The following is a 72,089-nucleotide window of genomic DNA, read 5'->3' on the forward strand; positions in this document are numbered from 1 at the left end:
TTTTTGTAGTTTACCCTTTTTAGAATCTCTTAGAATAAATTATTATCTCATGTTTTAAATATCAAATTTGTGCTATATATGAAAAGAATGAAAAATAAACTCTCTGGATAAATATTCTTAAAGCTAACTGATGTTCAAAGGCCTTTAGTTAACGTACTTAACTTATGTTAAAATAATAATAATAATAATAAATTATCAACTTTTTGTTTAAAAATGATTGTTCGTCTGTAGCACCCTCAAATAATAAAATAAATAAATTAAAAGACATTCCGAAAATTGTAAAGTAGTTATAAATGTTGTGATAATTTGTGGGGTTATATTATAAATTAATCATGATGAACCAAGATATGAATGGTTCTTCCCATTATTTTTATTTGCCTGATAAGGTCAAATGACGATGAAAAATGTGCCTATCCAACCAAGACAAATAATTGGAGAGATCAATCATTATTGCAAGGAACTTCAAAGGCTGCTTCCAAATTTTAATACGTATTTAATCATCAATCCTTTCCCATGCCAACATATCCAACATAGTTTTCACATAAGAAGTTCGCATTGTAAAATCAAGTTTTTAAAATTTATCTTTGAAATTATTGAAACATTAGCTCGCGTAGAACCACACATAAAACATATTTTTAAAAATATAATCACATATTTTGAAGATAGAGTTTATAGAAAAGTTTACTCCTCGAATTTAGTTTTTTTTTTTTTAAATCCCTAAGTTCTTAAAAACACAATAGTTCGTACACAAATGGCGATCCCAGAACACTCACTGATTAGCTGAGAATTTAAACAGATTTTTCTTTTCTTTGTTCTTGCTGGTAGATGGTCCAGCTGGTTCGCAATATACAAAAACATGCACAAATTACTTAACAAATCACACAATATTCAACATACGAGTGAACCTAGTTTCCTGGACAATTAACCCTAACAAAACAGAGGCTTACCTTGATTTCTAAGAATTTTGGTTCAGAACAAAGGCTTGACAAAAAAAAAATAACCGATGAGAGAACTCTCTATGAGAAGGACTTAATTTATAGACACTAAGTGTTTTAGTACTCTTCGTATACCCTATTTGTCTTAGGAAAAGGTTACATGCTTGGATAGTGTCCTAACTGGAAAACAAGTCAACTTCCTAATTTAAGTGTAACTCAACTTATACTAGTGAACCCCAATTCACTAAGTCAACTAGCGAACCCTAGCTCACCAATTCAAATGGCGAACACACCTTACCACGTCTTTAGGCATACACTGCTCGCTGATCTTGCTGGCGAACTCTACTGAAAGTCTTCTAGCGGACACCAATTCGTTGTACCACTGGCGAGCCCCCTGCTTGCAAAGTCCAAGCTTCCAGACCCTATCTCAGGATGTTACAATGGAAATAACCTGAGTATTCATTTAAATTTTTCGAATTATTACTTAATTAATTGAAATTAAAAAATGGAATTAAATTAATTGGTCATTTTGAATTTACTCAATGTAGAAATTAAATATATTTTCTCATAGATTCTTTTACAGTAAAGTTGTCATAGTTTTAACGAAATTAGAATTAGGTTGAGAAAATTATTTAGTTTGAAAATTTAATTCATTTAAATTAATTTAATAAATAATATTTATTTGAGAAATAGAAAAACATATATTGGGTTGGATTAAATTATAAAGCGTTGAGTTAAAAGTATAGGAAGCACATATAATTGCATCCAATAAATGAGAGGCTTAAATCCCTATCATAATACATATAAGGGGAAACACAACTTATTAGTCGCCCATTTCTCCTAGTTCAACTAGGGGATTTGGGTTTTTTTTTATTAAATAAGTATTATTTGTATTCTACTAATTCAACTAGGGTGTCACTTCCTCTCCATATAAATAGATGGCACCGTAGGGCTAAAATATACAAGTTACACACGAGTTTAAGATATTGTTATTCTACCCGAAAATAGTGAGAATTTCTTTCTAAGTATAAATTATATTTTTCGGAAATAACAATTCTAACGATTTCTATAAGAGAGAGATTTACTTTCCTACTGAAAGTCAAGAAAATTATTTATGGTTTTGTGTTTGATTCAAAATTGTTCGAGGCGACACTCGAAGCAGTCCGTGGGATGAGAATAGCAGAGAAGGTCGTTCGGTTAAAAGTTAGGAACGTCTAGATTCGTCTTGCTCAAAGCACAAATATTATTTTGGGAAAAAATAATTGCTATAAATATCACAAACCGGCTTGATTTTTCAATTTTTTTATTTTTATGTTGTGCAAGAAAACTATTTTCGAACCAGATTGTTTCCAAAATAAGTCCCTAACAAAAACTTAAGTAGGCATTTGTTTTTGCAACAACATGAGTGGTTATGTTCAGATCGCTCTCAATGGGGCCTTTTCTTTCCTTCTGCAAGTTCCTTCCTTTTTTCCATTAAACTCATGTTAAAGGAAATCAAACAAAGGATTAGGAATATGTTCATTATGTGTGCTAGTATTTTTTAGACTTCCTTGCTTCTTGCATTGGTATTATGAGACTTCACCCACTTTGGGTATGGTTGATTGCCATTATATTTGCCTTTGTATGGCTTCCATTGTGTTTCGCTCCTAGTTGGAAATTGGTTGTTCGACAACTATTGCAACTGTCCTTTTCTAACAACTGTTTCAATTGCATTTTTTTAGATATAGACACTATTTTATTTTATGCCTAATGATAAATGCTAAAAGTAACATGTTTTAACCTCATCTTAATGCGTTTTTGGATAATTATTCGATGTTAATTATGAATTTTATACTCCTAATCCTTTAAATTAATGTTTTTATGCTTAATACAGCATTTGGGAGCAACATGAGCTAAAATTGAAAAATCAGAGCAAGCTACAAGAGCCACATAGGTTGACCCATTCCACATGGCCTGGCCAAACGGCCGTTTAAACCACACGGGCTACCACACGACAATGTGGTAGGCCATGTCGATTGCGCAAATTTGCACTCTGAATAGCAAAAAAAAACGTGATTTTTAAGTTTTTCTGGTATTCTAAGATGTATATATGACAAAAAAAAAAGATAGGAGGGATCGTCATAGAATATTCAAGAAAACAACTCAGAAAACATCATTGAAGCCAATTTTGAAGCAGATATTGAATATTTGCATTTGATTTCTTAAGAAGTCATCATAAGTTTCTTTATTTCTTGTGGTTATATTGTATCTTGGATGTTTTTATTTGCAAGCATGAACTAATTTTCTAAATACCTAGGGGAGATGAACCCTATGATGTAATCTGTCGTTTGACTTTTATTTTACGCAAATAAATGCTTGAATCTTGTTCTCAATTATGTGTGTTTAATTCTTGGATTGATATTTCTAGACTACTGATCCATGTTTAATGAGCTTAAATCAGAGGAGGAATAAACCCTATTTAAGAGTAGATCTTGCGTAATTGAGTGGAGTTCTATGCAATCCTAAAAATAGGACGACAAAAATCTCCTGGATTAAAGTCAAATCTACTAGGGGAATCCATAGCTCGAGTTAAGGTGATAATAAGGGAATATTTAATAAAAAATATTTACAGGCTCGATCTACGAAAATGAGGTCCCAAAACCTCATTTTCCAAGACCACTTAACTTTAGGGACAAACTTGTACTTAATTATTTGTTCACTTATTAAAAATAATCAAATCAAAATCCAATATATTGCTACATTTGACTCGTAAATATTAAATAATAATATTTACGGACTCACTTGTTAGATTTGTGGCCCCAAAACCACTATTTCTAACACTACTAAAAAATGGGTTGTTACACACATGTTCATGTATACAGGCGTGGGAGAAGCAAACGACAACAGTACACGGTCTAGGTGATGACACACAGTTGTGTATGACACACTACATTGGAGCAAAATTTTAAATTTTTCGAATAGGCTACACGGCCTTAGAGAGATACACGGTCTGGCTACACAGCCATGTGAGCCACACGACTGTGTGGCTCACATGGTCTAGCACATAGTCATGTCCCCCTCCCTTTTTTTTTTCTTTAAAGCTAGTTTTTTTTTCTTCTTCTTTTGTTTCCTTCCTACCTCAATCAAAGTGATTTTATTTAGTTTTTGTTTTTTGGTACTTTTATTTTTATTTGTTTTTATTTTATTTTTCATATTTATATGTTTTATTTGATTTTATTATGCACTTTTTTTCGGTTGTTTTTCTATTTGTTTTGTCATCTCTTTATCTTATTTTATTTTTGTTTATTTTCTTATTAGTGTGCTCGAAAATATGTACTTCATTTAGAATCTCTTACGATTTCGATTTCACTATTCCGAAAAATTCATCCAAATTCAGGACAGTTTTAGTTCTTTCTTTCCCTTTTGGTATTTTGCTTATTGGTTTATATTTGTTTGTACATTGAGGGAATGTACATCTTAAGTGTAGGGAGGATGTTTATACGATAGATTCTCTAAATTATTGTTTGTGTTTAAGTAATTCTCTCAAACTTATCATTAAAGTTAATTTTGTTTAATTTGGAGTTTTTAGTGATTTTGTTTTGGAATAATTTGTGGATTTTTTGTGTATTATTTGATTTATACTTTAAGACGCGATAGAGTCAAGTACGATAAGTCGTTTTTTAGAAATTATTGTTTTAGGTTGTCTCCCTAAACTGAAGAATTATTTTGAAATTTGAAATTGCAAGTTTGACATTAAAACCATAATTTTTTGTGAGCTTTTGAGCCTATAGAGTATATATTTTATTTCGTGCTTATTTTATTTTTGGTTGTGAGTATGTCAACTTGATTTGTTATTCTAGAACTCGCTTCGATTATACATGTCGAGACCACATTAGTGATTTGATATATTGAGATGATAGAGGCACTTAGGATTTAACACATCTAACATTTAATCAGTTTACCTGTTGTCTTATCCCTAGTAAACACCATTGATCCTAACACATTTTTTTCTCACCCATTTATGTTAACCCATAACCCATATCTACATTGTAAAATTATCCTTTTATTGACTCCTTTTTTATCGAGATTTGATTTGGTTAGTTGTCTAACTATGTTTCATCATTTGTATTGTTGAGTTTCTTGTTCTTAATAGAATGAAATGAAAAAAAAGTGAAAAAAAATTTAAAAAATTTTGATTGAGCTAGAATTGTTAGTTTCATTTTCTGTTGAAAAGCTTACTTCCTTTATTTATTTCTTGTTGATGTGAATTCTTTTAATTTAACAATTGGTCTTTTTAGTTTGGTAACTTATTAACTCAAATCTCAATTGTAACCAACTTTTCTGACTTTATCCATACCCTTAACCTAAGCCCCATTACAACCTTGTAAGACCTCTTGATTGGTGTGTCATCTCATTTATATAGTGGTGGAGATTTGATTTTCAAGCAAGCATATGGTTGGAACGACAGAAATGTACAAGTGTACACAATCGTTAACAATTAATAAAGTGACAAGTAAATGCCAAGTTATCGTACACACAGGGACTGTGAAAGAAAATATTTATGAAACGCAACTTTAAACAATTTGGTGAAGGAAAAATATGTTGATTTGAAGAAGTGATTTAAAAACTAAAAATTAACTAAGTAATCTAAGAAAAATAAAAGTAAAAATTTCGATGCACGATTTCTAAAAATACAAGTTTAATCAATATGACATAAATGTGTTAGATCAATTACATTCCTTAACTTAGAATTATTAAACCCATGTTAATGTTGTTACGAATATTTTTATGGTAACTTGGTATTTTGTTAACTAATGCACATACATACTTACTAAATCAATTAATCTCTTGAACATACTCTAATGTCAATTCAAACAATTAATCAATTTTCATAAGCGGTATAAGATTAAGTGAGGTAACAACATATTCCTATATTGAAACAATTTAATCACAATAATCTTGCAAGTTATGCAAGGCTAATGTACCGCTTAATACCATCTCTAATTTAACCATCACCTACATTAGAAGATTAAATATGCACCAATTAAATATTGTGTCAATTAATTACAATTTCAATATGATTAATAATTAATTCATTCGTTACCTTACAATTGTAATGCAAGTATAATTTATGCATGGTTTTATTTAATTGAACAATCTACCAAGGCCTAATAACAACACAAACATGAATTTTAGTAATTTAAGTGAACAGAATGCAATTCAAAGGAAGAGGACAAATGAAATGGGAAAAAATGAAGGAAATGGAATAGAGAAACGAAGAGATGTGTGTAAAATGAGGAAGGGAAGAGGGGTATTTATAGGTGGGATTGGTTGCTAAAATAGCAAAGAATTATCAGCCACTCCCTTTCCCTTGGCCGGCCATGCATTGATCAAATTTGAGTGATTCAAACTTACTATTTTTAGCTTGGGGCAAAAAGTAAAATGCATGAAAAGTGGAGGGGTCGAATGGCATTTAGGAGAAGTTCAAAGGTTGTTTTGCAAGTGTGAAAAATAGCTAAAATCAGCTGATTAGGTCAGCTATATGGACGGTTTGGGCTGCCCCCTTCTTGTTGGATCAATCCTCTTTTACTTAGCACAATTGGACCACTTTCTTCTTCAGGCTTATAATTAATTTTTAACCTAATTAATTTTGGATCAAAATTAATTATAAAATATGTATAATAATCATTATTGGACCATCCTTGGCTGGAAAAAATAATTAGCCTTGCTCTTGATTCACTTGATGCAGAAAATTGCCCCAATAGTTCAAGCCTTTCGAGGTGACTGTCGAGCCAGTTTTCACTTTTGTACAAAATTATCGAAAATAAACCAAATTTGTGAAATTTTTTATAAAAATAATTAAAATTCAATATGTTAATAATTTAAGTTCAAATTAATTATTTTATAATTAAAGTATGAATTTTGACAAAAATTACTACGAAACTATATGAATTAGAGCTCAAAAGGTGTTGAAAAAGTCTATATTTTTTTTTTGTTTTCCAATAGTAATAACATTTTTTTGTTTGACTGTTGAGTGCAAATTACTTGAACCTTAAACACTTTGAGTGCTTTGAGTGAATCCTTAGTAAGGATGTTAATTCTTGTTGAGTTTAAATTTTAGGTAATTATTGAGATAGAGGAGATGCCTAATGTTTTTAAGACTTAAAGTTCTTTGCTTGGATTGCTTGTGTTGTTTACTGTCATTTTAGTGTGAATTCCAATGCATGATTATCTGTAAATTATCCTAATACATTGTCGATGAAAATAATAAATTGAGGGAAGCTAACTTTAATGTGGGTTGAGGATTTTGCTTGAGGATAAGCAAATGTTTAAGTCTAGGGATATTTGATAAGTGCTAAAAGTAACATATTTTAACCTCATTCTTAATACATTTTTGGATAATTATTCGATGTTAATTGTAAATTTTATACTCCTAATCCTTCAAATTCATGTTTTTATGCTTAATAGAGCATTTGAGAGCAAAAACGAGCGAAAATTGAAAAATAGGAACAAGCTACAGGAGCCACACGGATTGACCATTCCACACCGTCTAGCCAAACGGGCATGTGAACCACACGACCATGTGGAAGGCCATGTCGATTGCGCGAATTTACACTTTGAACAGCGAAAAAATGTGATTTTTAGATTTTTTTCGGCATTATAAGATGTATATATGATAAAAATAAAAAAAATAAGATGGAGCCGTCATAGAATATTCAAAAAAACAGCTCAAAAAACACCATTGAGGCCAATTCTAAAGTAGATTTCCATCAAGATTAAAGATTTGCATTTGATTTCTTAGGAAGCTATCATGAATTTTTTTTTTTGTTTCTTGTGGTTATACTATATCTTGGATGTTTTTATTTGCAAGCTTGAACTAATTTTCTAAATACCTAAGAAAGATGAACCCTATGATAGATTCTGTTGTTTGATTTTTATTTTACGTAAATAAATACTTATATCTTGTTCTCAATTATGTGTGCTTAATTCTTGGTCTGATATTTCCAGATTGTTGATCCATGTTTGATGTGCTTAAATTAGAGGAGGAATAGACCCTGTTTAAGAGTAGATTTTGCATAATTGAGTGGAGTTGCATGCAATCCTAAAAATAGGATGACATAAATTTACCGGATTAGAGTCAAATCTAATAAGAGGATTCATAGCTCAAGTTAATGCAATAATAGGGGTTTTAATGTAACTGCCCAGTTTAGACCCTAGTCGGACAGTGGTTTCGAGACCACAAATTCGAGTCAAAAAGATATTTTAATATTATTTTCTGTGCTTATGGTACGTGAATTGACATGTGTGAAATTTTCGTGCTTTAATTTATCCGTTTGAGTGCTTTATTGTGAAAAAGACTTAATCGCGTAAAATACAAAAGTGACTTGCTATTTGTTAAAGTACTATAGTGATATGGCTTTCATTATGTGGGGCCTTATGTTGAAATTATACCTTTGAATTTACGGATGGACATAAAAGCCTAAGGTTAGTGGATTTTAAATGAAACTATAAAGGTTAAAAAGGGAAATGTATAATTAAATAATGAAATAATAAAATAAAAGTATGAAATTAGGCCATTATGTCCATCTTTGGTCGATATTAATAAGAAAATAGAAGAAAAAGATTAAGCTAGGGTTCGGCCTTGATTTTTGGTGATTAAGGTATGTGTTTTGATCCATTTTTGATAATTTCTATGTTTTTGTGATTGTTGTTTAACATTTTATTAAGCCCATGCCTCAATTTTTGATTTTGATGAAGATTGTGAGTTAATCCATTGATGAATTTGTGAGTTTAATGATGTTAATTGATGAATTATTAAAGATAGGTGTTGGATTAATATGTTTTGTATTGAGATTTTTTATGAATTTGAGTATTTTGGGTTAAATTGTGAAAATGAAAAATTGAGGGGCTAAAATGTGAAATAAATGAAATATGTAGGCTTATATGGGCTAAAGGAATATTCGACCAAGCTAGGATATTATTAAATTATGTGTATTTTATGTTTTGTGAAATATGGACTAAATTGTGAAAAATGTGAATTTTAGGGTCTAAAGTGCAAATTTCCCAAATTATGTGTTTATGGATGAAAATGAATGAATATGTTAATAAACAAGTCAAATTTTTATTAATTTAGATCAAGAAAAGAGGAAATCGGAATTGGATCGGGGGAAATCTAAAGTTGTCGAATAGTCGTTCCGGTTCGTTCGTCTTCGTTCGAGGTAAGTTCATAAGTAAATAAATGTCGTTAATTTGAATATTTATGTATTATAAATGCTGAATTGAATTTTTGTGAATAAATGTTTAAATGCCGAATTATTTTATGCATGGGAAAATTCTTTACGAGCTTGATATTATTGAATTACGACATCCGAAAGCCCTGCACGAACCATAGGGTTCTGATATGTGATTTTGTGTAAGACCACGTCTGGGACGTTGGCATCGATTTGAGATTTACGTGTAAGACCATGTCTAGGACATTGGCATCGTATATGATTACGTGTAAGACCCTGTCCGGGACTGTGGCATCGTTGTTTGTTACATGTAAGACCACGTCTAGGACGTTGGCATTGTACGAGCTTTTTGAGTTATTCGTGTATCCTTTTTGATTCCGAATGATTCTACAGGCAAAGACATGACAAGACCGAATGTGAGTTCGATTTAAACGATTAAGGTAAGTATTAAGTTTATACGAACTTTGAAAGAAAAGGTAAGTGTTGATGACTTTAGTGATCATATGAACTTTATGAGAAATGACATTATATATATGTATGGAATTAGTTAGGTTTGGTTGTTTCAAATTGAATTATGAATGTTCTTGTATTAATTTATTTGCTTATGGCTTACTAAGCTTTCCAAGCTTACTTTGTATTTTTATTTGTTGTTGTTTTTTAGATATTGAAAGCTTGCTCGAGCTTGGGATCGTTGAGGAACATCATCACACTATCAATATCTGATAACACTCTAGAATAACGTATTTTTATGTATTAATTATGTATTTATTCTGAGTATGATCCTGCTAATTTGAGCTATTTATGATCTTTTATCTCATAGGGACTAAATTTGAGGCAAAAGTGAAATTAAGGGCCAAAAGCGTGAATTTAGAGATAAAATGGGCCAATGTGCGACACAAGGAAAAGTTGGTGCCAAAAGTGCAAGCATGGAGGACACAAGGGTTGAAATGCAAAAAGAAGAGATTTTATTTTATTAAACTCTATTTTAATTATATTAGGATAATTAATATTGAGATAATTATTAAGGATTATTTTTAGGATTTTATTTTATCTTTATTTATCTTCAATTAAATGTATTTATCTTTTAGGAATTTAAGTAGAATTAGAATATCTCCCCTAGCACTATAAATAGGGGGTGAAGTGACTCAAAAGGGGATCTCATCTTTTTCTTTTTTTGTAAACACTCTCTCCCCAAAAGTCTAGGCTTTTGTTCTTTTCATATTTCTTTTCAATAAAACCTTTATTTTTATTTTATTTATTTTCTTTTCTACCACAATCATGAGCCACTAAACCCATCTAGCCGAAGGTTGTCAAAAATCCCCAAAAATGTTCTTGAGGCTTAGAATCCGTACTTAGCCTTCTTCTTTGAGTATTCATCGTTTCTCACACTTCTGTAGTGACGCTCCGTCCAAGTCCCTTAAGAAGTAAGTTTTTCAACATATGCAAAGGCGGCCGCTTTGTATGTTTTGAGAAGGTTGCACAGTCGGTTCGTTAGCTTACTGCGTCAGAGGTTGGCGAGCCCAAGAGACAAAATGGCGTGGGATTCGCCATTGAGAAGCGTTGATCTAGCATAAGACGATCTCACAGAAGTGATTGTTAGCTAGAGTCAGGTTCCATCAAATCGTAAGTCTAAATCATTGGAGCTGGTGGTCGTAGGCGTCCTCTTCCACTATAACTGGCTTATTTGGTTTGGGAAGGATCATCTAAAAGCCGAGGATTGAACCCAAGGCGGAACGAGACAACTGGAGGCTGGAATCTCCCATAAGAATTTTCTTTCTCTTAACTTTATTTTTAATTTCTCAAATTTTCAATTCAATATTCTTAATTCTATTTTTATTTTATTTTTCGTTTCTAGATCCAACAATTTAATTCTGCTATTGTTTTTATTTTTTTCAGGAACGCAGGTTGTCTTGGGCAAGACTCTGCCTGGGATATCACTAACAAGATATTTTGCAAGTCCAATCCACGAGGATTTGACCCTACTTCCTTTTACTATTCTTTTCATTATTTATTAGGGATAGGATATTTTGGTGCTTTCAACGACATCAAATTTTGGCGCCGTTGCCGGGGACTAGCAACGTACTAATCTTGTTTTTTGTTTCTTATGACCAGATCTGCTCCAGGTACTCTTGCGTTCGATTCAGAAATTGAGAAGACTTCTAGAGCCAATCGCAAGGAGACAAAGTTACTGAAAAAGCGTCGGTGGTGGGAACTCAAAGTAATCCAACGCCGTAAATTGAAGTCGATTTAAGGTGAGTCTAGGGTTAACGAAAATCCTACTCGAACACTTGAAAGCAAAAATTAGAAGTCGACTCACCGGAAGAAGTGCTTAACGCTAGGTTAACGAAAACCCAAATTTAGCACACGAACCAATGGCTCAAACAATTGAACAATCGGTCAAGTCTCAAACAGAACAACCACCATTGTGCATCGCGTATCCTACTATGGATACCGATTTTGAGTTGAAGTCGTTTAATCCATTATTGCCAACTTTTCGTGGGTTACAAAATGAAAATCCCCACAAGCATCCGAAAGAATTTCATATGGTTTGTCTTAGCATGAAACCTCGGGGGTGGCGAGGATCGATTAAATTACGTGCTTTCCCTTTCTCCCTAGCAGATTCTGCTAAGGAATGGTTATTTTATTTACCCCCTGGATCTATTACAACTTGGGCTGATCTATCTCGTTTGTTTCGAAGCAGGTTTTTCAACATCTCGGCGGTGAGCTAAGAAGAGAGATCGTTGGAATAAGGCAAAAAGAAGCTGAGTCCCTTTATGATTATTGGGAGCGGTTTAAGAAGTTGTGTGCAAGCTGTCCACAACATGGTATAACGGAGCAATCTCTCCTCCAATACTTTTACGAAGGTTTGAAGCCCATGGAGATGAATATGGTAGACGCTGCTAGTGGAGGAGCATTGGTCAACATGACTCCTCATCAAGCGAGAGACTTGATCTCCACGATGGCTGCAAATTCTCAGCAGTTCCGAGCCAATACTTCAACCTTAGAGGATAAAGTTGATAGACTTACTAATATGATGAACTCTCTTATTGCAGAAAAAGCAAAGACAGCTCGGTTATGCGGAATATGTGCTACACCTGATCATGCAACTGATGCTTGTCCCAGTTTGTATGATGATACCACGGCCCATCTGGATGCTGTGGGAAATTTCCCTGGGCCGCCACAAAGGCAATACGACCCCTATGCTAATACCTACAACCCAGGGTGGAGGGACCATCCTAACTTAAGTTATGGGGCTAATCTACGAAATAATCACCATACCAAAATCGGTTTCCATAATGTACCGCAAGGTTCGTAATTTTCTAGAAACCATGGTCAATAAGTTAGCGACTAATGTTCTTGATTTTCAGAAGAAAATCTTAATTTCCAAAAGGAGATGAAGGATTTCCAACAGAAACCGAGGCGTCTATCGAGAGTTGACCACATCGATCGAGAAATTAAACTCTCAAGGAAGTGCCGTCACAAATGTAACCAAACCCGGACAAAATGCAAATGCGGTGGCGTTACGAAGCGAAAAGATCTTGGAATCGATTCTGACAGAATCTTGCCCAAGAAATTGCCCAGAAAAACCCAAAAAGACGAACAGTCGACCAAGCCTCCATTGCCTAAAATTCAACCTCCATTTCCCGAACGATTCAACCAGTGTCGAAGAGGTAAAGAGGACAAGGAAATCCTTGAAACATTTAGGAATGTCGAGATCAATATCCCGCTGTTGGACGCCATCAAGCAAATACCACGGTATGCTAAATTTCTTAAAGAGCTTTGCACCAACAAGCGAAAATTAACAAGTAATGAAAGGGTGAATGTTGGTGAAAATGTATCCATGATGTTACAACGAAAATGCCAACAAAATGCAAGGATAGGGGCATGTTTGCAATACCATGCAAAATAGGCCATCTAGGAATTAAGAAGGCTATGTGTGATCTAGGGGCTTCTATAAATGTAATGCCATATTCTATTTATGAATCACTTAACGCGGGTTTTTTGACAAAAACAGGTGTTATCATTCAATTGGCGGACAAGTCTGTTGTGCATCCAGAAGGAGTCCTTGAGGATGTTCTGGTAAAAGTTAACGAGCTTATTTTCCCTGCAGATTTTTATGTGATCAAAATGGAGGAGGATAGCACTCGGATCTTGAGATCTCTCATTGGTCGACCGTTCCTTAGTACAGCTAGTACTAAAATTGATGTTCGAAGTGGAACTCTCACGATGGAGTTTGATGGGGAGATCGTAAAGTTTAATGTCTACGACGCAATTAGCCATCCAAGCGAAATCTTGAGCGTAAATCGTATCGATATAATTGACTCTTTGGTGGAAGAAAATTTTCAGTCAATTTATGGAGATAATTCTGAACTTGATGAAATTGAATTTGTTAATGAGTTATTATCTCCAAATACTAAACTGTTACCTTCTGTTATACAGGAACCAGAGTTGGAGTTAGAACCCACAGGAAAGGCAAGGAAATTAGACATTCAAGAGTTAAAAGAAATTCGCAATGATGCCTACGAGAATGCTCGCATTTATAAAGACAAGACAAAGTTGTTTCACGATAAGAGAATAGCTCAGAAGCATTTTTCGGTAGGACAAAAAGTTTTACTTTATAACTCCGTGTTAAAGTTATTCTCGGGTAAGCTTCGATCACGATGGCAAGGACATTTTATTGTTACTAAAGTGTTCACACATGGAGCGATTGAAATAGATAGTGAAGAATCTGGAAAGCGGTTCGTAGTCAATGGCCAGTGGTTGAAGCCATTTTATGAGAATTTTCAAGCCCACACGGTTAAGAAAATCTATTTGGAACCACCATAGAACCAATAACGGCGTCGAGCTAACGACGTTAAACAAGCGCTTGTTGGGAGACAACCCAATTTTTATAATTTTTATTATTTATTATTATTATTTTTCTTTACTTTATTTATTACTTTATTTTATTATTTATTACTTATTTGGATATTAATCGATTTTTCTTCTTTTGCTTAGAAAAAAAAATGAACCAAACCGTTAAGCAACACTTAAAGCGCATTAAGGCCTGACTTGAAACCTTTGGCCAGCAACTGACCAAGCTCATTGCCATCATTTGTGATCATACGGGGAGTTTTTCTAAACTTTTCTACCTATTTATTTATTTTCGTCCACATTGAGGACAATGTGCTTTCAGTAGGGGGGAGGTATTCTTCGTTATTACTATCATTTTCTGCTGTGATTTTGGTTATTGTTGCTGTTGCTGTGATTATTTTTGGCTGGTGTTGCTTCTTGAGGCTTTATTTTGTCCATCTCCTGCCTCTTTTCATGCCTAAGATTTTTACCAAGAATTGCCTACTGTTTGACCTACAAGCATGATTCTTGTTTTCTGAGAAAATTACGAATTTTTCATAATTGATGCCATCTCCACTGTTTTATTTTTATTAGAGTAAAAATAATTGTGATTCATAAAGTTAACTTTATCTTGCTTTTCGTAAAATTGATCAAGTTTAAATACAAAGTGGACACTTAATATGTTTGCATGCTAAAATATGTTGATGACTATTAAGGTAATTACTGAAACTTATTTTTGACACTTGATTATTATTATTTTTCTCTAAAGTCCTCATAAAAAAATTTATTATTAATGTCATTTAATGTTCCGTGGTTATGAGTGCAGCTTAAAAACGTGACTGACTGAGTAACCGGGGTAGGGTGCTTGGGTTGTCATCCTATTTCGCGTCAAAAGGTTGTGTGACGTGTTAGGTAAAACTCCGCTAACTGTAATTAATTTTAAGAACATGTTAAATGAAATGTAAGGGGTGGGGTGCTTGGTGTCATCTTTCTTCGCGTCAAAAGGTTTGATGTGTTCTTAAGAAAAATCATAATAAATTAGGAGTTTGCTGGGCTGAGTAACCGGGGTGGGGTGCTTGGCTGTCATCTCTCTTCGCGTCAAAAGGTTCAGTATATTCCTAAAGCATACAAAAAAACAAAAAAAAAGAAAGAAAAAAATAATTTGGGGACTAAAGGAGGAAACAAATAGGGTGTCTTGGTAGGTTTGGTAAATTACCTAATTTTCATTAAATAATTCAAGCTTATTCTAATTTTTGTGTGTATTAATTGAAAAACTTTTTCTGTTTTACTTAAAGCAAGCTTAGGTTTCTCTTTATTTTTCATATGCATTTTTGACTGATTTTTATAAAACTTTGGAGTTGTATTTCTTTTATGGCAGAATCTAACTTTCACAGTAGATAGGAACCATACTTGAGGGCAAGCATGGGCTAAGTAGGGGGATTTGATAACACTCTAGAATAACGTATTTTTATGTATTAATTATGTATTTATTCTGAGTATGATCCTGCTAATTTGAGCTATTTATGATCTTTTATCTCATAGGGACTAAATTTGAGGCAAAAGTGAAATTAAGGGCCAAAAGCGTGAATTTAGAGATAAAATGGGCCAATGTGCGACACAAGGAAAAGTTGGTGCCAAAAGTGCAAGCATGGAGGACACAAGGGTTGAAATGCAAAAAGAAGAGATTTTATTTTATTAAACTCTATTTTAATTATATTAGGATAATTAATATTGAGATAATTATTAAGGATTATTTTAGGATTTTATTTTATCTTTATTTATCTTCAATTAAATGTATTTATCTTTTAGGAATTTAAGTAGAATTAGAATATCTCCCCTAGCACTATAAATAGGGGGTGAAGTGACTCAAAAGGGGATCTCATCTTTTTCTTTTTCTGTAAACACTCTCTCCCCAAAAGTCTAGGCTTTTGTTCTTTTCATATTTCTTTTCAATAAAATCTTTATTTTTATTTTATTTATTTTCTTTTCTACCATAACCATGAGCCACTAAACCCATCTAGCCGAAGGTTGTCAAAAATCCCCAAAAAGGTTCTTGAGGCTTAGAATCCGTACTTAGCCTTCTTCTTTGAGTATTCATCGTTTCTCCAGACTCTGAGTGACGCTTAGTCCAAGTCCCTTAAGAAGTAAGTTTTTCAATATATGCAAAGGCGGCCGCTTTGTATGTTTTGAGAAGGTTGCACAGTCGGTTCGTTAGCTTACTGCGTCAGAGGTTGGCGAGCCCAAGAGACAAAATGGCGTGGGATTCGTCATTGAGAAGCGTTGATCTAGCATAAGACGATCTCACAGAAGTGATTGTTAGCTAGAGTCAGGTTCCATCAAATCGTAAGTCTAAATCATTGGAGCTGGTGGTCGTAGGCGTCCTCTTCCACTATAAGCGGCTTATTTGGTTTGGGAAGGATCATCTAAAAGCCGAGGATTGAACCCAAGGCGAACGAGACAACTGGAGGTGGAATCTCCATAAGAATTTTCTTTCTCTTAACTTTATTTTAATTTCTCAAATTTTCAATTCAATATTCTTAATTGCTTTTTATTTTATTTTTCGTTTCTAGATCCAACAATTTAATTACGCTATTGTTTTTATTTTTTCAGAACGCAGTTGTCTTGGGCAAGACTCGCCTGGGATATCACGGAACAAGATATTTTGCAAGTCCAGTCCCTGAGGATTTGACCCTACTTCCCTTTTACTATTCTTTTCATTATTTATTAGGGATAAGATATTTTTGGTGCTTTCAACGACCGCATCAATATCTATTTTGGTACTTTGAAAGAAAACTTGTATTTATGACTAATGGCATGTATAGTCTAGCTTAATATGGTTGGTTTTGAATTGTGCATATATATAGCCAAGCCATGAGAAAATGGCTTGCTCATGTTGCTAATGGTTGTGAATATTCAGTCATGATATATATGTGTAATGTATATTGTTTTATGATTCAGTTATGTGATGCTAATGTAGTGATGGTTGTGGTTTAGACTATGATAAGTTTATATGAACTAAGTTATATTTATATGATTGCTTGTATATTGGATTTTTTTAGGTACGGTTATAAATGGTACAATTAGCTTTAATTCGAGTCGTGAAAATGGTTGTATTTGTTATGTGGGAACTATGCTATACTTTGGATAATGGACATATTGAAATAGTATGCTTGCATTAGTAAAATGGTTAGAAATGATGAATAAAGTGTATATGTATATTCGGCTAAAATATTAGACTCTTATTAATGAGTATGTGATATGGTTATGTTATGTATTGAAGTCATCTTGGATGACCAAATATGCGGTTAAGCGATTGGTTATGTATATGTATTTTAAGCATGCAAATTAGGTGTACTTTTAATGTTATATGTGCGTAAAATGGTTCAAATTAGTATGGTTACATGCGCATAAACTTGTAATGGAAAAATAGGTATGTTTTGGTATCATAGTTTGATGTATAATTATCTTGTTTATAGGTCTAGAGTTAGTAAATAATGCACATGCAAAATCGGTTAAAGTTAGGTAAATTGAATGTGTATCGATTTAAGCATATACGTCATGGTTGCTAATGTTTGAATTGTTGACTATTATTATTTAAATGAGTTGGGCATGATTTGAGTATATTTTTATATGGTAATTGTTAGTCGAGTAGAGGAAAGAATAAATGGCAATGTGTGCTCATGATTTGGTTTGAATGGTTTAATTTAATTTGGTTATATGCGCATAATAATTTTCTTATATTTGATATTCAGTTTATGAAATGTATGCTTCGTAATCTTATAAGCTTAAAAGAAAACTTCAATATACGAACGTTATGCATATAGTAATATTAAGCATCGAAATTTAAATAGGATTAGTGTATTAAAGTGATTGCTTTACGGAGCAAGAAATGCAATGAATACCTGTTTTGAGCTGTGTTATGTTTTGTAATGCCTCACAACCCTAATCCAGCGATGGATACGGGTTAGGGGTGTTACATTTAATTATAAAGAAATTTCAATCATTCAACCTAGAGTCAGTTGCTCTTACTCTCGAAAGAGATATTAGCATAATTTAGGGATTTCTACGGATCAAGTTACTAAGTAAAGAAATTACGTAATTTAGATTGATAGTGACAGATGCAATCTAGGTGAATTGTTTCCTGGGTATTGTTTCACTTTTTGGTTATTACTCAATTATTTTCGTGTTTTGTTCTTTTTCGTGTTCGTAGTTAATTAATTTAGTTAATTTTAGTTTTAATCAATCACTCAAATTTATTTGTTAAATAATAGAAAGATAGTAATTACTAGTATTTTTAGTCTTTATGGGAATGATATCTTTGCTCATCGTAACTATACTATTAATTGATAGGTGCACTTGCATTAGTCAAACTTTTAGTTAGTTCATGACGCATCACCTAATATCTTTGTGGTACTTGCACTTTGAAGTGGGTTGCCTTCTTGGGGGTTTGACCTCTTTAATGGTGGTGGTGGACTAAGGACTCATTTGTTCCTTGCTCAACTCAATATATAGGCTCTTAAGGCTATGAGATGTGTATAGTCGTCGAAATTTTTTTTTCTACCTTGTATGTTCTTTTTGGGTTTTGATAGCTCTACTTTTGGTCAATTGATAGGGGTTATAAGAATTGTTGCCCTTTTCAAGTTGAGGATTTTATGATGCATGAGCTAAAACTCATCCTTTAGGATGGCCAATCACTTTTCTAAAGAGAGGCTCAAGTGCCTTTAAAGCTTATTTGGTTGGGGTTGGCATTGTGCTGGAGTTGAGTTTGGTGAGGGTTTTGTTTAGGGAAATTTCTCTTTGCATGGTTGTAGGAACAAATCTCCAGTAAAGAAGTTTGTTGATCTTGGTGATTGGCTTGAGTTTGCAAGTTGGAAGAGGAATTATGTAGATATAATATGTTGTGGAAATAATCATTTAGGTCTTCATGGTTCTAAAGTTGTCTAACTTGATAATATTGGTTTGATAGGTAGCTTCGTTAGGTGTTGTGAGTAAGTTCATGAGTTTTGTGAGCAAAGGTCTTTTGTGGGGTAAAGATAGGACCTTTTGTGTTGAGTTCCCACAAACAATGCCAATTGTTGGTATAAGATGTGTTGATGGATGTTTTGAGCGTTTCACACCTAATGGTGTCAAAACCCACTTAGTTGTTATTAGGTTTTGAAAAAGCCTTCAGTTTACACTTAGAAAATAGTTTCGTTCTAATTGTTGTTGCAACAGAATCAAAGTAAATAGATTAAATGAAAAGTGAAACAATGAGCAAAATAAGGAGAGAATTAACACACAATATTTGCTAACGCAGTTCAGATTCACCAGTCCTACTCTCCGAAGCCTTGCTTAGTGAATGATTTTATTTAACAATCGTTTGGATCACCTATTGACTTAAGGGGAATCTACCCTTACACAAAGAAGTACTTGCAGCCCCAACATTGACCCCAATTGTTACAAATCACTCACCCAAATACCTCACAATACAATCAATAAGCCTCTCCAAATAATATCTAATAAAGTATCACAACTTTACCTAATAAAATAGCAAAATACAAATGTTAAATATACTCAAAAATTGCACACCAAGTGATGCCACGATGCTATTTATTTATAGGCGTCTTCAAGTGATCGTCCAACAGTATTTTGATAAGATTTAAACTCTCATTTAAAAACTGAAATTATGTCATTAATTATTTGAGTATTTATCATATAACAGCCTTCATAAATAAATCTTTCAATGGCTTCAAAACTCGCTCAAGAGATAAAAGATAATGATAAACATTTCAACACTTTAAATTTCTCCCTTCTCCTTAAATTAGTTGAATGGATAAAGATGATTTAAAGCGGATTGTAGCATGTATTAGTTCTTCATTTGCTACATAAAAAAGATTAAATCACAACTCATATCATTAAAAAGTCAAACATGTCAATTCCAAAATTTTAAATACACCAAAGTTGTTATGTTGGAATAAGACAACCAAAATTTATAACATATTTGAATTCTCTCCTAATGATGATTAACGAGGGATTTTATAGAGGAGCCAAGTGTGTGTGGCATGAGTCAACCAAATAGGACAGAGATAAAGTTATGGAGAACCGAAATAAGATGTCGTCGGATATGACATGTTGAGACATAGCGCGACTATGCTCAAATTTAGGGAGTTGATCACTAAAGTCTTAAGAAGCGATGGAAGATGAAATCACCTTGTCCTAAGCAATTCTTTTCAGAAATTTTGTAGTGAAGGTTTCAGAATCGAATCATTAGTGCTATTTCGGGTCATCATTGAAGTGAGGAGATTTCTTTTAATGTAAGAAGTGAATCTTTTGTTATGTATAACAATCACGTGATCCCTGCGAAATTTTTGGCAACACGAATTTATTAGCAGCTATTCTTTGATTCGTTCAACTGTTCTCATTTGGTCACATGAAATTTTATATTAAAAATTCAGAATGCGTGATTACTCAACACTAATTTCCAGATTAAATGCATAAAACATCAAAGTTTGAAGTCATTAATCATTTGCAAGGCTTTTGTCAAAATGTTTTTCTTTTTAATTATATAAACAAAATCAACAAAATTATGATATATGTCCTAGATCTTGATTTCGATTTTATTATATCCTTTTACTATATTATCCAATCTATTCTGGTTATGAAATGTAGGAATCGGGCAATGTATTATTATTGTTGTTGTTATGTTTCATTTTGAGACAGGTAAGATTAGATTATCCACACAAGACTAAAACAAAGTCAAGATACATCACCTTGGAGTTTCCTCATAATATGCTACAATTAAGAAGGCAACCAAATCTAAGTACTTGATAAAGACATGGGTAATTCTATTAAAATTTCTTGCATGCCAAAGTTTTTCAATTCCATTTATTAACCTCTTCCAAAATATAATATTTCACTGAATAATATCACTTTGTGTTTAATCCTTAAACAATGCTTACTTTTTATAATAAAAAAAGTGTAATCTTATATTCTCTTACTGTGGTTTCATTCATACTAAAATAATAATGAGAAGAGGAAAAGGAAAATAAAACAGGCAAAAATGATAACCCATGTGTGAATTGTCAATAGAATATTAATGGAGGTATTTGACGATTTCAAGTCCATATGTGAATAATTGTTTTATTTTTGTGGTCATCGGTGGCTATTTTAAGAGCTTTTCACACTAGAGACAAGAGATCCTTATAAATATAAATATATATTAATAATTTCATTACAAGTTTCGATTATATCTATTTTTTGACATAATATTTAGTACTACCTATAGTTCATCTCAAACTTATAAATATAAATATATATTAATAATTTCATTACAAGTTTCGATTATATCTATTTTTTTTTTACATAATATTTAGTACTACCTATAGTTCATCCCAAACCTATAAATAGGTGGATAATGCGTTTCAGTGCATTTAAATTCATATCCTCCTACATTGACAACAATTCATGCTAATCAAGGTAAAACTCAACCTGTATTTTAATGATAACAAAATATGATTTATTCATGAAAACTTTTTATTTTAACTTTTAAGTAAAAATACATATTATTTTAAATTGGTAAAACTCAACCTGTTTCAGACTATACTCCTTCAGTAGTTTTTATGTTACTTCATCCAATAATCTAAATCATAATTCAGATGAATAACACTGGGTATACGAGGAAAGCCTACTGAGTTGACATATAAATGTCCATTTTAATTTGATAGTTTAAACTGATGTTATTAATTTATTGATGAAATATTGAATTCATAGAAAATACCTCAATGATATTTTTGTAACCCACTTTTATTTTGTTTAAAATTAAGTGTTTTCATGAATAAAAATAAAATAATATATATTATACTTCAACAAAGTGCACTACTTTCCAGGCTTATTATTGTTGCTGGAGAAAACAAATGGAGAAAAACGCGTTGTTGGGGTATTACTTGGCATACAGAGCTGGATTTATGTAGTAGATGAAAGACTTGGTTGCAGTCAAACTTACGGGTTTATAATGGTCATCCACTTCACTTCTAGTCAACCCTGGATTCACATTTGCCATTTTACACTATTTTTTTCTTTTGCTGAAAATCTACTTTGTGATTCTTTTTTATCTTTTATTTTTTGAAATGTGAATGCGAAACAAGACAAGTGGATTTTTCTCTTGGACAATTGCTGCCATATGAACTTAGTAAAAGAGTAAAATATAATAATGAATTATATAAATTTTAAAAAAATTATATTTAAATATTTAATCTTAAAATATTACAAGATGATACAAAAATAGATGTTATCCAAAGAAAGTTGCCGTAAATTTTGTAACTGTAAAAAGGTGATAGCTTTAACAATATCCACCCGCTTCAATGACATCCTCCCTATTTTTCATGGTTGTTTTTCAATATCATTGATGTTGCGGTCAAATTTGGGTCAAACAGCCTTTTTATTTTTTTAATATAAAATCCAGAAACATGATAAATACATACTGGAAGGCTCATTCTTTGATATGCGTGGACACAAAACAACAATCGTGGACAAATACATGAAACAAATGCAAAACAACCCAATTTATTTATTTGGGTGGGAACAAACTATGACAACAATGTCCAGATTGCTTTGTAGGAAATAACGTTTCGACATAAAAGCCCAATTTACACGTCGTTGAATTTTATATTCCATTACAAATATGCATGACTGGCTTACCATAAAACACACTCAACACTTTCATTAAAGAGAGAAAAAAAAACAATGGAATGTGCTAAATGATTCAAAGAAAAAATTTGAAACAAAACAAAAAAAAAAAACATTAGGGGCAAAAACTGGGGAAACTCGGATTTCATCACGCAAGCACATATTTACAGCTTAAGAAAAAACAAAGAACACAGAGAAAAAGTATCCGCTTGCAAGCAGTTTCTCTTAGTAACACTAAGATGATGTACATTGCAAAACAAGGTGAGCAAATATTAGAGTTACAAACACAAAGAAGAGCAGTGCACCTTTCGTTTTTTCCCTTCGCTAGCTAAGCCAACACCGAATGCATTTGATCTGAAACAGAAGCCAGACCCTGCATCAACCTACAGATTTCCACCGTATCGTCCAGGTAGTACTTAGCCTTACTTGGTTTTTTACCCACAGTACATGCAAACACTTCTGCTCTGGGATCGATCAACGGCCCCAATACTGAACTTATGATTACCTCGAACATGTCTTCATCAGATCTGTCGTCTCCTATGCAGAGAACAAAGTCCGGCAACATACCCCTCTCTTGCATTGTGGAGAGTAGGCGCTTTGCAACTAGACCCTTGCTTACACCCTGCATACACCCAAAAGAAAATGAACACATGCTCGGTAAATCATGAAGAAAGAAACATCGAGAGCTCTACAGCAATGAGGTTAATTTACTACAAAAACAAACTTAACCGATTTAAGGCTCTCGATAAAAGTTAAAAGCAATTTGATACGAGAAAGAAACCAATGCTTAGTATTAGTGACTCGCAAAGTTACATCAATAAAAAAGTTACTACCTTACTCGATAATCCAAATAATCCAAATATGAATTAACGTTTCATCTTATTACCCTTTCTCTTTTAAGCAAACATCAAACAACACCTAAGTATAGACTGTGGCAGTAACAGTAGCAAGGGTTAAGCTTTTCAGTAGACCTAACCATTCTCATTTTGCTTGGGAATCACTGATTCGATAAGTTGATTTCGGGCTCAATGTGGACTGAAAAAAAGAAAAGTATTGTACCACAATTGGAAATATATTTCTGTACCTGTGGCTTAACCTCGACAAAATTCTGCCCACTCTTTACCGTAACAGGTTCATTGGCCAGCACACTTTCGAGATGATCAAGAAGTTCTTTAGCTTGGCATGATCCAAAATCCGGATCTGCATCCTCATAACACCAGACAAGGGCAGTTTCCTTATCTTCGATGTAGGATCCATCAGTAGTCTCCATGTATTGCTTCATCACAGGTTCTGCAATCTGCTTCCATGCACAGTCCACGGCTGGTACACATGTCTCCCATTCCACGTCTCCCTTGAGCCTAAAACAATAAAATACAACTTTAAAGTCGAAACAACTGTTTTGATATAAAGACTAAAAACAGAAATTACAAGGATCAAAGCTGGTTCACTTCACCTCAAGAAGTAGCCATGCTCAGCAGCAATTCCTAGTTTCTCACACGGAGAAAACCATTCAGTGAGTGTCTTTCGGCTTTTAGCACTAACAATGAAAACCATGTTGTTTCTATCTCTGCACAGGCTATTTAGGATGTCAAGGGATTTAGATGATGGGCTCTTATCAATCGAAGCCTGTGGCATTAAAGTGCCATCATAGTCTAGAAGAATCGCCCTAGTGGTAGTCCTCTTGTAAGCTGATACAATGTGCTCCATTGAGAGCTTTCTGAAGTTCGGATCAAGAGCCACAACTCGAAAACTTAGCCCAAAACCAATACCCCAGCATCTCCGTCTAGAATGTTCTCGACAAGTCCTCTCCAAATCCTGAAGGAAACTATGAGCCCAGTAACCAACATGATGTGTACTCACATATCTGTAATGCTTTTCATGCCTGAGCTGTTTTTCTGCTTCTGCCATAGCGAGGGCACAGTCCATTGCATCTGCTACAGCATCAATGTTCCACGGATTTACTCGAATTGCTCCACTCAGAGATGGGGAGCAACCAATGAATTCTGAAACAACTAGCATGCTTTTCTTTGGTGTAGATGGCTCCAACCCCAAAACCTTATTCAACATCTCGTTCCCCTGCCGACTGATGATATACTCATAGGGTATGAGATTCATTCCATCCCTTACAGCTGTTACTAAACAACACTCTGCAACAACATAATATGCAATCCTCTCGTAAAACTTAAGCGGTTCATCAATCAATACGATGGGGTCATACCCAGGCTTCCCGAAAGTTTCATTAATCCGCTTCACGGTTGAATATGTCTCTTCCTGCACCTCTTTCACATCTTTTCCTCGGCCTCTAGCTGGAAGTGCTATCTGAACCAGCACTACCTTCCCTTGGCACTCGGGATGCTGCAAAAGTAGTTGTTCCATTGCTAGCAGCTTCAAACTAATACCCTTAAATATGTCCATATCATCAACCCCAAGCAACATTGTCTTCCCTTGATCGCAATACTGCTTAAGAAGCTCTGTAACCTTGGCTTCAGTCTCTGGAAGGCTCAAAACCGACTCCAGCTGACCCATGTGTATCCCCATAGGGAGAATTTTGATACTAACAGTTCTTCCATAATACTCAACACCTATATACCCTCTCTTGGATTCATAAGTAAGACCAAGCATTCGACTACAGCACGACAAAAAATGCCTCGCATAATCGAAAGTATGAAACCCGATTAAATCCGCATTCAAAAAGGCACGTAAAAGCTCTTCCCTAATAGGCAATGTCTTGTATATCTCTGACGAAGGAAATGGACTGTGAAGAAAAAACCCCAATTTAACCCTATTGAACCTCTTCCGCAAGAAAGTTGGTAAGACCATGAGATGATAGTCATGTACCCAAACGAAATCATCCTCCGGGTTAATCACCTCCATGATCCTATCCGCGAAAATCTTATTGACCGATACATAGGCTTGCCACAAAGACCGATTAAACCTACCTCCTAGATCCGGAGATAAAGGCAACATATAATGAAACAAAGGCCACAATTGCTGCTTACAAAAGCCATGATAATACCTGCTAAAAAGATCAGGGGGCAAAAAAGTGGGCACACACTTGAAGGTCTCTAAAAGAATCTGGGAGACCTCATCTTGTTCATTTGGGTGGATTTCTTCCTTTAAACACCCAATATAAATCACCTCAACATCATCATCTCCTAAACCATCTCTCATTTGAAGGAGAAGTGAATTATCATCCCAGCTGAAAATCCAATTATTGCTGGTGGTGGTGGTGCTACAGCTGCTACTCCCATTTTTATTATTATCCGATTTCCTATGTGCCCTTATCGGCAGCTGATTAGCTACCATGATAATTCGGTCTTTCTGGGAGGAGGAGGAGGATGGATCAGAGCATACACTCTCTGATGGATCATCGTCGATATCGGAAATGATCCCCGGGACCGTCATAATCCGGGGAATCCTACGGCTAATTCGGCCTAAAGATGGAGCCTCACCGGAGGCTAGCTCCAAGAGATTCGAGTATGATCTTGATACCATTTTCTTAAAAAGCTAATCAAAAGAGTGCTTCACTACTCCCACATACAAAACAAAACAAAACAAAAATCCTATTAAAGGGGGATTCGTTTTACAACAAAAACCAAGAAAAAAAATGATAAATCCAAAGAACAAAGATGGTGAATTTCAGGGTAAATAAACATAGGCCCTTATCATATTTAAGTGCAAAGAAATGAGAAAAATAAAAAAGGGGGGGTGCAAATTTTTTAGGGGCGAATCAAGGAAAGAAATTTCAAGATAAGCTTAGAAGAAGTGAATCAAATACAAATGGTGGAAATAAGTTGATATCTAGATAAATAAAAAAAAGAATGGAATAGATTCAAGATTACACAGCTAAGAAAATATACTTCACCCAAAAGAATTTCCACTAGAGATAGTCAAACTTACTACAACAACAACTACAGAAAATTTTAAAGTTCAAGAAGGAGAAAAAAAATAAACACAAAAAATCAAGAACAGTTGAAGAAATTACCAGCAGTAGTTGTTGTTGAATATTGAAGAATTCCTTCTTCCTTTTCCCTATTGGGTAGATAGGAATATTGATAATTCACAAAAAAAAAAAAAGCTTAAAACTTTAATAAGCTAAACAGTGTAACCCCCCAAAAAAAATATTGAAAAAGAATTTATTTAGCTTTGATTGAGTTGAGAGGCTCAAGCTGATCTTAAATCCCCCTTTTACCAAAAACAACACTCTGTAGCCAAACTCCACAGCTTGGACTGATAAAAGACTTTAAATATACCGAGTATTCGGGGTTTTTCTTTTTTCTGTTTTTTTATTGGGGTTAAATAATGTACTAAACACTGACCATAGGATGAGATTGTGGTTTGATCCAACGGTTGAAAGTAGAAGAAAATGTGCAGTTGAAGTTCTTATCCTTTTGTCCTTAGGTTAGTCCGCCACGAGGCAACATGCGGAGGTGGGACCTACTAAACTCGGGGATCTTGTCTGAGATTAGCTGTAAAATGGGTCGCGGGAAATCCCACGTGGCATGAAATTATTCGTCGGGGTAGGTCTTACTAGGCTACGTGTCGTTGTTTCCATGCTTCATTGACAACACAAAGCATTGCAAAGTAGGTTTCTCTCGAGATATGTGTTCACGTTTTGACTGATTTTACACGAGATTTCGTGGGATAACAAATAAAAACAAGCAAGGAACGCAAAATATCCTTATCCGACAATACCCTCTAACGTTGAGAACTTAAAAGATCTCCCCCCAAACAAGCCGTACGCATACGACTCACACCTTTACGTGCTCTGTTTTTTTCTACAAATAAATACCACCTGTTATATTCATCTAAAAGTTTTATATTTAATGTCTACATTTATATTTATTCATCAATTATTTAATATACATCATTTTGTATCTGGAATTAAACCTTTTTCTAATATCATTTTGTATATAATATATATATTTTAAATTAATGTTGTTTTAATTTTTAAGTTTAAGGATTGATTCGATGAAAATTTATAATTAAATAATAATATTAGCAATTAACTTTAAAATTTAAAAAAACTACAACCATCCATTTGTATTTTACAAATTAAATTCACAATAAACATGAAATTTATTTTATTAAAAATCATGAATATTCAAATATGACAAATTTAGTGTTGACCTTTTATCAAATCAACTTACTCAAATTAAACATTAAAAAGGTAAAACTATTAATTTTGAGTATATAGCTTATCACATCTAATAAAAAGAATACAAGTATCATACTTGCATAAAAACAAATCAAACTCGATACCAGATAATGCATTCAGCCTTAATATATCAATGGTGCATATTTTTGTAAACTAGTATCTAATTTGATATCTCGCTAATGAGTTTAATGAAATTTTAGAAAAATTTAGTCAATGCTAAATAAAATTATTTTTTTAAGATTCTTAAAATATTTTATTTCTTTCGTTCAGAATTTTATTTCTATCATTACTAATAAAATAACACAAAGAATGTGTTTGATTCATTGAATCTTAAATTCTGTATTGTAATATTAGATTACGTGTGGAATATAAAATTACTTTGTTTAATTTATTTAGCTAGAATAGAGTGTTCATGTGTTTAGTTGACAAAATATAACTTATTAGTCTTAAATTTTTGTAAAATTATAATAACTTAAAAATTTAGAGAAATGAAATAAAATTAATAATATAAAACTCCAATATATAATTTTTGAAACTGTCTAGGTTTTTTTTAAAAATTATTAATGTTTATAGCAATCTGAGTTTTGTTTAGTAATGTGAGCTATTATAGCTTTATTTGTAAATTTTATGTAAGATAAGAAGAGAAGATGCTTTTATTTCCAATAATAATAATAATACCATATAAAGAAAGTAGTAATTATGATTAATGAAACAATTTCATAAAAGAAAAAATTAGTGAAACAAATTCAATTTTGTGATTTAATCTACATCAAAACTCAAAATTTATGAAAAATTTCATGTTCCTACAGCATTGAACAAATAATTTTAAAAAAAATAATAATGTATCAATACAATAAACTATAAAATAATATGAAGATAAAATACAATTTTACATTAAATTTTAATAAAATCCGACATATTGATACTATTTAAAATGTAAAATTAAAATATTAAAATCTAAAATTATAATATCATCCAAAATGTAACATTACTTCTACCAATTAAATGCCCTAATGATTAACTTACTGGGTATGATTTTTATACACGGTATATTAATTCTTAATTTAATAGCATCATTTTTAATATCCATTTAAAAAATAAAGCACTTTTCTTTTTATTTTTCTTCGTTATCATTGTCGTTTGCGAAATTCTGATTTTTGAAATAAAATAACTAAATTCTAATCAACGGACAATAAAAAATAAAAATAAAAAAAGTTATCGGGGGCGATACGATACAAAGGTGGGGAAAAGGACCGATAACAGCTGGACGTCACATTGACTTATCCACCACGTCAGCAATGTAGGACCTACAAGCAACACATATAATAAATTTTAATTTAATTAAATAAAGTGCCGACTAAAGTGGATAAGCACGGATAATTGAACAGTCTCACGTGGCCACCAATACACGTGACACGTGTCCCGAACATTTTTTATTTGTCCGAATTTGAAAAGCAGAACCCAATAAGTAAATGGAAAAGAAAAACTGTGAAACGACAAAACCCTGAGCCGGCAACGAGCTTTGCACAGTTCCCTTTGCGAAATTTAAAGATAATGTTCTTAATTGTACTAGTGCCCTTTACAACGGCGGTCGATGGCCAATGATGGAAGTGACCGCGTGGAACAGTTTTATCCTTTGATTTCTAGAGCTATTAGATCTAACGGAGGGGAAAGCGAGTCTTATTTAATGATTTTCATTAGGAAAATTACAGAAAAAGGAGACGATCTAAGATAAGATGGAGGACTGCTATGAACAGTGAACACATGTCTTTTAAGCATATTCAATAGCGCACATACATATACATATAAATTAAAAAAAACATATGTTTTAATTTTACTCATAAATTTAAAGAAATATCCAATCAGTTTTTGAGAAACGAGTGTTTTTCTTAAATTATAGAGTAAATTAAATTGTGGATGATATTTCTCTATGGTAATATTAAGAGTTTAGCGTCATCAATAAAAGTTTTTTGTATTTTTATAAAATGGTATAATATATAAATATATTTTAAATTTTTGTGAAATCAAGATTATAATAAATCAACTTTATCATTTGAATTAAAGCCATATTTAATTTTATATCAAAATTTTAAAATTTATAATATGAATTTACACCTAGATATGTCATAATTTAGTATAAGTAAAAATATCAAGTAAATTAATTAATTATAAGATAAATATCAAAATTATATATGAACTTTAATCTTGTGTAATTTTATACATGACATTCTAATTTGTTTCAATATTTACAAACCCTAATATCAATATCAATATAACACCATTTTATTTACATATTACACAACCAATAATTATATTTATCTAATATAAAATAAATAGATATATTAATTTCTTTAAATATGTACAATTGAATCAAAATCAAAATTTTAAATACACATTTGAACTAAAATCAATGTTTAAAGTGTATAATTGCCCAAAATAAAAGTTCAAGTATCAAATTGTACATTGAATCTAAATACATGATAATTTTTAAAACTAAAAATAAGGATAAAGCGACATTCAAAATATGAACTTGTCAAAATTTTCAACTTGATTATGATTTTTTTAATTCCTGTTATTATTACTTTTATATTCTCCATATCTATTTTATCTATATTTAGTGTTTATCGTTGTCCCTTATATTCAAGGTTTAAACTTGCTTTTTATGTTAGAAGTGTAATGTATCTCTTAATTTTATTTCTAAATTTTAATTTTATTAAAATATAATGATGTGATGATGTTCTATTTTATATTACGAAAGTTAAAAATATAAAATATATATGTTTTAAAAATTTTAATGATAATATATTTCAAAGAACAAAAACTCCATTTATCACTGTGTCAAAAAATAAAAATTCTCTTTAATTGCTTATCCTAATTAAATTAGGTCAGTTATAAAGCTTTAGGCACGGTTCGTGTTGCTTTTCGTGAAGTAGTCATTGAAAGAACCCCCCAAAAAAAAACCCACCTAAGCGATTATGCTTTATCTAATCCTGAACTTTATCTAACACACAACCACAACACTAAAAATAAGTATTTGTTAATTTTGGAAAAATTATTTATATATTGCAAGTGGAGTTTTTTTTTTTAAAAGTGCTAATAATACATTTCAAGCATAATATAAATATATATTTGAATAATAACAAGTACTAAATTATTACAATATAAAAGAATTGTTTAAGTAATTACAAAGTAGACCATATAAATAGACTAGAAATTATTACAATCTAAACTAAAACTTACGAAGTGGATTAAAACTCACAATGATAATTGTACATGATAAAATTTGGAGGTCAATGAATATGATTATACATAGTGAGTCTCGAACTTAGGTATTCGAATATAAGAAATATTTACCTTTGCCAATCCTCTTTGGTTTGTAGGTGAAGTTCTTATTTTATAGAATGCATACATTTATTTATAACTTCTCGAATCTTTAAATTAAAAAATACGTTTAAAAGCATAAATTTATTTTTGTTAACTAAAATTAAATAAAAATAAGATAATGTTTACAAAATTTGAGTTTCAAAAAATTAATTGAGAAGCGGTAGTAAATTGGCAATCTGATTTTAGTCAAAAAGATGAAATTATAAATTGCATTGCATGCGTTTATTAATTATTCCGCAAATTGTTTTTTGGTAGAATCAATAAAATATATTTTGTCAACTAAGGCATTGGCTTTTGGGTGAGTTGAGGAGTTGTTTATGGCATGTTTAAGAATTGACCCTATTCTTATTGGGATAATTAAATACGAAGAAAAGTCGGAAGTGGCAAAGTAGCATAAGTGGAGCCCTTGTGGCTTACTTCTTGGATGTTTAAAATTTTCGAATTCCTTCTAACACAAGTTAGTTAAGTTAATTTCAATTGAGATCATTGAAAAAACACTTGTGGAGCTTAAAGGAATAGTGAATGATTCGATTAATTGAAAATTTTTATATTTTTATTTTTATTGAATTAAAAGAATGTAGTTTATTACTTGTATTTTTAAATAATATTACCTTAATCCCAGTTTAATGACAATTTTTTAAATGTAAATTTAATGACAATATTAAAACTTCTTTCTCAATAAGTAAATAATAATAATAATAATTAACCAAAAATAACAAAATAATAATGAAACTATTACCGTACTTTATTGCATCAAAATATATTTTAATCTTTATTCAATGTATAGTTAAATTGATTAGGTTATTGATTCTTAATTTGATCAGTATGTCTGGTTAAAATTAAATAAATTATTAAAAATTTATAAAAATTTTAAAATGAAAATAATAAAATTATAAAATCTGGTTCAACTGCCGGTCAACTAATCCGTGCCAGTTCGAGAGTCAATTAGTTTTTTTCCTTGTTCCGAATCGTTGTACCGGCTAATTCCTAGACCAACCAATTCGACCAACTAGTTTAATTTTAAAAACACTACTTTTAACTTTAACTCAAATAAAGTTTTAATTTTTAATTATATTTAAATGACTATTTTACTAAAAACTACTATGTTAATATTTATTGAATTAAGTGAAAATGCATTAAATAAAAACTGAAAATAAAAAATTGATTATGCTTTTATTGCATCAAAATCTATGCTATTATTCAAGTATGTGAAAGAGTTGGTGTCACGAGTTAACTAGATACCAACTCGATTATGAAAAACATTAAAAATTTAATTTTAAACGATTAATAAATATTATTATAAAATGTTTGTATTTTCATAGCTTTATATAAATTTTATATTAAAAAAATTTGAGAACATTTCTATCAAACATATTAAAATTTTAATTTTATCATTTTTATGAAAGTATGTTTAATAAAAGTTTTTTATAAGCAAGTTACCATATTTTACTTATGATTCAATTGTTAAATAAATAATTTATAACAATATTTTTAATATTGAATTTTTCTTTGACCCACGTGATAATATAATAACATTTTAATAACACGTTAAATAAAGCTTTCTAACCTGATAACATTTCGGCATGTCATAGAAAATGACAATACAAGATGGAAAGCAATTGAAATGTATTTAATATTCTTACACCAATGTATTTACATATTTAAATTTATATTTACTCACAATTTAAACTATTTAATATTCTTACACCGATGTATTTACATATTTAAATTTATATTTACTCACAATTTAAACTAACTTATTTTATTTTAATTTCGTATGTAATTATTAATTTCAAACTATATATTTAATTATTTATTAGATACTATTTTTAACTACACATATATTTTAAATATATTATTTCCACGTTGATACATGTGTAATGCAATCACTAATATTTTTAACCTTTTAACTTACACCCAAATAATGCATTAAAACATAAAAATTTAATACAACAAAAATATTATTTAAATATAATAAAACACAAAAATAAATGAAAATAAGTCACAATTATCTGATATTTTATCAATATTTTTTAATTCCATAAAAAGAATTCAAATATTGGAGATATCATTTTTTAATATAATTTTTACTCACCTTAAAAAACCACTTTATAAATTTATCTTATAAAGTTTAATTTTTTACTCATTGTTTTCATTATAATAAAGCCTTTGATTGAGTTAATGTCGCTCATAAACTTGGTAACTCATTTGAGAAATGATCAAAATCTATTTTTTTAAAGTAAGTTATATTATTACGTAATAATAAATTTAGCCTTTAATGTTTACATTTTTATCAATGACCCTTATTGTTTTAGCCAAATTTAGCCTTCAACCTTTTAAAAATTCAAAATTTGACCATCAACTTCTAAAAAATGTGGAATTGTTTTTTTTTAATGAAAATACTAGCTACAATGTTAAATTTTTAAATATAGTAGCCCACATAACAATCCACATGTATTTCATTTTTTAATTTTATGAACTTTACATGTATTTATAATATTTAAATTATTTTTATAATTTTTAAAAATTTTGCATATACAAATTTCAAGTCAAATATTGACTTGAAAAATTGGAGTAAATTTTTCTTTATAACTTTGAAAAGAAGTTACAATCTTTGGATTTCTTTAAGAAGAAAACTCCTTTTATTCTTCTCTTCAGTTATGCTTTGATGCTAGGGTTATCTAAGCTTGATCTTGGATGGAGGTGAGTGATTTCAATTGTCGTGTTGACTTGCTCTGAAATAGGTTTGGACCCCCTTTCTTCAATTGAATCAGATCGAAATATGACTTTCTTCAAGAACAAATTTTGGCATCCTTTCATTGGTTGAACAGGATCGGAAGGTAGCTTTTCTTCAGAATTGATATGACAGTTCATCAGAACTTCAAGTTCTTTAGTTTCTTAAGAAATTTTTGTTGAGAATTTTTAAATTTCTTGAACTTGTGTATGTGTTTTGAATGACTTGGAGGTGATCTCCTTTTATAGTGTCAGATATTTGAATAAAAGAGAGAACTATTAACTTCTTCATTTGCATTTTCTACAAGAACTAAACCTTTTTATTTATTATTTATCTCTTATTAATTTAATTAATTAGAGATAAAATAATTCAAAGAGTATGATTTGATTATAAAAGAGTTAGGATTTAATTTTTATTTATCTACGTATTAATTTAATTTAAATTAATCTAATTAGAGATAAACAATTGCATTTGGTCTAAAATTTCTCTCCCGTAATTTTTATAATTTTAAAATTTTCAATGAAGTGATATATAAGGCAAATAATGTCATGTCAATATAAAATATATGTAGATTATCATGCCAACATCATTAAAAATTAATGTTTTAATTAACATTTCTATTGAAAAATTGTCTCTCTTTAAAATATTAATAATCAAATTTAACTAAAAAGGTAACTTTGAAAATAACAAAATACTATATTTTTCATTATACTTTATAGTATTATAAAATGTTTTTATTTTTATTTTTTTTGTATTTTTTATTAATAAAAAAACTAAGATAGTACAATATTTGAATAAAAAAAGATGGTCAACTTTACTCTTTAAAAAAAAAAATTAATAGTGAATGTTTATCATAATTTGAGGATTTGAGGCGTTTTCATGTCGCGGCGTGCACAATTGGAATGATAAAGTAAAATTGAAGTCAGCAAGAATTATTTAAAGTTGGCAGAACATATAATTAACTCCATTACCTTTGTTTTCTTTTTCATTTTGATGTTGAGAGCCTCCGGATTGGATAAAGTTAGGTGATCCATCATTTCTCTTATGCTTACAAACTTTTATTATTTTTCATCAATGGAGTTTAAAAACTCTATTTCATTTTTTTATTAATAAAATTTAAAACTTTACCCGCAGGATTAAATAGGTTGCATTTACTTGCTTAAAGTATTTCTAAAAACATGTGATAATATCAATTATTAATACATATTTTAAAGGTTTCTTTTTCTTATTTCAATTGAAAGTCTGAACCCATCTTGATTGAATAAAAACTAATAAGCCTTTTTTTTCTTTTATAATTTAATGTAAAAAGTGACCAACATTTAATCAAAATCCCCCTAACGACATATTTTGACTTGAGCCACATTTTTTTGGGGTGTGGGGTTTAAATTGAAGAATTTATGTGAACTCAGATGTCACTTAAAACATTTATTTATTAGAAAGGAAAAACTAGGTGAAAGATAGAAAAATATTTTGTTTTAAGAAATTAAATTTATTAATAGAAAAACTAATTAAAGCTGAAAAGGATATACCAAAGAGAGTACCTAACTCCAAGCCACCAGGTTTACCTAATACATCCAAACTTAGCTCCCCTTATTAACATCCAACTTAGACAATTTCTCAGCATTTACAATACGAACAATAAAAGGACAAAAGTGCAATCCATATACTTCGCTCTCAATAAAACCCCTCTTTCCAAAACATGAACAATCTTATTAGCGTCCCTACAAATCCAACACAATGAAAATGATTGAAAAGCAAAGGCAATAGTAACACAGTAAACCTGTGTCCAAGGCATCCTCATAATCATGATGAAAGGCTTGCCAGAGACACTAACTATTAGTCTCTATTATAACATTGTCTACATGCAAAGACTTGAGCCAAGAGAGAGCCTCCTGAACAACAATAATTTCTAACAAAAAAGGACTAAGAGTGCTCTTCATAAAACCCGAAATGCATTGAAAAAAATTACCTTCATCATTTCGCAAAACCGCCGCCCATCCCATGCACCCATTATCTGTGAAAATGGCTCCATCAACATTACATTTTAACTTCCCTAATCCTGATTTGCACCAACAGATATCCCCACATTTAACCATAACACACATAATTGATTGAGAAGAATAAACCAACCAAGCCCCTTTCCAACATTGTAAAAATTCGTCAACATATTACACAAGTTGGTTTGTCGTCATAACCCTTTTCTTCCACACCACCTCATTCCTACTATACCAAATACCCAAATTATCCCCAACACACGCCATCTGTTTTCCTCTTGTTGTTCAGCCAAAATCCGAATGATAAAATCCTCTACTGAAACAGCTGGCGTGTGTCCTAACTCATGCCATACAATAATTGCGCAAGGACAAAAAAACAATATGCTCTAAATCCTTATTGACTTGACGACATCTCGGGTAGAAAGGATCAATATTTGCCTATCGAGCTAGAAGCTTACTATTACAAGGTACAAACCCTTGTAACAATCGTCATAAGAATTCTTTTATTTTCAACGACAAAGCCTCATTCCATAGAGTTTGCCAAGGGCCATTGACATGAAAATCAATAGTGTTGGAAAATAAGTGAAGGGCCACCTGATAGCCAAACTTGAAAAAAGAGGATCTATTAGAACCAAAATGCCACGTATAAATATCCTCCATAGATTACCAATTTAACGACATACACAAAACCCACTAGGTGTCATACAATACAAGCAACCCTTCCACCATATCCTTATTTCACGAGCCTCCATAGGATGAATTAAATCACATACTCGAATATAGGCACACCCATCCAGAGGAACAATGTCAACAAAAAAATTATCATCATCATTAATCTATGGATCATTAAAAGTATTAACCATGTTACCTTTTCCTATTCTTCATCAAGTACCTTCAAGGAGCATTGTTTTAGCCATATGAATACTATTCTAAAAAAAAGAGAGAGGGAGAAGCACCCTTTATTGAACCAAGAAAATCGTTAGTCGAGAAGTATTTAACTTTGAAAGTCCTGAACGAAAGAGATTTAGGCTAGGTGAAGAATCTCTACCCTTGTTTAGCTAGTAGTGCCAAATTAAAACAATACAGATTGTAGAAACCCAACCCGCCAAACTTCTTTGAAACACACAACCTATTCCAAGCCACCTAATGAATTCTTTTTCGACTATCCTCCGAACCCCACCAGAATAAGTTCATCATTTTTTTGCAGATCATCACAAGTATTATGAAGGAGAAGAAAGACACTCATATTATAAACAAGAATAGCTTGAGCCACTGTGTTAATAACCACCTCCTTTCGTGCCCTTAAAAGAAATATATTCTTCCAACTAAGGATACACTTTGTCAAACGTCCCTTTATAAATGTAGAGACCTACTTTTTATTACGACCAATCAAAGATAGAAGACCTAAGTACCTCCCATGATTAAGAGGTACGGTGATACTAATAATTGCAGAAATAGACTATCGAACTTGCTATTTAGTATTGGAACTAAACATGATGCCAAATTTAGTAAAATTTATGCCTTGCCCAGATGCTTCCTCGTACTGAAGTAAAACACTTTTAACAACCTTAGTCTCTGATTCACTAGCCCAAAAGAAAAGAAAAATATCATCAACAAATAGCAAATGTGAAATTGTCAGAATTCCTCGGCAAACAGAGATTTCATTCAACATCTCTCTCATTTCAGCCATTCATATTAGATAACTGAGTCTTTTAGTGCACAAAATAAACAAGTATAACGAAAGGGGATCCCCTTGACGAAAGCCTTTATGAGGAACAATAGGTCTAAGCTCATTACCATTAAAAGAAACAACATAAATAACTGAAGAGACACAAAGCATCATCCATTCCACCCATCTACTATGAAAACCCATGCGGTCCATGATAAATCTCAAGAAAGAACAATCCACCCTATCATATGCCTAATGTCGATTTTCAGAGCAACTTCACCTATAGAACCACGACTCTTATTTTTCATATGGTGAATAAGCTCAAAGGTGACCATAATGTTATCTATGATAAGCCGCCCTGACACAAAAGTAGATTGAGACTGTGAGATAAGTCTGGGAAACAGAAGCTTTAATCAATTAGCCAAAACTTTCCCAACCAACTTGTACACACCATTACATAGAGCTATTGGACAAAGTTCTTTCATGGATGTAGGATTTTGCGTCTTCAAAATTAGAACAATAATAGTATCATGAACAGTAGTCGGGAATTCACCCCGATTAAGCCAATCACAACAATCCTTAAAAACATATAGACCAATATAATTTAAAAAAATAAAATTAACTTAATATTTTTAGATAGTTATGTACATACTTGTAACTTCCACAACCTGGTCTAGATGTTAGACCTGAATTCGGAAGATTACATTAGCCACCGAAGTGGCCCGGCAAGCTATTGAAGTTTTTGAAAATAATCATTTTAAAACATTTGTTATCTTTGGAAGAAAACTTAGTTAATTACTAATTTATTTACAACTCAAAATTTTAAATATACTTTAGCAGCGAAAAAGTGATATTTACATATGTATTAAGTAGAGACTAGGGTTCATGCATAACTAATTAATAACTATATTTCGATATCCTAAAATAACATAAATGTCATGCAGGCTATGTATATATAGGAAAACAAAAAAATTATGTCCCATGCCTGGAACGACGAAAATGTGCAAGTGTATATAATCGCAACAAGTAATAAAGTGACAAGTAAATGTCGAGTTATCGTACCCACAGGGACTGTGAAAAGAATTATTTATAAATACAATTTTAAAAATACTTTAGTGAAGAAAAATATTTTGATTTGAGGAGATGATTAAAAACTAGGATTTTAACTAAGTAGAATAAATAAAAATAAAATAAAAGTTTCAATGCATGATTTCAAAAGATGATTTTAATCAAGATGACATAATTACGTTAAATTAATTACATTTCTTAACTTAGAATTATTAAACTCATGTTTATGTTGTTACGAATAAATTCACGGCAATTCGGTAATTTGCTAACTTATGAACATACTTACCTACCAAAATCTATTTATCTCTTGACTATATCTCTATATCAATTTAACCGATTAAATAAATTTTAATAAGCAAATGTGTTAATGCATACATACTTATGAAATTAAAATAATCTATTGTACGTATCTCTATGCCAATTCAAACAATTAATTCAATATCATAAGCACATAAAAGATTACATGAGGTAACAATGTATTTCTACCTTGAAACAATTTAATCACAATAATCTTGCAAGTTATGCAAGGCTAATGTATCGTTAGATACCATTGCTAATTTAACCCTCACTACCTTAGATGATTAAATATGCATTGATTAAGTATCGTGTCAATTAATTACAATTTCAATCAGTTTAGATAATTAATTCATTAGTTACCTTACAATTTTAATGCAAGAATAACTTAGGCATGATTTTACTTAATCAAACATCTTATCGAGACCTATAACAACACAAACACAATTTTAATAACTCAAGTGATGAAATGCAATCAACCTAACACGAATTAAATTTAAGCTATATTGATTAAATTAAACGTATCAACATCACAAATATTCATAGACATGTTCATCATAACAACAATAAAATTAAAAGGATAGGGAACAAGAATCAAATCCAGTGTTTCTTCAAGGCTTGACTAGAGTGTTCCGCTCATCCTTCTCCGCTTGTTCTTGTTGAACCGAGGCTTCCATGAACACTTGAATGCTACTTCAAATGATGGTTGAAGGACTCTTTTTCAAGAGGTGAAATCAACAAGGGAATGAAGGAAGAAAATGAAGAACAATGGAAGAGAATGAAGAGAGAAAAGTGATAGAGGACTTAACAAATGAATGAGTTTGAGATGTGTTTGAAGTGAGTAGCCAAGGGGGTATTTATAGGTTGAGAAGGCTGCTAAAAATATCCACACTCCCAAAGGGTAGGTAAAAGATAGATAAATTTAGGCTAAAAAACCCTAGACTCAGCTTGAATCAGACCTTCGGAATAACTACATTCAATACATCAACTTGTTTTACTTTCACATGCTCTTTTGTACATATATTTCTTTCGAGTACATATGCTCTATTTTTTTTCATTTTTTTATTTTTTATAAGCATTTTGCTGTATGTACTTTTTTTTCGAGCATTTGATACTTCTTTTCAACTCCCTCAAACTTATTTTCAAAGAACATTCTGAATAGTACTGAGTCTAGTGTTTGAGATAATTTAAAGATAATTAAGAGAAAAGTGATGGCTAAATATTTCAAGAGTTTAAATAAAATTAGGCTATATAGTCTTAAAGTTGGGTTTCAAAGGATAAAAATCATCAAGGTTGGCTTGAAAGGCTCAAACGATCCAAACAAAAATTGCCTAAATCATTTTCAACATTCCATGCTTCCTAGGATTTCGCCTCAAGAAAGTACTACGTCAATTCTAGAGACTTAAAATTTCATGCATGCCTAACTTTCCTAAGGAACTAAAATTTTTATGGTATGATTTGCATGCTTTATTAAAAATACGTTTATGTCATAATTCAGCTAACATAACAATTATTGAAATAATCAAACCTTATTTACATTGAAGTTTAGCATACTTAACAAAATTTCAAATTTTTGAACAAAATATAACCTAATCATAACTAAAAAAAATTATTCTGAGAGGAAATAATTTAAATTTTCTGGTCCCCCTACTTAAGATGAACAATGTCCTCCTCATTGTTAAAAGTGAATAGATACCATACACCAGGTAGGATTCTAGAAAAGAGGAGGTGAGCCAATTTGACTGCTTAAGTACCAAGCTATTTCTAGATCCAATCCTAAACATGTATATATCTATTACCACACTTTGTACTTTCCAACTTGTTCATTTTTATTTATGATTTCCACCTCTTGTTTTATTATGCGAAAATAAAAAAATTCCTAATAAAACCTAATCCTAAAACATTAAATAACTTAAGAACGGAAATAAAATAAAGTCAAGATCCCCCCGTTTTATTTATTTATAGATCCCTTCGAATTTGACTCATCTTTTGCTGCATCATCTTTATTTTTGCATGAATCGCTTCGCTCCCTCTTTGATAGTGGACTCCATGGTTCAAATATGAAATCTGGAAATTCGGGCACAAAAATAAATGGTCATTATATATTTTCGTAAGAGCACTTCTCATTGAGTCATTCGGTATTTTTGAATATCTCCAGTAAGCTTGTTGCTGCCACTACATATGTTGCATTATGTCCATCAACTCTGACAGCTCATCGAAGAGCTGGGTGAGGCGAATGAGTTCTGAACATTGAGGTTGCGACGTCAAGTTCGGTTACTGGTTCCATTGGTTCTGCCTTATCAGGGATTTTAGCTGACTGCATTGGTTCCATGTGAAATAATAAGACTATTCGCTCTAATGAAATTGTAGTCCCATGTGAAATAGGCATAAGGCTGAATCGAATGAAATAGAACCATACCTTTGCTAGTGGTGTTAAATATTCTCAACGACAAGTGGGAATTTCTTGCTTTGACACAGTCCACTTAGAACTTGGATATGTCAGTTCCTCAATGAGTTTATTTAATAGGCGAAAAGCTAGAAATTGATTATAAATCATTTGAGCTTCAACTACATATGTTTAATCTATCCCTCCGCTAGCTCGTTGAAACTAGAAATGAATTACGTGTTTGAATAAAAATGAACAGAATGATTATGGTTTTCTCTAAAATGGAAAAATAGAATCATTTGAAAATGAATGTAGTTTTCCAAAAATGGAAATGAAAATGGTCCATTTGCAATCCTATATGTATTACTTAAAAATGATCAGAAGAATGAGTATGTTTTTGGACTATTGTGAAGCTTAAAAATGAAAATAAAACATTCAATCATAGTGAACATGTTGAGTTGTGAAATATTGAACATATTTTCTCGAAATTTTACAAAGAGTAAAATCGTCAAAATTTTGTTGGGAAAAAATAGGGAAGAAAAAATTGTTTAATATATAAATATTAAATTTTATTTTGGGAAATTAGAAAAATTGATTCAAGTTGGATCACATTATAGAGTACTAGGTCAAAAATGCTAAAGAAGTACTTGTAATTGGACCTAATGTGAGAGAGGCCCAAAAACCCCTCATGAACATGAAGGGGCGGCAACCCTAGTAGGAATACTAGGGTTTGCCGTCTACTCTAGTCCTATTGTAACACCCAAATTTTGGTGTATTCAAGGTTCTAGCGTGTAGACCTAAATAGTCGATTTAGCGTGGTAATATCCTCCCAAGTATTTCTTTTGGCGCTCATGATGGACACATTCCATTACATGTGAAAGTTAATGGTGGTTCAATGTCAGACTTCTATATTATTTGAAATAAGATGTAAGCCAAGTGAAAGAGAGTAAGTATAGAATGAGTGCACGCCGGAGGTGTAGTGCGCCTTACTTGTCTAGAGCACTGTACAAGTTAAGTTACAAGGTAAGTTTGTTAAGAATCAACGAGATGAATAACCAGGTAAATAAAATATTGGATTTTCATTTACAACTGTAGACCATTAATAAAGGTAATTTTATAAGAATGTGACACATGTCTAGTGATACTTTGAAGACATAAGTATTGTATATATATTTATTTATAAACTTAAGAAAATGGGATTTTCTTCTTCTTCATTGTTCTTCCGTTGAAAATGGTATTGTGGTTTTCTTTGGAAGCTGACTGAAGTTTTCTATCATTAAGCTAGAACTAAATATCTAAGCTGAAGCAAAAGATTATTTCATATCTTAGGCAAGTATTACAGCTATGCATGTGGAATTCCATAAGAGAAAGTCTATTAACTATGGTTGAACAATAGGATTAAAAGAAAGGGGTTTTTTATGGGGTTTGTCTATGCTTGTGATGATGGTAAAAATGTCTGTGAATGAATTCTAACGAAGTATTTCTATTCTACAAGGTAGAAAAGGCTGTAGCATCCTGTTGAATGATGGATCTAAAGGCTAAGTTGCTCTTTGAGGTCATTAGGTGAGTCTCTAAACTAACTCTCACATGCATTGCATGCCTTCTAGAAATTTCTATGCTAAGTGGCCACAGCATGAACTGAAACTAGTAAAGTGTTATGTGACGAATTTGATAAGAAAAGAAAGACTTATGAATCTTAATGACTTTGGTGTGCTTATGTCTAAAAATAAGAACGAGTTTGATAGGACGTGCATGTGTGTCTAGTAAGCTTAAGAATGTCTGTTATGTATAAGCCGATGCATGATGAGTCTGTGTCTGTTTCTAGAGTCGTCAAAGGGGTCCTTCGAGATTAAAAACACGAACCTTTGAAAGGACAAATCCATGGCTATGGCGCTAAAGACCATATCGTGTAAGATGTAACTGGTGAGTTATGACATCATATAAAAAGAAAATGATATCGTGTAAGACCGTAACTGGTGGGTTATGACATCATATGGAAAGAATACCATATTGTATAAGACCATAGTTGGTGGGTTATGGCATTATATGGAAGAATTTAATGAAGTTTATTACCTAATATGGTTCTCTATGCGTCCCAAGACGATGAGGGGAAAACCTCACTAAGTGTAAGTCTAGGCAAATCCCTATTACCTAAATCACTAAGAAAGGAAAAGCATTTGTGGCGATCTCTGTCAAAGGAAATCTTTTGTGGAAAAACTTTGGACGGGAAAGTCTTGGTGGTGAGTAATTGATGTAAAGGATACCTTTGTGGCAAAACTGCAGAAAGGTAAGCCTTCATGGCAAACCTCTTAAAGGACGCCTTGGTGGCAATCTCTGGATAAAGAAGCCTTTGTGGCTATCTCTGAAAAGTAATGCCTTCATGGTGCAGTCTAAAAGAATGACCATTATGGCAACCATTTGAAGGGAATGCCTCTATGGCAAACCCTGAACGAAAGGAAAGGAATTCTAGGTGAACTCTAATAAACAACGTATGAAGTCTTTTGAAAGTATGGTAAGTATGGCGAACTCTAAAAGAAAGGAACTGTAAGAGGTGATGTTGCGAACCCAATATAGTAACATGGTAATAAGAATGAGACGAGAATGTGCTAGCATGAGTGGTGAACCAAAGGTATTCTGTATGTAAGACCCTTCGTAACAAAAATGATTAAGAAATAACGAAAGAACAAAATGAAGAATGCAATTAAGGTAACGATGATAGGTAATGCAAGTTATGATCTTAGAACGAAATGTGGCACCAACAATGAAATGAATAGAATCTAAGGGATGTATCTACTAGATTTATGTGAAAGGATAAGAGATAAAAAGTTGGATAAAAGAGTTCTTAGATGAGATTTAGGTAAATAAGGGTTTACTCACCAAGTTCTATCAAACTTACCTTTGTGTTTTTATGTCACAGGTAAGTTGTATGATACTACGCTAGGAGGGATGATGCCAGAGCTTTACCATGAAATGGCGAGATGGGCTATTATGAAAAGAAAGCAAGCTTAAGTGGGCATGATTGAGATTGATAGGAATAAGCAAATTAAAACATGAGGCTCATTTATAAGTCCTTGTAACGTACACAAAACATAATGATAGTGCACTTGTAACTAGTAATATCTCTTAAGGGTGAAAATAAATAGAGTAATACAATTAAGTGATGACATTCACTTGTAGGCTCTCGTAATTGTAAGGTCTACCACAATGATTGTAATTATCTATAGTACACTAAGTTGTAAGCTAGTTGGCATAGTATTTCTTAATAAGATGCAAAGCTTAATGAAATTTTGTATGAGTAAGTTAAGTAAAAGTCTGTAATGGAAATATAACACCTAAGATCTAGATCCAGCGAATCAGATCTGGTGGAGGGCGTTACACCTATTCTATGTAAGATGTTGTTTTTCTATTTGAAATAAACCACTAAAACTCAACAAAGGTTTTGTCTTCTCTTCGTATAAATAGATTGAACCAATAGAGATATGAACACAACTTTTAGAGATTGTTATTCTACCGAAAAATAGAGAGAATTTATTCTCAACTATTACATATATTTTTTCGAAATTAAAATTTTATCGGTTTTTATTAAGAAGAGAGAATTTTCATTTTCACCCCAAAAGAAAAGAAAACTTTTTCTAGTTTTGTGTTTCGATTCAATTGGTTTGAGCTCACACTCGAAGTAGTTCATGGCACAAGAAGAGCGGAGAAGACCGTTTGGTTGAAAGTTGAGAAAATGAATGTTCGCTAAGCCAAAAACACAAGTATGAATTTGGTTAAGGTTTATTGCTATAAATATCACAAATCGGGTTGGTTTTCAAAATTTTAATTGTCCACCGTGCAGAAAACCATTTTCGAACAGAGGTTTTTCAAACACACACCACAATCGGAGTTCCCCAGAACTTCAATCACCAACACACCATATTTTGGATTAACCACCAATGATTTGTAGATTAATTGCTAATGGCTGTGGACACACAACAAAATGTCACAAATGGAATCTGTATATGGCTGTGGGTACATAGCAAAAATAATGCAGGTAAAACCTGCCAATGGCCATGGATGGAAAACATGTTTACAGGTAATAACTACCAAAGGGTTGTGGATGAACAAGAAAAACATCGCAAGTGGAATCTACCTATGGCTGTGGGTACACAACAAAATAATTGTAGATAAAATGCCAATGCTTCATCCGTTCATAATGTCCCATCCCATGCAATGCAATATGACATGATCAACAAATCAATACAGTAACATTTAATATGCTTTTAGCATAACAATACAGTAACAAACAATATGCTCATAACGATTCAATTTAGTAGCAATTAATATGCTTGTGACAGATCAATTTAGTAGCAAAAATCATGCTTTTTATATGTTCGGTTTAACGGTGACATACGACATACTATACATGCAATCACAAACTCCAAAACAATAAACATATGTATTGTTCACAATTCATGCAAGTATATATAGATATGGTATTAAACCAGTCCATTAATTCATGGATTATATCATAATTCATATTACCAGGGGATCTATTTAATAAATTAAAGAACTAAAAATAGTTCGAAAATTATTCAGGGATTAAATGGATCAAATCTTAAAATTTTTGGGTAAAACTATAAAATCTGAGAAATAGGGGACATACGACTGTGTGGGATGCTATAGACCATGTGGAGGGGTTACACGGCCATGTGGCATGTCGTGTGGATGGTTCTTGGTCATGTGAGATTCGAACTATCTTAGCGTTTCAGAGGCATATGGTCGTGTATGGGATCGTGTGGTCCACACACTCGTGAGGTAAACTGTGTGGCCTTATCCTAAACCCCGATTCACTTGTAAAAGAATACACACCTATCATCGGGATCTCGAATGACATTCCTCATGTTCAAATCTGATCCAAGGTACCTAAACGGGTCCTTCAAACAACATTTTCGTAAGAATTAATAACAAATTTCAAGATGATCGAGGGTTTTGAGGAAAAAGTGAGAAAGGTCATTTAATCGATCACAAGATTATCATTAGATACAAAATCTATAAAGTTTTAAGATAAACTTTAGGATTTAAGGCATACTTACCGCTTCTTGGCACAGATTGAGGGGGTTTCTAACGATGATTATTATTCCAATTGAAAACGAGTTGCAATCGAAGATTGATCTTGATTCGGGAGCAAAACTAAAATGGGGAAGAAATAGAGGGAGAAGAAATAAAATTCTGTTTTGGTTTGGAAAATGAAACAAAATCTAGGGGGTTGCAAAGTAATTTCCCTTTCTTACCTTCTACCGAAATTAAAAGGAAAATGGGAGAGAATGACATGGCTCAAACCTAGTATGCAAGGGAAAATGAGAGTACTTAACCATTGGGCTGCTACCCTTTACTTGGCAAGTTTTCACTCCATTTGATATTTATTTTAGAGTGACTTTCATCCTAGTTTGCTGAAAAAAAAAAAGAAATGAGAGAGGAGTGGATAGAATCTAAGATCTTTAAGGAGTATACTAACTACATAACTATCAAGACTAAGTCATTTCTTAGTTATTTATTTCATCCAACCTTATATATTTTAGGGGTGTTATACTACTTATCCTATCTAATATTTTTTAAAATTTTGAATTAAATAAAAGTTTAATATAATAATCCAAGGCATTTAAAAAAATATGTTAAATTTTAATATAATATAAATTTTAATACTTTATCAACCAAAGTCACCACACCTTAAAGTCAGTGGTCACTCTCCAAGTTATATTATTAATATTATCTTTTGTATTATCATGAGGGTTAAAATGTGTTAGAACTTCTCGTACTTTTCAAAATTTAGGAATTTAGTTCTCTTACTTTTATTTTATAGAATTTAGTCTTTTATTTTCAAATTTCAAAGTTCGATTCAACTATTAACACCGGTAAATTCTTTTATTAAATTTGTTATTGTGACATTTTGAAATAAAAAAGTACTCACTTGACAGTGAAGTAATTAAAAATTGACTTTATAATTAACTTGAATTAAAAAAGAATTTAATAGTATTAACAATCTAATTTTAATTTTAAAATCTAAAAGATAAAAAGAATAAATTTCATAAAATAAAAATATAGGGACTAAGTTGTCAATTTTCAAAAATATAGACCTATCATAACCATGATAAGTTGTTGCTAGCATTAGGGATAAAAGGCTGATCTGCCAATCATCCTTCACTTGTATTTTAAGGTTACATTACTTTAAAAACAATAAAGTTTTAAACTAAATAAATATCCATATCTATATTACTATATTAAAAGTAATCCCTGAAAGATGAATTGGTGAGTCAATTTACAGAGTTCATTACCGTGAGTTGAAACTTTTTCTTGAATATACACACTAACTTTCATGTTATAGCAGTTTTTTATTAAAAATAAATACATAATTTAAAATGTAGTAATATTTAAATTTGAAAAATAAAAGATATTTAGCTTAAAATGCCTACTTTTCCCTAATTTGTGTGTGTTTTCATTAAAATTTATTTTAATTAAAATTTGACTTTAAACATTAATTTAAACGTAAATAATTAATCATTAAAGACAAACATGAAAGACCGTATTGTATTATATACTTTTTCTAATTTTAATATTAGAATAATAATATTTTAACAATAATGGTTTTGACAGCTTTTAAATAATTAATAAATTTTTACAAACGTGTAAATGGTATTTATTTTTCAACTATTCTAAAGTTTTAATTAAATATTTTCATGTAAATATAAATTGAATAAGATTTTTATTTCTCAAAAGTTTATTTTTTAGAATTGATATGTTTATGTAACACTTGAAATTATTTATCCTAATTTTTAATACTTCTAAATTTTTTCAAATCACTAAAATAAAACCAAAATTCATATTTAAAGAACTTTAATACATTATTTTAATTTTTATTTAAATACGTTTTGATTAAAAACTAAAATATATATTAATTTCATTATTTTGACCAGTTTTACTAAGTTAAAATTAGAATAATCTAGAGTTTTCATCTTTGAATAGTTTTAAAATCTAAAAAAAATAATGATAATTTTATAAAATCTAAAATTTTTATTATTATTTTTTAGAAAATATAATTGTAAAATTAGAATAATCTAAAGTTTTCATCTTTAAATAGTTTTAAAATCTAAACAACTTTTAATAAGAATTTTATAATATCTAAAAGTTGTTATTATTATTATTTTTTAGAAAATGGAATTCTTTTAAAATCATAGAGAACCTTTATAATTTTAATTTAATTTTTAAAACTGTTTAATGTTTATTTTATTATTTTAAAAGGATTTTTTCTATTTTTAAAAACAGTTAATAATTGTTGTAATTATTATTTGTTTTAACCAACATTTTATTTAAAATATTAGTGTAACCAATATCTTAAAAGTTTTTTCAGTTTTTAAAAATTATTATAATCAATATTTTAATTTCTTAATTATTAACGGGTTTTCTATTTACAATATTTTAATTTATTAATGAGTTTGTAGAGGAATTTTATAACATCTAAAAGTTGTTATTATTATTTTTTTAGAAAAATATAATTGTTTTAAAATCATAGACAACCTTTATAATTTTAATGTATTTTTTAAAAACCGTTTAGTGTTTTCTTTACTAAAAAAAAGGCTAATTTCTAATATTATTTATTGAAATGGGCCAATTAAACCATTATTTATCGGAATAGGCCATAACACTCAAAACGCACCTACGTGGAAGCGTTTTAAGGGGAAATTTCAGAAAAGCACCTCCAAAGGGAGCGCTTTTGTCATGTCAGCAAAAACAAGCTGACATGGAAGCGCTTTAGCCCATTTTTTCTAGGTTTTTGGGTTTGCATGTTAGGGCTTAGGAATTATGGGTAGTGTTTTAGTGTTTAGGGTTAGGATGTTTGAAAAAATAAATTTGGGTTTAGGGTTTTAGGGTTTAGCATTAGGGTTTTTGAAAAATAAATTAGGGTTTAGGGTTTTAAAAAAATAAATTTGGTGCTAATCTTTTAGGGTTTTTTAATAGGTAAGTGATGTGTTCTGAAAAATTATTTTGACGAGATGGATTTTTTTGTACAGTTAGCAAAAGCACTGAAAAAAGCTCTCAACTGGACACTTTTTTTGTATAGTTGTTTCTGAAAAATAATTTTGAGAAGATGGATATAAAAAATATGTTGAAAAATGATTCAAGCAAGATGCATTGCCAGCAAAATTACTGAAAGAAGCTCTCAGTTGGACGCTCTTTTTGTATGGTTGCTTCTAAAAAAATAATTTTGAGAAGATGGTTTTGAAAAAATAGGTTGAAAAACGCTTCAAGCAGGATGCACTATCAGAAAAAATACTGAAAAAAGTTCCCAGCTAGACATTTTTTTTGTACAATTGTTTCTGAAAGAATAATTTTAAGAAGATGGTTCTGAAAAAATAGGTTGAAAAATGTTTCAAGTAGGATGCACTGTTAGCAAATGTACTGAAAAAAGCTCCTAGCAGGACGCTCTTTTTGTACAGTTGTTTCTGAAAAAATAATTTTGAGAAGATGGTTCTGAAAAAATAGGTTAAAAAACGCTTCAAACAAGATGCACTATCAGCAAAAGTACTAAAAAAGATCCCAACTAGACACTCTTTTTGTACAGTTGTTTCTAAAAAAATAATTTCGAGAAGATGGTTTTGAAAAAATAGGTTGAAAAATGCTTCAAGCAGGATTGACTGTCAGCAGAAGTACTGAAAAAAGCTCCCAACTGGATGCTTTTTTCAGTAGTGCTGGTGACAGTGCATCCTGCTTGACCTAAGGCTATAAATAAGTCAAATTTTATTCTTTTGTTGCATAAGTTACAACAAGAGAAATTGAAGAAGTACAGAAGAATAGAAATTGAAGAAGCTGAGAAGGTATAAGTTGATTTATTGTATTAATATTTATACGAATCATTATATTTTTGCATAATATTTTTTTTGAATTTCTTTCGACAGATAATTTGGTTGAAAATGAGTGAATGTATTAGTGTTGTTATTTACTATGACGGTGAGGTCCGTGACACCGAGAATAACATTGTTTTTTATCGGAGAACACAGCGCGACTGGTTTTTAACCAGAATATAGATTTGATAGAACTTCGTAAAAGAATTAGGCATAAAATCTTCAGAGCAACGCCAATGAGAGTTTCGTCTATTAAGTATCAATTTTGTGCTTCAACTAATCCCGTGACATATGACTCATTTGATATCAGTGGTGCTTGTGGCTTGGAGGTGATGGTGCAGACTCATCTCGCTAGTGGATCACCTTATCTTAAGTTATATGTGAAATTTTCATCGCCAAATGAAGCACTTGCGGTTTCAATATCTACTACTGTTTGAGAAAAATACACGACCACTGCCTGACACTCCGTTAGTGGGAGGCAGAACACGGAAGCGATTATTTTTGGTGGCAGTATGGAATACACGACCCCTACACGACACTCTGTTAGTGGATGGGACATGCATCTCGGTGGGTCGATGTTGAATGCTGGAAATATGTACTAGGGAATTAGAACTTCTAGTGGTTGGCAATCTAAATCTGATTGGAGATGTTATGAAACGTCCATGAGAAGGGATGGTGTACCCCTTACCACGTCCACCGGCGAGGGGACCATGTATGTTGTTGATGTTGGTCGGTCGAATGTTGAGTCCGATATGGATCCACCCCAAGAGCCCGGCCCCAATGGTACAGAAGTTGCATTATTTTTTTAACTGGAGCCTATTCCATCTAAACCTGAAGACGTAAATAAGGTTCAAATGAATAAGAAAAAGATCCACGATTCACGGCGTACTCGCCTCCAGCCCACATGCATAATGTCGATCTATTTGCAGATGATGTGTTAGAGTTTCTAGATCTACCACACAGGAGGTGTGACCACACAAGTTCGTCGTTAGATTCGGGTGAATTGGAAGCTGGTAAGGAGTTTTTTTGTAAGGATGGTTTTCTTGGTATATTGAAGCAATATAGCATCAGGAATAAGGTTAACTACCACGTGGTTAAATCCAAATCCGAGAAGTTCGAGGCCAAGTGTGCAGTGCGAGACAGTACATGTTCATGGAAAATCATGGCTTTGGTTAAGAAGAGGACAGGGTTGTGGGAGATAAAGAAGTTCAAAGGTCCATATACATCTGTTGCCAGTACAGTATCACAGGGTGTTTTAGGTTTTTGAATATTACAGTTATTATTTAACGTACTCATGGGTTGACAGGTGTTTCACAAGATCATCCCAAATGGATTCAAATATGGTAGCGGGCTTAATCCTACCGGTGGTGAAAGCGGAGCTCAGAATTGCTGTGTCGGTCTTAATTTGTAATATTCGTAATCAATTCAAGTACACTCCTTCTTACTGCAGGGCTTGAATAGATAAGCAAAAGGCGTTGGATAAGATGCACAGTGGGTGGAACGCTTCATAGAATGAGGTGTGACAGTGGTGTTAGGTGCTGGAGAGGTATGTCCCAAGTTGCGAAACAGACCTTGAAATGTTTCCTGCGTACTATAATGACCACTTGCTCCAGGGATGATAAGTGTTCAAGCATCTGTTCTGGAGCTTTAAGCAATATCAGGATGTATTTTTGTACTGTAAGCCATTGGTTCAAATTGAATGCACATTTATGTATGGTAGATATATCCATCGGCTATTGCTAGCTGTGGCTAGGATGTTGATGAGAGGATCCTTCCAATTGAGTTTGCAATAACACCAGGGGAGTCAGGTGATGGCTGAGATTTCTTTCTTTCTAGGTTGAGGGTGCACGCCTACCCCCAACTTGATATCTGTATTATATCGGATCAAGGCGCTGGAATACTAGCCGCAATTGAGTGACAGGAAAGCTTTTAGGATCGCACACACCATCGGTATTGTCTAAGGCGCGTTGCACCCAACTATTACGGGCAATATCAGTTTATCACTAAACGACGACAATTGACGAACATGGGTATTTAATCGCCACAAATATTATTTGGTTTGTAATATTCAATTTGTTCTAAATGGAAGAGTGGTATGTAATTTTCTGTATTCACTTATATTGACAGGGTACAAGATCAATAATGACTGTTTTCATGAGAAGTTGGTAATTTTGCGGTCAATTAACGGTTAAGGCGTAAACTACCTCTGTAACATGCCTTTCTATCAGTCGACACAAGCATACCATGACGACCTACGATATGGTAATATGACTTCAAACTTGGCTGAATGCATAAATTCTATTCTAAGAGGAACGAGTCAGTTGCCGATAAACTCAGTTGTGTGGGAGACATACATCCATTTGGTGGCACTATTTCCTAAGCGAGTAGGGAGTTATAAAGGCCAAATGCAAGGAGGCCATTTATGGTGCTGGAAGGCAGTGTAAGAAATTAATAAGTCGAAGGCATGAGACAACTCCATGTACACAGTGTGTCACGATCGCGACAACCTATGATTTCATTTGACGGAGTTCGACAGACTGAACCAAGGTATTACTAGCGGACAATATTGTGTACACTTGAAAAATAGGACTTACGGCTGTGAGAGGTTTGATGCACTTCGTTATCCATGCGCTCAAGTAATTGTAGCTTGTTAGAATCTCCATTTGGATCCCATGAGCTATGTCGACGAAATGTACAAATTATAATACATGTACAACGTGTGGAGACACGTATTCCCACCAGTCCCAGATGAACGTAAGTGGCCGTTTGTATTGCTTGTTCCATTTAAGTTGTTACCGGATAGAGAATTATATCGTAAACCAAAAGGTCGACCTTACTCGACTAGAATGCGTGACAATATGGATATCCAGGAAAGAGCGAACCAACAGAAGTTGTGCGACTGGTGTAGGAACCCACGTCATACAATTCAAACATGTCCAAATCAAAATAGTTCCTAATTTATTAAATGAAACTATGAAAAAAATAAATTGTACAAAAAAATTCAAAACAATTTCTATTTTATTAAATGAAATAATATAAAAACAATTTATAAAAATATATTAAAAAATCAATGCATGTACCGGTCAGAATCAGTGCCACATTGGGGTGGTTAATGGTTACGCACTGGATTCTTTTTTGGTTCAGTTTTCGACTGGGGTTGTTGTTGTTCTGAATCAGCTTCTGGCTGGGGTTGTGTTTGTTCTGGTTGTGGGTGTTTGGAGGATCACCCACCTTGATAGAACAAAGATTGCAAAAATGTTTGCATTAGCCACGACGAAGGTGTTTGAATGCCATAAGGCGATGGGGATTGGAAATGAAATGACTTTTCGATAGTACCTTGTGCGGTCCCTCATGTGACGATGGCCTATATATCGTCAGTTGTGTCGGAGTCATCGGGAAAGGAGATGCACCGGGCCATGCATTCTAACCTGGCATAGGACTGGGAAAAGGAAACATATAAGAGTTAGGATACATATAAGGACTAGGATACGCACATGGTATAATCTGAAGGGGCTGTGGTGTGGGCATCACCGCTTGCTTCATCGGGCTCAGTGATTGCATAGGCGTTGTTGATGGGTCCAGCTCGTTAGCCATTGTCCTTGGAATTAAAAGGCCCCGTCGTTTCCTTTCATCACGGAATTACCAACACCTCTGCTCTTCCGAGAGTAAATATGCATTGCCATGGATCCTAAACCATGACATGTAATCCGACTAGTACGCTAACTCTGGAATGATAATCGGTTTGTGAGTAGGTATATTATAATACCAATTTTCCCATATTTCGATATATTCCGAGAATAAGACTGGCCAATGCATATTCGGTCACCGTAAGTTGAGTTTGTGCTCTTTATCGAGCACCTCAAGTGCCACAGGAATCTGTTGTCGGAATCTGAATTGTCGTAACACTCTATCCATCTGGTGCATCTTGACGGTAGCGTAGATGACCAATGGGACCCTATCATTCCAGACGTTCGAATTCTGTAGGAATTCATCTAGAATTACTGCCCGAATTACCGAATCCTCGTATGGTGTCCATTGAAACTATATGAATGTGATTAAAATATTAGTTATAGACATAATACTAAATACTAAATACGAAATGACTATGTTATGTATATATAGTTCAAAATGAAATATATACTTACATGCGCTTCCGACTGTTGGTCTAATAGAAGCCGTAGATCTTCAAGAGCGGTAGGTATTCCCCCGTAACTCGCCGAATGGTTCCATCTATTTAAATAAAATTTTAGTAAAAAATTATATTTTAAATCTATGTAATAATTGTAAAATTTAATATAAATTTTACCTCGTTAAGAGTGAGAATGTATATGAGTGATTCACTCGAGGACGTAAAAATAGAAAGCAAAATCGAGTCCATGATTGTAGTAGTGAGAGAGAACTTTCGATTTTGAATTTATTTGGTTGCGTTGCCTGACACATCTCCTGGTACAATGTCGACAACACGGCAGACCCCCAACTGGGTTCGCTAGTTGTTGTAAAATCGACAAGTTTAAGTAGCCACCTCTGATGTACGAGGTTTCATGACTTGTTCGGCATTAGATAACCTCTGAGGATCTCAAGGATGTATACCTGAGCGTATCGTATTCTTTCTACTTCAGTCGAATCATCCTTTGGCTCTGGGAATATGTCTCGTAACCAGCCTATCTCAATCTGACCCCTGTAAATATTATCCAGAATCGCACCCAAAAGATCGTAGCATGTGGCTCCCCAATCAGCAGATTGAACGGACTTGGTGAGTACGGACCCATCCATCGGTAACCCCAATTGTAATTGCACATCCTCCAAAGTGATGGTACACTCCCCGTATGGAAGATGAATTATATTACGAATATAACATTCTAACACCCAATCTATCGACTGTTAGAAAAAAAATTATAAAAATTACTAATTAAAATTTCATAAATGAAAAAAATTAAATAATATTAGAAATCAATGTTATGATCAAAACGAATTAATTCCCAGGCCATTACTAACACGATCAAATTTCTTAGAAATTATAAAAAAATAATACTGATTTAGAAAAAAATTAAAAACTTAGAGAGCTTTTTTGAGAAATTTAGAGAGAAATTTGGAAGAAATGTAATTTGGAGAAAATTGTGTGAAAAAAATAGGTGGGAGGGTTTTATAATTTTTTTTCATGACCATTGCCCCCAAAGGTCAACTTTTTAAATGACTATTGGATGTGACCGTTGGGGCAAAAACACGGGCTAAAATGCGCCTTTGTGGGAGTGGTTTTGCCATGTCAGCCAAGCTCTTCCACGTCAGCGCGTTTTTTGCTGACATGGCAAAAGCGCTCCCTCAAGGAGGCACTTTTCTGAAATATCCCTTTAAAACACTTCCACGTAGGCGCGTTTTGAGTTTTTTCGGCCCATTCCGGTAAATAATGTTTTAAGTGGCCCATTTTCGTAAATAATATTGAAAATGAACATTTTTTTAGTAAAATACCCTATTTAGAGTTTATTTTATTATTTTAAAACGCTTTTTTCTAGTTTTAAAAAACCTTTAATAATTGTTGTAATTATTATTTTTGTTAACCAATATGTTATTTAAAATATTTGTGTAACCAATATCTTAAAAGTTTTTCAGTTTTAAAATTAGTATAATACATATTTTATTTTTAAAAAATATTAATGGGCTTTCTATCTACATATTTTAATTTATTAATGAGTTTGTAGAAAAAATTGAAAGTTATTTAATTATTAAAATGTACTTTTAGAATACGTTTTATAAATTGCTTTTAAAATATATTTTAAAAAATAAACTTTAGAAAACATTTATTAATGTCTTCAAAATGTTTGTTTAAAGTTTACAGAATTTACAAAAGTATGTTTTAAAATTTTATTTCTTTTATTATTATAATACATATATATATATAATAAATAATAACTACTACTAATAATTCTATACTCATACATGTTAAATAAAATGTAAATTTAATTTGATAAGAAATATACTAAAATGTAAAACATAAATCAAGATTTAGAATTTATACGATATCCTGATGAATATATCGATAATAAGTAAAATAAATTATGTATATACATTAAAGTTACTTTTAAATAACTAATTATACTAATTTGATCTATACAATAAATTGCAAGAAAAAATTAAATCTTCATTGAGCTCAAGAACACTTTGTATTTAGAGACTTGAAGAGGTATATATTCAAGTCAAGAACACCTAAAGACTATAGAGAGAAACATTCAAGCTACAAGATTAAGTGAAAAGTCATTCTTTCATTTTTTGTTGTAAATATTTTCTAGGATCTTAATGTCAAATCTTTCATCATTCTCACATCTTTGCATTTATAGCTCATATTAGTAAACATCCACCCTCGTTGAGGTAGTCATTGTTCTTTATTCATTTTATTACTTATTGTAAACCGAGAGGGTTTTACTTGAGTCATAAAAACTAAGACAAGTTCTAGTTTATCCATAAAAGTTATGTAGAAAAGTTCTATCTAAGCCTTGAGAAAAGATAGATTTGTAAAGATTATACTTTCTCCTTGAAAGGTATCAATTCTTATAGTGAATTGGGAAATCCTTGGTTGAGGTATACCAAGGTAGTGGATGTGGGCAATTGGGTTTAAACCACTTTAATTTTATTTGCCCAATCTATTCTCCCCTTTTCTTTTATTTTGGAATAGTTTGTAAAGTTTTTAAAATAGCACTTTACCCCATCTTGATATTTTTGAGCCTAACAATTAGTATCAGAACTAGTTTTCCATCAGAGGTTTAACAACCAGGAGAGGCGATCCAAGGCAAAAATAACAACTTCAAAGATGGCAAACGATTTGTAACACTCTTAAAACCATTATGATAAGTAAGTGGTGTTATATCGAAAACGTGCATAGTAGATTCCTCAAATAAATGGAATGTGATACATTAGTGTTAATAGATAAGGTTATTGGATATTGGAGAAAGTTGAAACAAGTGGTATATTGTGATATATTAATATGAGGAATGGACTAAATTTTAAGGATGTGAAAAATGAAGGGTCAAATTATAAAAAATCAAAAGTTAAGGGTTAAATTGAAAAGTAGAAAAGTTGGACTAAAGTTGCAATTTTATCGAAAGTGAGAGTGGATCAAACATAACTATCAAATATTGTTAAAGGAAAATGGTCATTTTGTGAGTGAGATAATTTTTATAAAATTACCAAACTTCCTTAAACAAGTGTATTGAATTTGAGTCATTCGATTCACTTGATAAAGATGGAATTAATATGAGACATTAGGTTAAATATTATTATATTTAGTATATTATGAAATTTTGGCAACATATTGGCCATTGGATATTGATGAAAAGTGAGATGAAATTATGACCCTTGGGATATATTTATTATTCTTATTAAATGATATTTAAAGAAGAAAAAGTAGTTAATTTTCTGCACAATTCTCCATCCAAACATGCACAAAGAAAAGGAAGAAAGAGAACTTTCATTTTCTTACAATTTGGTCATTCTCCATCTAACAAGTTAATCTCCACCCAAAACCTTTAATTTCTAAACAAATTTCCAAGTGAAATCAAGTGTCTAGAAATATCAAAAGCTTAGTTTTCATGTTAGAATTCATGTGTTCATGGGTGGAAGTAAGAGATAGTTAAGAAAGTGTGAGAAATCAGTGTTACAAGAGAAAATAAAAGAAGTGATGAAAGTGTTGTAAACAAAGGAAAGAAAGTGACAAAAGTGAGAAATGAAGAAAATTGAAGCAAAGGAAGTGGAATCTAGCAAAAATAGGTAAGTACTTCTATGAATTTTATCTATTTTTTTAAGGATTGAAGGTAGAGTTCGAGGAATTCATTTTGGAGTAGATCATCTCGACTTACATTTCATAATAAAAAATTCATGCTTAAAGAGTATGGACCTTATTACATTTTGGTATTTAGTTTGGCATGCACATAGGTTTAAATTAATATGGAAGATATTACCGAGCTAGTTTAATGTTACATGGTTGAACTATGAGTGTATAATAATGTTTTGTTCTAAGTGATGCTTGGTTTTATATTGAAGTAAGGATGAGATATATGCGGTTTTGGATGGTATTTAAGATTAATTTAAGGTACATAAGTGATGATAAATGGTTCATAATTATTGTAGTTTTATTTGGCATGAAACAAGGTAATTTCAAGCATGTTTTGGCCCTTACACCTAGGTATCAAAACATGCTAGTTCAAAATGCAAAAATGAACAGTAATTGAGCCTAGATATTGATACCTAGATTTAGGTACCAATTCATTTGCTTCAAATTGCCATGTTTTCACTTTTTGGTTTATACAAGTCCAGAATGACCTTCAAACATAACTGAATCGTAAAGTATGTTTTGAAATGGTACAAGAACTATTAAATGACTCCAAATAAGTCTTAAAAATAAGTGAAAATGAATATAAATTAAATGACATTTTTAGTCTTGAAATGTAGCATTCCTTGCTTGGGTTTGTATTAGAGCTTGTGTAAGGGGTGTTACATGATTTTAATTCAACTAGCTTGGGTGAAGGTCAATCCGTGGCAATGCCCGCTTACTTTAATGGAAAGATAATTGCATATTGGAAGAAAACGATGAAACTTTTCATTCAAGCATGTGATTATCACTTATGGAGGCTAATCTCAAATGGCGACTTGAAGTTGCCCAAGTATGAAGATGAGTTGGAAAAAGATGACAAGAAGAAGGCTTAACTAAATGCAAAAGTCATGCACACCCTCTTTTTATGCATTATGACCTAATGAGCATAATAGTGTCCCAGTGTCAAAGTGCCAAGGAAATTCTGGACAAACTTACCACTACTCATAAAGGAACAAACCAAGTCAAGGAGTCCAGTACTGGTTTACTCACACTTGACTATGAGGTTTTCAAAATGAAATCAGAGGAGAGCATCAAAGACATGTCAAGTAGATTTACCAACATTAGTGATTTGAAAGTAATTGGGAAGGCTTATTCCAATAAAGAAATGGTGAAGAAATTACTCAATAGCTTACCAAATGAGTGGGAAGAAAAGGTAACAATTTTTTTAGGAATCCAAGGAATTGGATAAGCTTTCTTTAGATGAGTTCATAGGTTTGCTCCTCACCTATGGGATGAAGTTGAAGTATGAAAAAAAATAAGAGAAGTAAAAGTGGCACTAAAGTCATCTATCCATGAAGAAAGTAATGATGAAAATGATGATGAGGATGGAGATGGTGAAGAGGTTATTATACTTTCCAAGAAATTCAAAAAGTTCATGAAGATGAGCAAATACAAGAGTCTTCAAAAGGGAAAATTTTTTTTTGTTACATTTGTAAGAAGCCATGGCACAAGTATGATTTTCCCTTAATGAAGAAGCAAAAGGAAATGAAGAAAGCCATGGTAGCCACTTGGAGTGATTGTGACACTTCAAATGACCATGACTCCAATGATGAGAGCTAGTTTGTTTCTCTCATCTCTCTCGTGCTTTCTTCTCCATTCTTTCCTTTCTGCTCTGGTTATTTTCTTCTCTTAATTTCCAATCGTATCAAGGGTATCAAAGATCTAACAATCTTCATGGCCGGTGATAGTGTGCCTCAAGGTTACAAAAAGATATGAGTGTGGTGCAGAAGGAAATTTTTCAATTGGAAATGGACTTGGCACAAGTGGGTGCTCGAATAGACTCGTGCCTCAAGGAGTTTCATGAAAAGAACAAATAGGAGATTCGATCTGAGCAGAAAACTCTCTTCGAGCAGTACATGAGACAAACCTCAGTGGTAACTTTTGGACCATCTTTAAATAGGGGCAAGTGAATATTAGGAGGTCCTCTTCTAGGGTTTTCAGCAAATGAGTCATTGATATTATCTTCTATGTTAGAAATTGGATATTTAGGGCTTCTTTTGAGGACCAGTACTGTGGAATAAGTAGGGAGAGTATTTAAGTTTGTCTGCCATCAGTTTCATGGTGGGGATTTCAAGGAATGGTGGTCAAATCTAGAGCAATTCTTCGAGGCTAAGGGGGTTAAAGAACATGCCATGGTTAGGACAGTCATGTTCCACTGGGAGGGAAAAACCTTCAACTGGTACCATTTCTTTTGCCAGAGGCAAGGAGGATTTCACCAGCTCACTTAGGACACCTATGCTTGAGGTTTGAAAGAGAGGTTTGTTTCTATCACTTTCTTGGATCCAATGACTGAGCTTGTGTCCCTTAAACAACATGGAACAGTAGATGTTTATCGTGACCACTTTGTTAGCATACTTAATCAATTACATTTACTAGAGAGTTATGCCTTGAGCATATTCAATAAGAACTTAAGAGTGGAAATAGGTCACTATCTTAGGACAAAATCTTGTGGAATGGTACTTGATAGCTTGTCAAGTAGAAAGGATAATGTTGAATACTCAGGAGAAAAGTTTACCAATTAGGGGAAGTTGGGGTTACTCTAAACCCCTATTTCTCAATTCTCGAGTGACTGTACCAGCGACTGCAAGTCCTGCAATAGGTGGCTCTAATTTAGTTCCAAGTGGCTAGAAACCACCAACCAAGTCCTGTCACAAGAAAAAAAAAAGGAAAGGAGGAAGAAGGGCTTGTGTTTCTAGTGTGCCTCCAAGTTTACATCAGGGCATAAATATGTGAAATTGTTGCTTTATCAGCTCATTATAGAGCCTCAGTCTGATTCAGTATGTGACATAAAGGCTCAAGCGGTAGAAGAATTCTAGGATTGTCCTAAACAATTTGAGAATGTGGACCATGAGACTGATACCACTACTCAATTACTATTTTTGCATGGTCTTTAGGGATCTCAATGGGATAGTATAATGAGAATAACAGCTAGAATTGGCTAGGTAGATGTGATCATGCTGATTGATTCTGGTAGTTCTTATAACTTTGTGAATTTAAGGTTGGTTAGAAGGTTAAACTTTCTAGTGGAACAGTCTTTCCAACTGAAAATTATGATAGCCAATGGGGTAGCTTGTCCACCAGAGGTTTATGTAGGGCTGTCAGTTTGGAGTCATAGGGGCACGAGTTTGTCATTGATTTAATGGTCCTATTTGTCAAAGGATGTGATGTAGTTTTTGGAATACAGTGGCTTCTATCTCTGGGATCCATTATGTGGAATTTTGGGTCACTTACCATGCAATTTGAGTTTCAAGATTAGAGTTGTACTCTTCAAGGCATCACACCTGGAGGGAAACAACTTCTCTCTGGTTATCAACTCTCCAAATGTCGACATATGGTTGCACATGGATCATTCCCTATGGTATACACATCTAATCAACATACTGCACTAAAGATGTTACCTATACCATTTAAGGAAGACTTGCAATAACTGTTGTTTGAGTTCCAAGATGTCTTCCTTCTACCAAAGGGGTTTCCTCCAAGCATATTACAAGATTACAGAATCCCTCTTTAGGATGAGACCAAACAGATGTCATTCTTTTTAGAAAGTAGAAATTGAAAAACTTGTCCAGGAGATGCTATAGGCAGGGGTCATCAAGGATAGTAACAGCCTTTCTGCATCCTCTATTGTAATGGTGAAGAAAAAATATGGGAGTTGGAGGTTGTGTGTAGACTACAGATAGCTCAACCAACTCACCATCAAGGAGTAATTTCCTATTCTTGTTATAGAAGAGCTACTGGATGAACTTGGTTAGGCCATTTTCTTCTCTAACCTTGAATTAAGGTCTGGATATCATCATATTAGAGTGTGGGACAAGGATATTTTCAAAACAACTTTTTAAACACACGAGGGGCATTATGAATTTTTGGTTATGCCTTTTGGCTTAACCAATACACCCTCAAGCTTTCAATCACTAATGAACTCTATCTTCAAGAAGCTGCTAAGAAGGTCAGTATTAGTGTTTTTTGATGACATCTTACTCTATTCCAATAGTTTGTCTAATCACTTGATCTATTTGAAAGAGGTGCTACAAAATTTAAGGGACAATCATCCCTTTGCCAAGCAGAGCAGGTGCATCTTTGGTACTCATCATATTGAATATTTGTGCCATATTATCTCTAAAGGCTCAGTAACCATTGATGCAACCATGATGGAGGGAGTCTTAAGTAGCCTACCCCTAAGCCTATGAAGGATATAAGGGGGGTTCCTTGGCTTATGAGGCTACTACATGAGGTTTATAAGGCATTATGGCATATTGGCTCGACCATTGAAAAACTTACTTAAGAAAGACACCCTTTAGACTTGGACTGAGGCCACTAACACAACTTTTGAGATGTTTAAACAAGTAATCTATCAAGCACTAGTTTTGTCTCTTCTAAACTTTAAAGAGGTATTTTGGAATGCATGTGGCTAGGGTTTAGGAGCAGTGTTGTAGTAAAAGAGGAAGCCTATGACATTCTTCAAGAAAGGTTTAGGGGTAAGACATAAAGCACTCCCCATTTATGATAAGGAGATTCTAGTAATTTTTTTAGTAGTTAAAAAATGGCATTCTTTCCTGGTAGGTAGGAATTTTCAGATAAGAACAGACCATTAAAGCCTGAAGTCCTTAGCTGATAGACAGACAATCACACCCTTTCAACAAAAATGGGTAGTGAAAATGCTCGGGTATGATTATTACATCACCTATAGAAAATGTACTCAAAATAGGTTGGTTGATGCATTGTCAAGATGGACAAAGAAGCACGAAGGGCAGTTGTTGCAGTGCATAGGTAGTATCTCTTGGTCAATTATATGGAGCAGAGTGACTGAGCCCGGCTTGGTTGATCCAAAATTGTAACACTTGTGTCAAGAGCTCCAAGAACACCCTCAAATGCATTCCAAATACACTTGGGGATAGTAAAGTGCTCAAAAAGAAAGGAAAGGTGGTTTTAGGCAACAATCCTAGTATTTGAAAGGAACTGTTTGAATTCTTTCATAGTGGCTGCAAGGGAGGGCACTCGGGTGCACATGCCACCAGGCACAGGGTGTTAGGGCTAATGTACTGGAAAGTAATCTATAAATATGTGAGGCAATGGGTTTGAGAGTGTCCAACTTGTCATAAGTGCAAATTTGATTTTCCTGCTTGACCAAGACTCCTACAACATCTTCCAATTCCTACTCGAGCATGGAAAGCCGTCAAAAGGGAACTCAAAAGGCAATTTTGATTTTTCAAATCATGGAATTTGTGGAAGGATTACCCAACTTAAAAGGCAAAAATACAATCCTAGTGGTAGTGGATAGATTGATCAAATATGGTCCCTTCTTGGCCCTATTTCATCCTTTCACTATACTAACTATAGCTCAAGAATACATGGTGCAAGTTTAGAAGCCACATGGGATTCAAAAGTCAATATCGTTTGGTCGAGATAACATTTTTTTAAGTAATTTCCAGCAGGATTTAAGCAGCTTGGAATACGAAACTGCCTACCATGCTGGAAAATTGAGTTTAGAAAATGCAGCAAAAAATATGTTTTAGGGAAAATAAGAGTTTTAAAAAATTTTAAAAATAAGAACTTGGTTGTGATATCTAAAGTAATAAACACATAATCAAAATTGTACCTTTTCAATTATCTAGGATGAACACTTCGACCGAGTAGCTTTCTCCGCTATCCTCAAGTTCACATTTGTTGTATGTGGACGCACTTTGAATCAGAAAATTTTCCAAAAAATTACCAGTGGTAATTTTTCAATTTTTCTAAAATTTTAGGCCAAGTTGTAGATAAGAAAAATATCTCTAGAAATCTTGTGAAATAAATTTTTAATATTATATAGGGAGAGTTTAGATAGTTCAACTATGATTAAATCTAATAACTTTAATATTAAATTAATATAATACTTATCAAAATAAATGTTAAATTAAATTTAATGTAACATCCCAAAATTTTGGCTTAAGGTTTCTAAAATTGTTTCAACAATGAGTAATTGACTTAGTGGTGAAGATAAAATAAGGAGACAATCTAATAGGCTTAGAGACCCGAGTTTGATTTCTTTCCCTTGCAAATTGGCAAATTTTGTTATTTTTTCTCCCATTCCCTTAGTTTTGTGCCACCCAACCTAGTAAACCCTACATATAGATGCTATTTTTTCATTATTTTTCAGCTTTTCCTCTATTCATATTATATTCTTGTCATCCCTCCCATCTCCTTCTTCTTTCTTCTAAAGTTTTTCTTCTTTCTTTCCCTTGTTCATATTAAAACACAGTGATTTCACCATAGTTGTGTCACCCCCTTGTCTAATATTTTGCTATTATTTTTTTCTAGCCACTTTATTGATTGTTGTAGCCCCTTTGCTTCCCTATAACTCTCCTCTATGTTGCCCTATCCAGCCTCCCTTTGTTGTCCATTGTCGCCCCCTCTCCTCCGTTAGTGGTGGTGTCTGTTAGTTCTCTTTTCCTCTCCCTTTTCTTTCGATTTTTGCTCCTATCTTTCCAGCCAATAAACTATTGTTCCAGTCCTAAAAAGTGTTCCCTTTTTATCCAAAGATTACTTTTTGTGCCACCCAAATCATTCATTTTCTACCGCCGCTTGTGATGTTGTCGCCCTTTGGAACACCATTGTTTTGGGCTACTAATTTCTTTTCAATTGTTGCCCCTTATGGTAGTAAGTTTTTTTATATTTCTCCTCTATTTATATATATCCTAAACATTCTTAATCAATAGGGTGTCCTAATACATTCATTCAACATCTCAGATCTGGTTATGGGGTAGTGTAAGTGCATATCTATGTGAGATCTTGTATTGTTTCGATTTTGCTAATGGTTGTTGCCTTGGTCTAATGCTCTAAGGCCTTAACTTGATTTTTGATTACTAATTTTTTAAGTATTATTTCAATCTTAGGTACTGATTTGAACGTACCATATTAGCGGTGAAGTTGAAATTTCGTTCGCACCTTCGTTCCACATAAAGTCAGTCTAAGTTACCTTGCCAAATTGGAACTGAAATTTTTTTGGTGTAACATTGATTTGGTTGAACCCTTAGGGTGTGTTTCAAGGCTGTTTTTAATAGTATTTTAACGCATTAAATGTTTTAATTTGGTTTTAGGTACGTTTAAGGTTTAAATGTGGAAACGCGGACTGTACGGATTAGTGCTGCGAACTTGCGAGTTAAGGTGTGGGTCTGAAATTTGCATGATTGATTGTTAATTCTTAAATATAATTTACAAATTTTTATACAATTCTTACTGGGTGGGCATGGTTGAATGGCCTAATATGCGAATTAAAAGTTGCCGAATAAGGTATGTGACATTAAATTTATTAATTGAATGGTTAAGCCTTTCCCGAGATTGTATGTATGCTTAATTGATGTAATTGATTGTTTGATTGATTGCCAATGTTATGGATTAATGTATGTTGATTATGACATACTTTGAAATGATGTTATAGCATGTTCACTAATTATGCGATGCATGTGTAATGTTCGATGTGCAATGCCACTTTTCAAACTGAATACTAAGTATGACTAGATTGTATTGTATGTTACATTCCAGTGAAGTTGTTGACTGGATTGACTGAATGAATGCAAATCTAAAATTGAGAATGTACTGAAAGCATGATTAAATGCCAATGTTATTAATAAACGAAAAGTATGCAAAGCGTACACCAACACTGATTATTGACACGCATGTTAAACATGCCATTGTACTAAGACTAATATTGATAGCATGAGTTGCTCACTGATTGTATGCTATTTTGCATCTACATAAGGCGGGTTAATGTGGTTGACGGAGGGGTTCTGTAAAGTATCGACGGTATTTAAAGCCCGCATTAATGTTGTCAATGCACTGCATTGGGAGTACCGAGGAGATTGACAATTTTATCGCATTATTGGTGGCTTATCCACGATATTGACAACTTGTCTGCATATTTATTGGTACTTTATCTACACTACTGTACCAATGGTTTATCCACATTGAGCTTCGGCTCGCATTTTTTGGTGTTTGGAAGACGAGTTCTGGGTAACACATAGTGTGTAGCAGATGGATGGGGAGGAACGTTTTTGCATTGCATCATACTCATGGCATACTCATGCATTATTGAAATATGTCATGTACCGTATTGTAATGGAATTCTCGATTGTTTATATTGTTGTTGACTCACAGTGAGCTATTTTAAGGTTACCCCTTAGTTTGAACTTCTTAGGTAATGAACGACACGAGGATCGGACCTGGCATGCGAATGTTTCATGGGGTTTGGACTATTTTTACTTTAAATATTTTTCTATAAGTTTTTATGCAATTTTTGGACTATAAAGTCTTATTTTGGATTATGGTTTGAGGTTTTTGGATTTCAGTTTGGGTTTTATGCATGCATTATTCAACACATTAAAAATATATGTTAACTAGAAAATGCATGTTATTTGACCTAATTAAAATCTGATATGAATAGTGTTTTCTACTGCATTAAAAGATAACAAAACTTTGCAAAACAAAGTGACAAATAACGACTTTCTAGAAATGTTGCTATCAATAACAAAATGAGACTTAAGAATAGACGGTTTAATAAATGCATATAACCATGGTTTTCCAAGATAAGTCGAATTAAGGTTTTTATGGTTCGTAGGGTTACTTAGTCATTTCAGTGACTAATGTAGCCTTCGCGATCTGCCCAGAACATCTAGGGCGGGTTAGGCAGGTTACATTTAATATTAAGATAATCACTTTAGTATTAAATTAATAAAATACTATCAAGATAAGTAGTAAATTAAATTTAATATTAAACCTATTAAAGTAATATTATTTTCGGGATAATTAATCAGAAATCAAATTATCCGATAGAGTCCTAGTAAAAGTGTAATTTCTTCACTACTCAACCATTGAAGGACCACTTGTTGACCACCAGAATGTCATCGCTGTCACCGTTGGCACCTTCGTGTTCGATAGTGCCACCACAGGTGTGAAACCCTTACGACACCCCGAGTCGGTTTGGTTGTTGCCGTTTTGGTCTGGGCCAATAACAGTCAGATTTGTCCAGTCCTGCCATCGTTGGATCTTAAGCCCGGTTTGTAATGTCTCACTTGGGTTAGACTACATCGATATGTTGTTTGGCGAATAGTTGATTAAGCCTAGGGCAAAAAAAGGAGATATTGGTGAATTATCCGTTAAATGCTTGGGTGGCATATTGCGTGGATTCGATAGTACGCCCTAATTAGGAACGCCTCGCTAGAATTCACCATTTGGAGGACTCCAAGGTTACGTTGACTCTTTTGTGAGACAATCCGCCAAGCCTAGATAATTTGTGATATGTGAACATGTGGAAATGATATTTGTTTGTGATGCCTCTGGTAAGGTAGTTGTATTGCAAACAGGACTGGTAGATCATGAGAACACGTGTTTAACTAAACAGGAGTGATGTGTGGAGTTATGGAAGGAATATGAACTTGACTGATATGTGATTTTGATTTCTAAAATACGGGTTGGACGCTAGAACAAGGAGGGTTATTTGTAGTCATACATGATTGTAGGGGTATGTTTAAGTTGGCATATAATAACCAACCATGTATTGTACGAGTTATGTTTCAATTGGCATATTGTGTTTGTATGACAAAGTCTCATGAAAAGGTTTGTTTTTCTTTCCTGCGGGTATTGATGCTTGTAAATTATTAGCATTCTTGTAAATTATTTGTCTATTTTGGAACTCACTAAGTTCAAACGAATTTAATCTGCTACTTTTTCCTTCTCAAGTTTTTTGATAGTAGAAGAAGATCCAGTTGAAGGAGACTACACCAGAGCTACGCTTGCGAGTGAGCCACTTGTTTATTTTTGTATCATGCATAGTTATTCTGGTGGGTGGTGTATAGATTTGTTTTGTATTCAACATATGTAATTATCCCCATTGTTACACTGTCTCTATTTTGAAAAGAATTTCCTTTTTTCCCTAAAAGTGTACACCTAATTTCCTTGATCTCTTGTTTATGAACTGACCATTTGTATGTATATGCAAAAAAAATATTTTCTAAAAATTTAAATAAAAAAGGTTTGAATCCTCTAGTAACACCCAACCCATTGGTTGGTCCATCTGGCTTAAGGTTATATGCCATATTTTCCTGACGGATTAATGGGTGTTACAAGTTTTGGTATTAGAGCCTAGGTTTAGCTTACCCTTGAAAACCAAATGCTAAGTCACGCCCCACCATGCATGATATATCTTGGCTTAGTCCCTGTAGTTTTGATTAACTTAATTTTTGTTGTAGCTAAGAACAATGTCTGAAAGTTCAAGTGAAGCGACAGATGAAGAAATTGAGTCATTTACCTCTTACACAAAAATAGGATTTGGTGCAGCCAGTACCTCCTGCACCTTTGACATCGGCTACAAACCAATTGAAAGGAGACCCCATGAGGGAGATACGTAACTAGGGTGCTAAAGAGTTTCTGGTGGTTAAAGGTGATGACTCCGCGACAACAGAACAATGGTTGTCTCATGCTTGTCGAGTAATTACAAAACAAAAAGGCACACCGATTGATAGCCTCTCATGCATTGTTTCTTTGCCATAGGGTAGGCATTTTGATGGTGGGAAACGTTGATAAGTGTGACCCCTAAAGAACAGATGATTGGGAGTTCTTATTGATAAAATTTAGAGAGAAGTATGTTAATTAGATCTATGTCGAGCAATTGAAGAAAGATTTTCTATATCTTAGATAGGGGCGAATGTCGATAATGAAATACAAATGAGAATTCATCAGACTCATTTGTTATGTAAGAGAAATGTTCCAAATTCAAAAAGCTCTATGCGAGAAGTTTGAGGGGGGCTTAAAGGATGAAATCCACGCTCTGGTGGTGGCATCAGAAGTTCATAGTGTAACAACTATGACAACCAAGGCTCAAAAGATGGAAACGATTGTCCAAGAAAGAAATATAGGGCAGGATAGGGAAAGAATGAAGCATGGGATCTCCAGTCCACTACCCTGAAAAAAATTTAAAAAGCTAAAAGATAAAATCTTCTTTGCACCATTGAGAGATTGTCAGCCTATGAGCTTTCGACGAGAAGGAGGTGGGCGACAAGCTACCTCAATAGAAAGTATAGGTGGTTCCAGGATGATAAGGGAACCCATATGTGAACACTGTGGAAAGAATCACAGAGGAAAATGTTGGAGACATGCGGGAGCATGTTATGCATGTTGGTTACTAGATCATCAGCTCAGAGGTTGCCCCTCAAAAGCTGAAGCCAACTCAGAATAGTCTGTAAGTGTGACTAAAAATACTCAATAGGAGGGGAGATCCAGAATAGCTGTGAAATCAAGATCAGTTCAGAGGGCTTCAAGGAAGAACAACTCCAAGCTCAACTCAAGAGTGTCTACTAGAGCCTATGTAATTAAGGCCTAGGAAGATACAGAGTTACCAGAAGTTACTACGGGTAAATTTTTGTTTCTGGGAAATAACATTCATGCACTAATGGACCCTGATTCAACCCGTTCGTACATCTTTGCATAGGTCGTAGAAGGTAATGGTCTATAAGTTGTTTTATCTAAGACAAATGTGTTAGTGACCAACCCCTTTGGTCAAAGTACAATGGTTAGCAAAGCAATTAAAATATACCCGCTGAATTTTGGCAAACACATCTTTTGGCAGACTTATTGCTGTTAAGTTTTCATTAATTCAATGATATTCTTAAGCTGGATTGGTTAACCAAACATAACGTCGTGGTAAACTGTCCAGCAAAATGTGTATGGTTATTAACTGTAGAAGGTAGAGAAGTGTTATTACCTGGCGTACAGACCAATGTTCACACTATGGACATTATGAGTTCTTAGTGGTGCTGTTTGGATTAACGAATGCGCCAACAATATTTATGGATTTGATGAATATATTCTTTTAACCTTACTTGGACCATTTTTTTATTTGTTATTATTGATGACATTTTAGTCTACTCTAAGGGCATGGAAAATCATGAAGAACACATGTAGATTGTGCTAAGAACTCTACAAGAGAAGAAGTTGTACGCTAAATTCAGGAAGTGTGAATTTTGGCTGAGAGAAGTCCATTTTCTGGGCCACGTTTTGTCTGTAGAAGGCACCAAGGTAAACCCTGATAAAATCAAAATTGTGCTCGATTGGAATCATCCAAGAAATGGCATTGAGTTGAATAGTTTCTTGGGTTTGGCAAGTTACTACAGACGATTCGTAAAAGGGTTTGCCATTTTGGCGACACCTCTCATGCGATTGCTAAGAAAGAAAGAAAAAGTTGACTGGATAGAGGCGTGTCAAAGGAGTATTGGCAAGCTAAAAGTAGTTCTAATTGAAACACCGATTTTAGCTTAATCAGAGTCTGGCATGGAGTATAGTGTGTTTACTGACGCATCCTTAAATGGGATGGGATGTGTGCTTATGCAAAGAGGGAAGGTTGTAGCGTATGCATCTCACCAGCTCAAGTCGCATGAGAAGAACTATCCAACACATGACGTGGAACTAGCAGCTACAGTACTAGCATTAAAAATCTAGAGACACTATCTCTGTGGGGAGAAGTGTTGTGTGTTCTCAAACCGTAAGACCTTAAAGTATCTAATGATGTAGAAGGATTTGAATCATTAAAAATCTAATGATGGAACTATTGAAAGACTACGACCTGGAAATTGAGTACCATCCTAGAAAACTGAAGGTTTAATTGGGAAAACTGTGGCAGTTCTGGCATCTCTTTGAGCGAATGTTTGTTTGGAAGACGATGTATCGCTTCTTGCGGAATTGATTGTTCAATCTATCTTTCTTTCTCAGATTTTAAAATAGCAATTAAAAGATGCGAAGTGTGATGAGTATAAGAGGTGGATGGCGTCTGTTGATACTACGAACTTCACTCTGGGAAGAGATGGTGAACTTCAATTTATAAGTAGAATGTATGTGCCAGCAGGAGGAAATTTGAGGCAAGAATTGTTAAAGGAGGCTCACCATGGACCCTTCTCATTTCATCCAAGAAGCATTAAAATGTATAGTGATTTAAGAAATTTATATTGCTGGCCTGAAATGAAGAATGAGATATTAGAGTATGTCTCAAGTTGTCTGTCATGCCAGGAAGTAAAGGCAGAACATCAAGTTTCCTCAAGGAAGCTGTATCCTCTGGAGATTCCTGAATGGAAGTGGGACAAGATCACCATGGATTTTGTTTCAAGTTTTCCCCTTAATCCTTCAAAAAAGAACACAGTGTGGGTGGTTATAGATCGACTTATGAAGTCCGCCCATTTCCTGCCAATACGTACAAACTACTCATTAGAAAAATTGGCGGAGCTCTACATATCAAAAATTGTATGCCTCCACGATATACCAACACTGATAGTGTGAAATCAAGATCCAAGGTTCACGTTGTGGTTATGGAAATAGCTATCAGAATCCTTAGGAACCAAGTTACGAATCAGTATTGCCTTTCATTCTCAGAAAAATGGGTAATTAGAAAGAGTAATCCAAGTTCTTGAAGACATGCTCAAAATTTGTGTAATAGATTTCAGATTAAATTAGAAAAACTACCTTCTTTTGTTAGAGTTTGCGTACAAAAACAGTCATCATGCCAGCCAGGGAATGTCGTGTTTCGAAGCATTATAGGGAAGAAGGTGCAGATCACCTACCTGTTGGTTGGAACTCGGTGAGAGAAAGATAATTGGTCTTGACTTCGTACAAACATTATAGGGAAGAAGGTGCAGATCATATACCTATTGGTTTTAACTCAGTGATAGAAAGTTAATTGGTCTTGACTTCGTACGAGAAACAGAAAAGAAAGTTTCAATCATTCGAACTGACTTAAAGGTCATTCAAGATGGACAAAAGATTAGGCCAATAAGAGAAAAAAATGATATTTTGTTTGAAGTAGGAGACAAGGTATTTTTTAAAGTTTCTCCCTGGAAAAAGTTTATAAGGTTTGGACTAAAAGGGAAGTTGAGCCCATGTTTCACAGGACCGTACAAAGTTCTAGAGCGAGTTGGTCTAGTGGCGTATAGATTGTCAATACCTCTGGAACTGCCAAGGATTCATAATGTGTTTCACATATCCATGCTGATGAGATATCAAT

At 32.9% G+C, this 72,089-nt stretch overlaps 1 protein-coding gene and 1 non-coding gene across 2 annotated transcripts; both read right to left on the bottom strand.

Annotated features, from left to right (window-relative positions):
* Positions 1–11,867: 11,867 nt before the first annotated feature.
* On the bottom strand, positions 11,868–11,974 carry LOC128040244 (small nucleolar RNA R71). Its single transcript, XR_008194902.1, has one exon. It is a non-coding gene; the product is annotated as a small nucleolar RNA R71 (small nucleolar RNA).
* Positions 11,975–22,757: 10,783 nt separating this feature from the next.
* LOC105794317 (alpha,alpha-trehalose-phosphate synthase [UDP-forming] 6) lies at positions 22,758–26,856 on the bottom strand. The gene is made up of 4 exons (XM_012623445.2): positions 26,628–26,856; positions 24,096–26,169; positions 23,727–24,000; positions 22,758–23,264 (listed from the first exon to the last, which is right to left on the bottom strand). The coding sequence occupies exons 2-4, from the start codon at positions 26,135–26,137 to the stop codon at positions 22,971–22,973; spliced, it is 2,610 nt and encodes an 869-aa protein (XP_012478899.1). The 5' UTR covers positions 26,138–26,169; positions 26,628–26,856; the 3' UTR covers positions 22,758–22,970.
* Between the last annotated feature and the right edge of the window lie 45,233 nt (positions 26,857–72,089).

This window comes from Gossypium raimondii, chromosome 3 (genome assembly GCF_025698545.1).
Source record: "Gossypium raimondii isolate GPD5lz chromosome 3, ASM2569854v1, whole genome shotgun sequence".
Lineage (NCBI taxonomy): Eukaryota > Viridiplantae > Streptophyta > Magnoliopsida > Malvales > Malvaceae > Gossypium > Gossypium raimondii.

Coding starts and splice junctions, on each gene's coding strand:
- LOC105794317 (XM_012623445.2), bottom strand. CDS start 26,137: ATGGTATCAAGATCATACTCGAATCTCTTGGAGCTAGCCTCCGGTGAG. Junction 24,001..24,095: donor GAGCATGGCTACTTCTTGAG/GTGAAGTGAACC, acceptor TTATTGTTTTAG/GCTCAAGGGAGACGTGGAAT. Junction 23,265..23,726: donor TTGTCGAGGTTAAGCCACAG/GTACAGAAATAT, acceptor GGGTGTATGCAG/GGTGTAAGCAAGGGTCTAGT.